Source organism: Sarcophilus harrisii, chromosome 1, assembly GCF_902635505.1.
Source record: "Sarcophilus harrisii chromosome 1, mSarHar1.11, whole genome shotgun sequence".
Lineage (NCBI taxonomy): Eukaryota > Metazoa > Chordata > Mammalia > Dasyuromorphia > Dasyuridae > Sarcophilus > Sarcophilus harrisii.
Window position 1 is genome coordinate 524,996,039 of NC_045426.1, and position 72,089 is coordinate 525,068,127.

The following is a 72,089-nucleotide window of genomic DNA, read 5'->3' on the forward strand; positions in this document are numbered from 1 at the left end:
AGAAAACTGAGGCAGCAGTTAATTGATTTGCTCAGTCATATAGTCTAGTTGAGATAAAATTAAAACTTGGATCATATGGCTAAGAACTTATCTTGCTAAACATTTGGATAACACAATATTTCATGTTTACTTCAGGCAACTGAAGTTGAACCTAGAACATTTGAAATGGCAATTACAATGTGAAGGAGCATTCAAATAACCTATATTAAGAAATGCCTTGTTCTTAAAATAAGAATGGAGAGTTAAAGGGTGGGCAGGGGTAAGGGAGAAAGAAACTTGGATAGGGGTCATTTGGGGGAAAAAGATAGTAAAGGGATTGTTTCTTTGCTAGAAGTACTTAGGTGGCACAGTAATAGACTTAGAGTCAGAAAGTCCTAAGTTTAAGTCTGGTCTTGGACATTTACTAATTGTGTGATCCTGGTCAAATTGTTTAACATTTGTCTGCCTCAGTTGCCTTGTCTGTAAAATGGGAATAATAATAGCACCAACTTCTCAGGAACAAATAAGACAATATTTACATAGCATTCCGCAAACTTCAAAGTGCTATATGAATACTATTTATTATTCTTTATTGTTATTATTATTATTATTACTAGTAGTAGTAGTAATAATAACTCATAATGATCTGAGGTAAGAAAAAAATTTCCTTCTACTAAGAAGCTCACTGAAGTAGAAGTCACACTTAACTTCTTTGTAACATGACCTGAATGTAGTCTAACTTCTGAATACTTCTGAATACTGAACTGAAAATTATTGTTTTCCTTGGGGGGAAATTGTTTGAAAGGTTTGAATCATTACAAATTGATTATTATGTTCCCTGACATAGTTTTCTTGTCATTAATCCTCCTTAGATCTTCATATTGAAATTACCATTTTGAAGGGCTGTGAGCCTTTCTAGACTTCATGCATTCCCTATTCTGAATGGGTTATCCCCTGCAAACCAAGTTGGAGGTATATGGCTATTTTCCTTAGCAGAGGGATGAAAGAGTATCCATCTTGAAACCTGAAAAAAAATTGATAGTTTTCCAAATCCTTCAAGCATCTAAAGCACATTAAACTTTATTGTGTCTCAGAATGTTATGGACTATTACAAAGTAAATTAGGTTGGCACTACTAAACCAAACTGATTCCAGCTAGGAAGTTCTATAACAATTTTCAGGGAGTTTATTTGTTTGTTTGTTTGTTTTCCCTAACTGTCCTTAAAATTGGACTTATCAAGAGATCTCCTCATTGCTGATAGGGCCTCTCCAATAAAAACATTCTGAAATCCCAAATACTGATACTCAATATTTAAATGCTGGTAGAATATTCCCAGGAAAAATTGGAAACAATTCAAGAAGACTGAAATTTAAATTCATACACAATGGCTTCATTATAAATATCTTAAAACTCATTACAATGTCAATGCTTGATGAGAGTAGAGGGAAGTTGCCAAGAGATGGTAAGTAAGAGAAATAATTTTGAGAAAAGAATATAAGAGAATGTCTAAACATCTATATGCTCGTGAATTAACCAATGGAAACACAGTAATGCAAAAAGCCCACTTCTAAAGAGATAGGACAAAGTTTATACTTCAGTTTGGAACTTGCTGGAGTTCAACTTCTGTGGAGTCTGAAACACAGAATCACTCTTCTAATCTAATGTGAGTATATCAAATATAGTCAAAGGACATCAGAAATCAATGGATGGAAAGAAAAATACTGAGGTCCCAATCAACTACTTCTGCAGCTTTCTTGACCTGCTAATCATTTGCCAGGGTCTTTTCTTCTCTCCCTACTAACATAAATTGGCTCAAAAACAACAGATTGAGGCCAGTTTTCAAAGTATAAGATCATGGAGTCTGTGAATTGCACATACCTCAGAGAGCACTCAGTCCAATCTATTCCTGGCTGGAGAGCCTTGCATACAAAATCCCCAACAAGTAAAGAGGAACTATAGGAATATTTCACTTGTGGATAACATTAATTGATAGAGGTGACCTAAATAGGCTTCTCTGCAATTTCTCTCACTCATACTCTGGTGCCAAACTGAATGATCCTTTTTTATATTCTAATTCTTCAAAAATTATGAGATAGTTATGTGTTTCACCTTGTTCCCCTTCTCCAAAGTAAATACCTCAATTATGTACAATGCCTCCTCATTTGCATAGTTTAGAACTCTTCACTATCAATGAGTCAATCAATCAATTAGCATTTGGGGCAATCACTATACAATGCATTAGAGAAACAAAAATCATATAATATAAAATAAAAATGAAACAGTCCTTCACCTCAAGAAGTTGATATTCTATCAAATAATTTACATTCTATCCTCCTGATCATCCATTTCTGAATTCTTTCCAGAAAACCAAAAGGGAACACAGTATTCTGTGTATATATGTGTATAGGTCTTGATAGGTTCCCAGCCCTTGTCATCAGAATTTCTTCTACTCAAAAGACAGAAAGTAAAGAAGAGATGATGGGTCAGAACCTAGGATCTACTCAAAACTGCACACCTAGCTAAGGAATGTGGAGCAATAAAATATCTTATCTTTTGCTCTTTATTTGTCCTTTGCAAAAAATCCATCCTGTCTGATTGACAGTACCTTGCTAAAAGATATCCTGTCTCCTTACCTGGAAGAAAAGACATCCTGGTTCCTTCTTATCTCTCTTTTACAATTTACAACCTTGTTGGCTGTTAACCTGCTAAGTAAGCCTCAAATTTTCAGTATATAAAGTTTTCCCTAACTACTAATTTGATAGACTTCCTTTAGAGACTAGCCCAATAGCTATAGCATAAATAAACTCTTTTGTTATTTTAAGAGAATTTTTTTTTATTCTTTTAAACTATGACCCATGGCTCTCACTTCAGTCTGACCATGAAAATGTAATTGGCCCCAAATGGTAGATATTACATTTATCCTTATTAATAACATGTATCCCTCCTAACCAGTATCCTTGCCTTTAGCTTTTCCCCTTGCCAAAAGGGGAGCAACTATTATCCACACTGTTCCAAATTAATATTCTTAAAGCACAAGCCTAACCATGTCATTCCTTCACTCATTCTGCTTCAGTAATTCCCAGAGCTTGAAAAAATGCAAAGAATTCTGATTGGCATTTAAATTCCTTGATATTTTATTCCTACTCTATCCTTCCAGGTTTGTTTAATATTATTCCACCATATGAATTCTATAGTCCAGTCATAAACTAATCTCTAAGTATTTAGTAATCACTTACTATGTATTTAGTTACTGTGCTAAGTGTTGGGATTATAAGTATAAAGAATGAAACTCCCTATTCAGAAGGAGTTTATACTCTAATAAGAAAGACACGTACAGATAGAAACAGCATAAATGTTGTGTTAATATAAAGGGAGTAATTAGATGGAAGGTAACGTGGCAGTAAAGTTACTAGCTATTTGGTAGGATCAATAAAGGCTTCATGAAAAAGTTGATCCTTAATCTGCTTAAATAAAGAGATGAACTCAATAGTTGAAGGAAGAAGAAAATGAATTCTAGGCATGAGGGATAGCCAGTGCATAGACAAAGAGATGAATGATAGAGTTCATGTGTGAAAAACAAAGAGAAGGCCAGTTTGACTGGATTGCAGCTCATGGAAGGAGGAGCTAAGTCCAAAGAGGCTAAAAAGATAAATAAGGACCAATTTGAGTAGAGAGAAAGAAGGAGGAAAAGAAGAAGGGAGGAAGAAAAGAAAGAAAAGGAGAAGAAAAAGGAGGAGGAGAGTAGAAGGAGGAGAAAAGAAAGAACAAGATGAGGAGAAGAGAAAGAGGGAAAAGAAAAAGGAGAAAGAGAAGAAAAATGAAGAAGGAGAATTAGAAGGAAAAGAGGAAAAGATAAAACAAAAGGAGAAGGAAGAGGAAGAGTAAATGGTGATATGGAATGGGGAGAAATATGCAGCAAGGAAATGATAGTTGTGTGAATGGAGAAAAAAGGTCATGTGCAAGAGATTTTATAAAGGAAGACATGGCAAGATTTGTCAGCTGACTGGATACACAGAGTGAAGGAGTAAGAGGAGTACAGGATAATGCTTAGATTGCCAACTTGATAAACTGCAAGACTGATAGTGCCATCAACAGAAATAAGAAAATTTGGAAGAGGAGAGAATTTAGGGAAATAAATAATCAGTACTGTTTTAAACTTGTTGAGTTTAAGATATCTTTGGAATATGCAGCTTGAAATGTTTAGTAGATAATTTGTGATCTAGGACTGAAGTTTCAGGGAGAAATTGGGGTTAGACATGTAGATCTGGGAATCATTTCATATGTTATAGATAGTTATATCCACAGGTATTAGTGAGGTTGGCAAGAGAAAAGAAAGAGAGGGAGGAGGGAAAAGAGCCTTTGAGGAGTTTCCACAACTGGAGTGGAAGTATATAGAGGGGAGTGAGATTTAAGACACCAGAGACAATAATGAAAGAGCCATAGGTCGGGAAGGAAATAAATCAAAAGAGAAGTATCCTTAAAAACCAAATAGAAATATCTAGGAGCAGAGTGGACAATGATGTCAAATGTATGTAAATCAAGAAAGAATTAGTTCTTCCTCATCAAAACTATTTCTCTTAGTGTCTTCAGAATTTCATTCTTGAGAACTTCTTATGTCTCCTGAACTGACTTTCCCTAGAAAGCTGAAATTTAAATTCAGACACAGTGACTTTATTATAAATGTCTTAAAGCTCAATGCTTAATGAGAGTAGAGGAAAAATGTCAAAAGATGATGAAGATTTTAATCTTTGTCCACAAGATCCTACTTATCCTTATTTTGAATCCCTTGAAACATGCTTTTCCCAAATCAGTTCCTCTGATTCTTATTATATATAAATTATATATTTTTCCACTAGAGTTATTCTGAGGGATTTAAAAACCTTTCATAAATGAAATAAAAAACTGATGATCTTTATTTTTCTGCTGTTCTGCTTGATGCAAACAGAACTAGGTACAACAGGTGAGAGTTTTATGGAGCTAAATTAGAATTAATGTAGAAATAAAAAATGCTAATTAACAATTCAAATAATCCAAAAGTAAATAGTGGATTCTGAAGGTAATGAATTACCCTTTCCCAGAGATCTTCAGAGATTGGAAGAATTCTTCTTAGAGATGCTACAGAGCTATAGATGCTATAGTGCAGATGGAGCTAGACAACTTCTAGAGTCCATTCCCACTGTAAGACTTGGTCATTCTAGGTCTTTCTGTCTATAAGTTGCTATTAGTCTATTTGTGCTTGAGAAAGCTTTGGGTCATTTACTTCAACATCAAAAGGTATTAGAGGGAAAAGTTGTTATTAACTTTAGAGTGAAAACAAATGAAAGAAATGCCATATAGAAAAATTAATCCCTCTATTAATTCTTCAGCATTATTCCCTTAAAAAGCCCAGAACATTTCCTTGATCTGTTTCCCCATTCCAAACTTAGAACAGTCTCAAGTATCAGTCATTAAACAGGGCTTTTACACATACACATGGAAACTCCCTACCCTTGCTTGTTTTCCTACTTTGAGCTGTTTTCACTTCTCGGTGCTGCAGTTAAGTGTAGGTTACTAGCTCAAAAATCTATAGCTAGTCAAAGAGAAGTAGACACAATTTAGTTTTATTAAATGGAACCCTTATATTTTTCTGGTTAATGGTAGTTCAATGTTTCCAATGAATTATTGCAGGGAAGGGATTTGACCCTCAGGCACCATGCTTGGGATATAAGCTAGAGGTATTAATGGCAAATAAAATGGTTTTCTGCATTCTGTCAAGTCAATGAGAAAATCTGAGCAATTCCTAGGCCGAAATATGAAATTGGTATTGATCTGATATGACTGAACTTATGTCTGTCATTTATGAGAAGAGAACACTTGCTTCATGTAGCAGTCAGCAATCCATCTCTCTTTAAGGAGTCTATACTTGCACACTTTAAGGACCTATACTTGAGGTCCAAATTATATTTCTATTATAATTTCTATAGCTGTAACAAAAGTGAATGTGCATGTATTCACTTATACAAGTACATGTGTATATTACATTAATACAAACATATATGGGCAGGTAGTCACTTAAGCTCACTTGCATCATTAGTATATACATATTTTATATATATATATATATGTAATATATAAATACTAATTATATATAATACATACTAATTATGTGCATAATATATTATATACAAACATGTATATATACATATATGTATATATGTGTGGATATGTATATAACATATGTATGTATATGCAGATATAGGTATATGCACATTCATATATAGATTTATATACACACACACAGTAAAATTATCTTATCAATAAAAATTAGCCTGTTTCTGTTGGAATAAGTAAAAGGATCACTATTCTCTGACATTTTTTGGTGGTGCCTCTTCACAGATTAAAAAAAAAAGGAAATTATCTACTGGATTTTCAAGCCAGGAATTCTGAGTGGGATTCAACCCAGGAGGTCATTTGGACTAAGATCAGAACTAATTGTCAGCTGACATGCTGACTGACAACATGCTAGATCAGCAAAAAGTTCATCTACACTCCACACTAAGTTAATCAACACCCTCCTCCTCACCACTTATCTCCCCACTTACTACTTTTTATGGTGCTTTGGACTTTTTAATGTCTTGTTGTATTCATAGAATCCTAGAGCCAGAAGATGATCTCATCCAACCTTTAATTTTTATAGCTAATTAACCTGATACTCTAACTCCAAAAGTAACTCAGGCATCCAGGAGCTGCATGATTCAGTACTGCGACTGTTTCCCTATTGTCTTTGTGTCTTCAATACCAAACATTCCTTGTGTCTGGCACATAACAGGAGCCTATCAAATGCTAACTGATTGCTTATTGTCTAGTTACGTGGGAAAAAATGGAGTGGAAAGGAAATGAAATATCTCTGAATTTCTCTATTGATTAGTTATTTCTTGAATCTATGAAATAGAAAAATATTAAGAAACAACAACAAAACAACATGGTATTATTCTTAAAAATGTTGCTGCCCCTGGCAAAACATTCTCAAAAGAGAGGAAAACAATGAAATACAATAAATTCCAATGTCCACAACATATTAAACAATGAAATTTAAACTCATCTCTAGCCTGATGGTGCTGTGCATCCCCTTCATTGGACTGTAATTTTCCATTTAGAGAGCTCAGGAAGAAAATTTGAAGCATGTATGGAGGAGGAGGGTGTCCACATAGAATTGTCTGTACCTTTCTTGGACACTGTCAGATTTTGAGGTTATTAGAAGCAGAACCAAGATAAGGTGCAAATACAGGGTGTACCAAAAGTTTCAGTGCAATTTTAAACTATAAAAGCTAAAAATATGTCTTGCATATTTTTATCTTCTTTACAATATTTTTTGTTGTTCAATGTTCAAAGATTTTGTCAGCATGAATATTTCCTTCACTCATCAGTTTTCTTCTATTATTTAAAACAGGAGTTCTTAATCTAACATATAGAAACATTTAAATCCATGTTTATGTATATGTTTTCTTCAAAATCCTCTGTATTTTATTCTATGCATTTAAAAATATGATTCTAAGGAGTCCATAGGCTTTACTAGCCAGCCAAATGAATCTATGAGCTCAAAATGCTTAAAAAATCCCAACTTAGAATATGATTCTCGGAAGTTAAAGCCAAAAGCATAATTGTTGCCTTGTAGCCAAGTGAATAACGAAGTTTGTTGGCCTTGGCTAGGCTAGTACCCAGGAGGCATATACCTTTTCAGTGAACTCACATGCAAAACTTTGCCAACCAAGACCTACCAAAATATATGTTCCATGGGTCCAGGCCCTGAAAGGGCACATCATCACCATACCAGGAAGAGGCAACAAAAAGGGCTTTCATGAATTCTGATTACAGCTAATGCAAAGGTTATTGAAAAATAAGGGAATAAAGGACTAGACCTTAAATTCTTTTTCTGCTTTACTTCTCTTTGACATTCTTTCTTTTCTTTACTACTTACATCCTTTCTTCTTTATCATGTTTATATCATATCAAGAGATCCCTTCTGGAATGGCAGCTTTGTGTGAATCTACTTGTTCCAGAATATCTATCAGTCAATCAGAAAGCATTTATAAAGGGTTTACCATTTGCTAAGCTCTAGGGAGACAATGAAAGGCAAAAACTTCATTCCTGCTCTCAAGGAGCTCACATTCTACTAGGAAAACACCATGCCAATTACTATGTACATAAAATATATACACAATGTAAATGGGAGATAAGAGTGCTGAAATTAGAGTCAGGAAGACCCAAGTTTAAGTGTTATCCTTCACTTACTAAATCTCTCAGAATCAATTATTTCATCTTTAAAATGGGGTTATATTGGAGCACCTATCTCACAAGATTATTATGAGAATAAAGTGAGATGACTAGTGTAAAGCATTCTGCAAACCTTAAAATGCTATATCAAGGTATTATTTATTATTATGCATTTATTAATAACTATACCAAGCTATTATATAATATTATTTATTAATAGATATGTCAAGATATTATTTATTATTAAGGATTTATTAATAGCTACATTGAGCTATTTATTTATTAATAGGTATCAAGCTGTTATTTATTATTATTTATTAATACTTCTATCAAACTATTATATATTTATTAGGAGCTATACATAACTATTATTTTCTCAGAAGAAAGGCATTAGGAAGTTAGAGATAGGGAACAGTGAACTGGGAAAGACCCCTTACAGAAGATGAGATTTGAAATGAGTCTTGAAGAAAACCAAGGAAACTAGGGGCAACAGTGAGAAGAGATTTCTCAAGTATGGGGAGAGGGAGAGAAGTCAGGTAGTCACAGAATAGGAGATAGGGAGGAGGGATCCTGTGCAAGGAACAGCAAAAGGACGATGTCAAGAGTTCAGAGTAAGAAGAAGGGATTCAAGTGTTAAAAAAAAATTTTTAAACACAAAAAAGTAGAAGGGTCCAGATTGTAAATGACTTCAAAAGTCAAACTAGAGATTTGATCCCAGAGGTAACTGATTCACTAAGATTAATTGAGGGAAAGACAAGGAGAATGATGCTATGAACAGATCCACATTTAAGAAGATTACTGGCAGCTAAATGGAAGATGAATTGCGGAGTAAAGTTTAAGGCACAAGATTAATCATAAGGCTATTGAAATAGAAAAGGCAAAAATACTAAGAGTCTGTATCTGGGTAGTGACAAGGGAGATGTGTTAGAATCCTTACAAAGTGTTGAGTCACTTATCTAATTTAGCATGATACTTAGCAAGTTTTCTAGCTCACTAATGTATTTAAGTACTCATTGGAGTTCACACTTTTGGGAGATTCACAAGTCAGGATTCAGTATGAGATTCACAAGTTCAGTGGAGGAGATTCACAGGTCAGGAACCCACAATCCCACTCTCTCGGAGGAGTAGTCAACCTTTGAGTTCACATCTCTAAAAGAGCATATAAAAGGACAGTCCTCAGTCAGGAGTAAGTAGAACTGGAGATTCAGAGAGAGCTGGAGGGTGAAGCTGGCAGAGGCAAAGGACAAGCTGCAAGAGCTCTTGGAACCAAGGAAAGCTTACCGAGCTATTTTGAATGAGACAATAAAAGTCTGAACTTTTAACAGCTGGCTGCATTTGAAGTGATTATTGATCTGAACTGAAACTAAAGCTGCCTCCAGAAGCCCCCCAAGAAATCTGCTCCCAGAGAACTATTATATTTTAGAAAAGAAGAACATTACAGAGATGGTAGTATATTGGATCTTCTAACTGCTCCCTCCAATGCACTAACATTGTATAATGGAAAGGATACTGTAATAGAAATGGAAATCAAATGACATGTATTCAAATCCTAACTCATTATGTTCACAACAACCCTCTGAGGTTTGTGCTATTATAAGGCACAGAGAGGTTAAAGTGACTTTCCTAAAATCACACAGCTAGTGAATATCTGAGATGGGACTTTAACTCAAATCCTAACCCCCAAAATAGTGTTTTATTCATACATCATTATTTCTCTTTGAGCAAAAGTTTATTTGGGGAGGGAGAACAAGAGGAAAGTGGAGACAAGCACACACTACAGGAATCATACCAACACAAGAATAAGTAATGGAGAAAGAAATATGAAAAGATTATGTATCCAATGTTGATTTGAGCAAAGGAAAATTTGTAGGATTTCTAAGATAATAGTAATATAAATAATGTTTATTTTAAATGAAGGGACCTATTTCTATTGGAAAAGTAAGTAAAAGCAGAATTGTTATTCAACATCATTTTTGTTCTACCCAGATTAAAAAGAGGAATATATCTGCCAGATTTTGCCATTGGGAACTGACCACAATCTTTTGGTTTCTCAGATGGCTTTTGAAGTGTTATGAAAATACTTTGAGGGATTTCCTGAATGCCTGAATCATCCATAAAGATGAAAGAATTGAGATGATTATTTAGGGCACAATTTTCCTCAGGCATATTTGGGAATAAGTTTAGCCCTTGAAAAGACTTTAGAGAACTTCCATTCCAACCGTTTCATTTTTTTTTAATGAGGAAACACATGAGCCAGCCACTCTGTGGCTATGCCCATGATTCCCACCTGTTGAAAGGCTGGGACTGTCTGGTCCTTACTGGACAACAGTCTTCATTCTAGATTTAAGATGATAAAGGTAAACTTTATTTTATTTTATTATTTTATTTATGTTGTTTATTTGGTTGTTGTAGTGAATTAAATAAACCCAATCTTTTGCTTGCAGTAGCCTAGAACTAACCTGGAAAAGGGACTGTGTTCATTGCACTGGGAACAGTAGTATCCAGATAGGGCTTCCTTCTAGAGTGGGACCAGACCATTAAAAGTCACACTGACAACTATCAATCAGTCAGCATGTATGTTAGGTGAAGGACATACAAAAACCAAATAAAAACTCTTCCCTTAAAAATCTTACATACTTTTGAATATAATGATAACAAAAGGTAACACAAACAGGGGGAATGGCACTTTCCCCAGAAAACATAGCCTGCAATGTATAGTTGATAAAATTAAACTATCTTCCTAAAATTTCCTAAGAAAGATACCAATTAAAACACTGAAGATTTTGGAGATTGAGGAAGAAAACAAGAAAAAGGTCTAGACGAACAAAGTTATGGGAAAAGGAGATTAATAGAATTAATAAATGATCAATGCATCTTCATTGCTACCCAAGATACAAAGGAATCTATTTCTAGACAACTGATACTACTGCTTTAGTCAGACATATGATTAAAGAATAGGAAGCCAAACTACCTTAACTTTTTGAAAAATATTCTTGGAAAACATATAGCTCCCTTTGCTCTAATTTTATGTTCATCAAGAAATATGGCCTTTATTCTTATGACGAGATCTATGCAGTCAGGACTATACTTTGTCAGGGACAGAAATTTATCAATCATCTAATATGTGTCAGACATTGTGCCAAGCTGCCTTGTCTGTGTTTAGTACCACTTTTGGTCCCAATGTGTTTCTCAGAATTAATTAATTTTCAAATATCTGAGTTCAGTAATTATGAATAATTTCCTGAGAGCCTAATCATCCCTGGATGAACTGATAAAGCTGAGTTTCTGAAATTACAGAACTGAGTTCTCAGACTCTGGAACTAAGATATATGTCCAATGATACAGACATAGGCAACTGCTCAAAGGTTCAGATTGTAACAATCAGTAAGCTCTCTCCATCTAAAAAGAAAAACAAAATACAAATAGAGAAAATTAATGAATGACACTAAATCCAAGAGCTACAGGAAGACAAATCCTCTGAAAGTTCAATGTGTTACTTTGAAGAGTCCTGACTTGAGAGCCAAGAGACCTGGACCCAGACCTGAGTTTACAACTACTTAGCTCTGTAGCCAAAGGTAAATTACTCTGTCTCAGTTTCCCTACTAATAAAATGAGGACATGGAATAAATATTCGCTAAAGTCACTGCGGGTTCTAATAATCTATTATTATATAATATATAGAAAGTTTATAGGGATTTAAAACTGTCTCAGGAAAGAATTGCAATAGAGAATGTATTGCTTTCTTTGTGCTCTGAATAACCACATTGGGTTTAGAGCTGTTATCTATGTATTTCTGTTCATTCTTTTGCATTTTAAATTTTGTTTTATTTCTTTGTTGTTTCTCTCTCTCTTTTTTTTTTGCTTGCCTCTAGGATCAAATATAATCTTCCTTGTCCCCAACCTTCTTTTCTAATTTTCTTAGATGTTATTCTTCTTTTCCCATTCTACAGGCCAGTTGAACTTGCCTTTTAACGCATAACATCTATTCACACCTGTCATATACTCCATCCTTCCCTCTGACTCTTAACATATCTTCTTTCTTTAAAAACTTCACTCAAGTGCCACTTTTCTAATGAAGCCTCTCTTGAGACTAGGACCCTTCACCCTCAAAGTATATTTTATATATCTTTTTATATTTTTCTATGTCCTTATGCATGTACATGTGTCTCCCCACAGAATGTAAGTTCTTTGAGGATAGGAACTATTTCATTTTTGTTTTTGTATCTCCAGTGCCTGGCACATAGTGCACTTAGAAAATGCTTGTTGAATGATTCGTTTTATTCTTTTTTTTCTCCTTTATTTGTTGATGGTGCCTAGCTGCTATCTTAAAGGCATTATCATTCTTAACAGCAATTTACTTCAGCATGAGAAAAAGAAGTGTCTGGGCAGAAATGCCTGATGACAGCTCTGTAAGCATCAGTTTCTCTCAGAGGTCTGAGATATTCACAAAGCTCTTTCTTCTGAAAGAAAAAGTAGAGAACAACATCACTCTTTCAACATAATTCAATTATCAGACTTGTAATTATACCTGGATTTATTTAATAGGTCCTGCCTCCAGAAAAAAAGAATTCAAAAAGTGTTCAGGAACGTTCTCTGTGGGATGATTGGGCCTGTGCTCTGCCTGACAGGAAAATCTACAATGTTGAATCACAGCTTTGGTCAGGTAGAGGCAAAAATAGTCTAAATGGCATCTTAGAAACTATATGTTCTATTAATAACATCACTTTAAAGTTTGTAGATTTGTAACATGCAATTTCAGATCTATAAATCATTTAATATATATATATATTACCAAGAATCTCTTAATTGCCAAATCCAGTGACCTTTTCTTGGTTTTAAATTTTCTTGACCTTTCTTAAACCTTTGATCATCTATCTACTTTCTCCTCCTAAATATTTACCTGTCTAGGACACCCCTCTCTCCTGATTCTCTTTCTACCTATCTGACTTCTACTTCTTTGTTTCCTTTGCTAGCTCCTCATACAGATAATTCCCTCTAATTCTAGGTGTCTTTTAGGCCTGTCCTGGGTATTCTTTTTTTTTTTTTTAATAATACATCAGTTAATGATCTCATCAGCTCCCATTGATTTAATTATTTTCTTTATTCCAGTGAGTCTTTTTTTTTTCTGAAGCAATTGGGGCTAAGTGACTTGCCTAGGAACTGTTAAGTGTCTGAATTCAGATTTGAACTCAGGTCCTTCTGACTTCAGGGCTGGAACTCTAACCACTTCACAATCTCGCTGCCCTTATTCCAGTGATTCTTAAGTCTATTTATCCTAACCTAACCTCTTTGCTGACCTCTAATCTCGCATCTCTAAATGCCTTTGAAACACCTCAAAATGGAGGTCCGATTGACATCTAAAACTTAACCAAATTCATCATCTTTCCCCCTAAATCTTTCCCAGGTTCTACTGCCCCTATTACTGTGGAGGGTAACACCATCCTCCCAGTACCTTAGACTTGCAATCTGGTATCATCTTCAACTACTCAATATCTCCCATCCCTTATATCCAATCTGTTGTCAAAGCTGATTGAGTTCACCTTTGTAACATCTTTCAGATACTCCTCCTTTCCTCTGACATCATCAACACCGGTACAAGCTTCATCATTTTATGCCTGGACTATTTTAATAGTCTGTTGGTGTTTGTTTATGCTTGCCTCCAATCTCTCCCCATTCCCTGACACACCAAAATGATTTTCCTAAAGCACAGATTCAACCATTTCACACCTCTAGTCATTAAATCCCAGTGGCTCCTTTACTTCCAGAATCAAATACAAAATCATCTATTTGGCATCCAAAGCCCTTCATGACTTAGCTCCCTTCTACCTTTCCAGTCTTCTTATACATTATTCCCTGCCTTATATCTTAGATCTAGTGAGACTGATTTCCTTGTGGTTCTATTTTTTAAAAAACACTCATTTCTGGGCATTTTCTCTGGCTACATTACACTAGAAACCTCTCCCTCCTCATCTTTACCTACTGGGTTCCCTGGCTTCCTTTAAGTTGCAACTAAAAATCTCATTTTCTGCAAGAAGCTTTACCTAACCCCTCTTAATTCTAGTTGCCTTACACTATTAATCATTATCTATTTATTCTTCATATACCTTGTTTGTACATGTTTGTCTATTGTCTCCCCCCAACTCCTTAGATTGTGAGCTATTTGAGGACAGGGCCTCTGTTTGTATCTTCAGAACTTAGCACAGGTGCATAGTGCATTTAACAAATATTTATTGACTGATTGATTTCATGAAATGCTGTCCTACTCCCCAAATTAACATCTGGAATCTCTTCCTCTGGTGTACTCCTGTCCAATTCCCACCCATCTTTCAAGGCACTAGACAAGACTTGCCATGAAACCTTTCCTAATCACTCCAACAAACTGTGATTTCCTTCTCATATTTCCAGCCTTGACATAGAATCAATAAGGTTGCCCTTTATAGAATAAGAACAATTAGCACAAGGAAGTAATATGTATGCATAGGAAAATAAAATAATCTGGGGCTATATGCAAATGACTACATTGACGTACAGGGAACAAAAGATATTGCATAAACTATAGATACATTAACTTGAAAGTGCTCACTCGAATTTTGCTAAGACAGAACATACAAAAGAACCATTTTTGCTTTGTTTAGGAATAGAAAGTGGAGACATACTTTGGGATTTCATTTGAAAACCCAGTTAACTAATACTGAGTTCCATGACATTCATCCTTTTGTATGAATTTGTCAATATCACAGAATTTTAGACTTGTATTGGCCTTAGAAGACCCAATCTATGGTTCAACACAAGTCCCTTCAATAACAGCCCAATTAAGTCATCGTGAAGAGCTTGGCTTAAAGACCTCTAGTATGGGGTGATGCATTACTTCCTAAAGCAGTCCACTTCACTTCAAGGTTGCTTTAATAAGAATTTATTTCCAATGTTGAGTTTAAAACTGTATTTTTTTTGGATCATCTAACCATAATTCCTACTTACTTGTCCTGGGACTAAAGAGAACAAGTCTAACTATCCTTTTATATGTAAGCCCTTGAAATACTTGAAGACTGAAATACTTCTAGCCTGTCACAGAGTCACAGTATCTCAAAACCAATAGAGACCTGAGAGTACATGTACAGTTCATTTAGAATCTATGTACAAGAATCACCTGAATAATATTCCCAATAATTGATAACCTGTTCCTTGTTTGAAAATCCCCAGTAAGAGAAATGGCACTATTTCCTGAAGCAGCCATCTTTCCATTAAGCCGAACATTTTTCTTATGTATTTGATTTTGTTTACAATAAAATGCTCTCATTAGCTTTGTGGAAAGGAATTTCAAATAAGAGAACTTGGGTTGTGGCCATTTATTATTTTTGTAACTTTGAACAATCCATTTTGCCTGTCTAGCTCTCAATTTATCTGTAAAATGAGGGGACTATATGATCTAACGTCCATAACAATTTCAGTATTTTTAAGATTCAAAACAGTTTTCAAAAAAAGAAATCCAAGCTATCAATAACCTTATGAACACTGATAATACACTGATAGATAAATGCAATATAAAGTAACTCTGAGGTTCCATCTCACAAAGTAAACAAAAAAGTTGAAAATTATAAATGTTAGAGAGGTTGGAAGTTAACAAGCATACTAATGCACTTTTTGGTAGGGCTATGATTGGTGAACCCAGTCTGGAAAGCAATTCGGAACTAGTCCAAAAAAAAAAAAAAAAAAAAGACTACATTGTTCACCCTCTAAACTAAAGATATCATTATGAGGCCTTGTTAATATGGACTCTATAATGACTATATAGTATGTTAGAACTCCTGCTTCTTCCAAGACAATGGAATCATACAACAGTTAACAGATTGGAAAAATTTCTGGGACTCAGAGGTCCTTGACATACCAATGATCCTTTGTAAAGTATACTTTAGCCAAATTCGGAAGCTTGTAGCTGCCAAGAATCACAGGATGAGCCTTGATCAGCTCAAGGTCAACCTTCAGCAGAAGCTGCAAACTCAAGACTTTGCTTGAAAGTTTCTAAATATCCTGCTGCCTGACTTACTGTGTCTACAGATGTCTTCCCCCTTAATCCCTACTCCCTACCTGAAAGCCTCCAAGAAATAATATCTTATCCTTTTTCTACTCTCCTCTAAGTAGCTGAGACCTCTCTCTCCCTCTCTATTCCCTTATAGAATCTTTTTTCCTCTACAGGCTTTCTTTCAGACAATAAACTTAGTATATTGGATTCTGTTCCTTCAGATCCATTCATAGGCTTGAAGGTCATTTGTTAACATCCTAAACTCCAAAGAGAGCAAGAAAAAAGGGATTTCTTTTTTACAAAATTTTATTTACAAAAAAAAAGTAGCTCTTTTTTATAGTTAAAAAAGAACTAGAAACTAGTGTCCATCCATTGAGAAATGGATAAATAAATTATTATTCTGAATATGATGGAATGCTATCACACCATAAGGTGTAACAATTTTGGAGAAATCAAGTGTAAACAGAACCAAAATAATAATTATGCTTTAATATAACATTATAAAATGATTAAATATGAATATGAAGAATGAAATGGATAGAACTAAGAAGGAAGAAGGTAATAAATATTTATAATGTGTCCAACATGTACTCACTATTTTGTTAAGAATTTTACAAATATGATCTCATTTGATCTTCACATCAGCTACAGGATAGGTGCTATTATTATCCCCATTTTACAAATACAGAAACTGAAGATAACATAGGTTTAGCAATGTGCTTAGAGTCTTATAACTAATATGTGTTTTAGGCTGGATTTGAACTCAGAGCTTTTTGACTCCAAAAGAACTGTTATGCAATAACAACATTATAAAAGCAAACAACTTTGAAAATTATAAGAACTTTGATTGAAACAATGACCATCCATGTTTCCAGAGCACTGATAATGCAACATACTATCTACCCACTAACAGAAAGGTAATAATAGATTTAGAGTACAGAATGAGATACATTTTTATATGTGGAAATTGAGGGAAAAATGAGAATTTTTTTTTGCTTGACTATACACAAACTTTATGAATCTGGGTTTTTTTCTCTTTTAAATAATGTGGGAAATGATTATTAAGAAAAAAAGGAAAAAATAATGTGGAAAATGGGACAAAGTAAATTTCTGTTAATCTATTATTTTTTTTTTAGATATCAAAGAGAGGGGTGCTTCAGATGAGGAATGTTGCATGCACTTTCAAATGAGCTATGTTGTTAGTTTTACTTAATCATTTTACTTTTTACAAAAAACCTCTTATAGAGTGGTGGTAATCTATAAACATTTGTAATGAAAAAGCACTTGAATCAATAAAACTTTTTTTAAAGTTATTCTATAAAACTACACATTTCAAAAAAAAAATTATTTGCTAAGAGAAGCTCAGCTCCATGAGACATAATTAAGCCAGATCAGCCCAAGAGCACTCAAAAAATTCTAATTGTAAAAAGGTTGGAAATTAAAATAAAATAAAACAGATTTGTCAGCCAATGTTTCTTTTTTCAAAAAAAAAAAATCAGATTTGGACTAGAAAATGTCTAAGAAAGGGAAAATAGCACCAACGAAGACAAAGACAAGACAAGAAATTATTGTTATTCAATCATTTCAGTTGTGACTCTTCATCATGAAATCTTTTGGGATTTTCTCAGCAAAAATAACGGAGTGTAGTTCATTCAATCTGAGGGTTTCACCCATAGAATTCTTCACTTTATTCACTTATCTTAGGGCTTCTTTGCTGAGTTTTCACCACAGTATCAAGTTCTTTTTGAGAGGCCTATCCAAGATGCATTCAAGTCCTCCTTTAAAGAGCTTTTTGGTCAAGGATTTTATCTAATTGTTGGTTGAATTGATTGATTTCAAGATGGATTTAATTTTTCCCTTCAAAAAATCATCTTAATTTATGATCAATTACACTCTTAAAATTTTCTTCTGCTAGCTATCCTTGAATATTGGGGTGGCCCTTTTGGAAGGACTCATTTTTTAAATCCAGTTCTTATTGAAAATTTTCAAACTTTTCCTGATAGCTTCCTTTATCCTTTTCAAGAATTTTTTAATCAGGTGCAGGTGTTTCTTTTTCCAGGCTCAGTCAGTTGAAAAGTCAGAAAAGAAATGATCATCTGCAAGACCACATGCTGGAAATATTCCAAAATGCCCTCGTACAGGGATTACTATATTTTCTACTTTGCACAAAACTCATAAACATCTTTATGTGGTATAAAGCCATTACTGATCATCATTGCTGAGGTTTTTTGGTAACACACAATCTTTGCCCAGACAAGAAATGACTTATTGTATAAGTTCTGCTTAACAACTTGACAATGCTTGATTAACACCATTGTTCAGATGATCATAATATATTTGTCTATTGTTGCCTGTGACAACCACTGCTGGATTGTTTTTCTTTCGTTTTTTAATAGCTTTTTATTTTTCAAAATATATGCAAAGATCATTTCCAACATTCACCCTTGCAAAACCTTGTGTTTCATATTATTATTCTATATTTTTCTCCCTGGGTTCTTTTTCTTTCCATCATTGGCAAAAGAATATAAGAAAATCCTATCATTCCAATCAGCTTATCCAAACACAGGACTTTCCAAGCTTTGACTCTGTTTACCAAATTGCTAGATCATGAACTTTAAACTCTTTCAGTAACTCAAAATGTCACCTCAACCTCCAGGTTTTCAAATGCAGCTTTTGTCTATATCCAAACTGATCCTTTTTGTTTTTTCAAAGATGGAGCTATTCAAATCTAGTCTGAACTATGTATTACACTCCTTATGTAATCCCAGAAAGGCACAATTCCATTGCTCTGTAACACATGTGGCCCCTTGAAGCTGTAATTGTCCTTAAACTATCAGTGGTAACATTAGGCCTGTGAAGCTGGAATGCCAGAGAAACAGCTCAAAGTCATACCATAATTTCATAGAGACTGAAAGATAAAGAGAACACATAATATCACTGTGTCTATCATTTATTCATTATTTTAAAGCACTTGGTGAAGTATAATTAATTCTTAAGGGCTTTCTTCTAACATGGCTTTTCTTGTGCATGTATTAAGATCATACTTGATTTTTTGATAGAAGCAATAACAGAGATAATTTTGTTATATAATCACTGATGCTGATAAGAAAATAGAAAGGTATATGCACTAAATATGTTTGTCTCTGTACTAGAAGATACCTAGCCCAAATAGCAGAAGAGTTTTTTGTAGAGATAGATGCTCTTCAGATGCTCTTGTTTGCAGATGATATATGCAAATAGTACAAAATTCTGATTGCTACAGAGCCTCCTAAATGAGATCCACACTCCAAAGAATTTAGTCTAACAACCCATAGAATAAGGGAGAGAAAAGTAGATAAAGAATGTCTATTATTCAGACTGATATATAGCAGGATACATAGCTCTTTATCCAATCCATTAACTAATATATCTATTTGCAGATAGAAATAGACATATCTGAAAATAAACATTGGACTGATCCTGGAATTGGAAAGGAAAGAAAGAATGGGTTGGTTTTGATTTGGAAAATCATGTTATACATTCTATGATTCTAAGCTGTTCCCTGAAACAAAAATCCATCTTCTTTAACACCAGCATCTGTGTAGTGTTTCTATGTGGCTTTGAATCATAGAAAAACCACAAGAATAAAATTGTAGGTAACCTAAAGTTCAATTGAGAAATATATTGTAAACATAAGAAGACTGCAACATATGGTCAGAGAGTATTTGTGAATCAAAAATTACAGAAGAGCTATCATCCAGGAGATGTATGATTAGATAAAGTGGTCAGGAGTCAGTATCAAGGACAAGATTTGATTAATGAATAGGCAAGTAGTGAACCAGCACTCATATAATATTAGAAGACCTAAAGAACATCTTCCAACATGTAAGGTGACTTCCCTTTATAAGAAGAAAATATATCAGAGCTAATAGATAAAAGTTGCATCATCATGTGGTTGGAATGAAATGCACAAAAGGGGACATAGCAACCAAAGACACCACGGAGCCACTCAAGCAGTAAAGTGTAGAATTTTACTTTTTCTTATTTAAATTTCTCTTCTTAAATACATATCGCTCTAGTCTATAAAGACCTTTTAAAATCTTGACTGTCAATTGATGTGTAAAGCTATCCTTTTCACTTTTGTATCATCAACATATTTGAAAAGCCTGTCTACTAGATCATCACCCAGGTAATTGAAATAAATGTTGAATAACACAGGACTAAGAAAAGTGTATTTCACTAAAGACTCCCCTCCAAATTAATACTGATCTATCACATATATTGATGCAATATATTTTTGGTATCAAAACTGAATCAAGGTATATGTCAAAATGTTCTGTTGAATAGTACTATATGCCAAAAAATGTGCTCTGTTTGCCACAGAAGCATTCTCAAGTCCCGGGACTCATATACTCTGGGATTTGCAGTATCAAACAAATTTTTCACCATTAAGAAACTGCCTAGACACTATTTCATACCACTGTAGTTAAGGTGACTGAAGAAATGAATGTAGGAATGGACATTTTTTTTATTTAATAGCCTACAGTTATATGTATGAGTAACTTTACAGCATTAACAATTGCCAAACCTCTTGTTCCAATTTTTCACCTCTTATCCCCCCCCCCCCTCCCCCAGATGGCAGGATGACCAGTAGATGTTAAATATATTAAAATATAAATTAGATACACAATAAGTATGCATGACCAAACCGTTATTTTGCTGTACAAAAAGAATCAGACTCTGAAATATTGTACAATTAGCTTGTAAAGGAAATCAAAAATGCAGGTGGGCATAAATATAGGGATTGGGAATTCAATATAATGGTTTTTAGTCATCACCCAGAGTTCTTTCTCTGGGCCTAGCTGGTTCAGTTCATTACTGCTCCATTGGAAATGATTTGGTTGATCTCATTGCTGAGGATGGCCAGGTCCATCAGAACTGGTCATCATCTAGTATTGTTGTTGAAGTATATAATGATCTCCTGGTCCTGCTCATTTCACTCAGCATCAGTTCGTGTAAGTCTCTCCAGGCCTTTCTGAAATCATCCTGTTGGTCATTTCTTACAGAACAATAATAAGGAATGGGCATTTTTAAGATAAGCACAAGGATTCAGCCCAAAGAAACCAATCAGTCCCTAAAACCAAGTAATGTTCCATAGAAATCAAGAATTATAGCACAGTTAAACATTATGACCTGACCAATCATAACAGAGAATGGAAGGCAGTATAGAACAGTGGAAAGAATACTAGATTGGGATTCAGAGACTATTGATTTGATTCCTGCTTCTGATAATTTGTATCTTTATGATACTAGAGAAGACATTAAACTAGCTTTCATTTCATTTTAATCATCTATATTATGGGTTAGATAACATTTGAGATAAAGAATCCCTTCTGGACCTAAATCTGATTGTTCTACTGTTATATCTCAATTGTATAAAGAGATAGAAAACCATATCCAGGGATACAAAGTTGGGCAAGGCACATTAATATTTCAAAACAATAAAATGAAGCACTCAGTCATAATGACCTTCCAGTGCCTCTGTGCTGGTTGCGTTGTCTGTACTATTATACCTGTTAATAACTATTTGTTGAATCAAATCATTCATCTAGCTCTAGAATCACCTAACTTTACTATCCACCCATGCCTCTTTAGCTCATCTATGAATATAGTGTAAAGGGAAACTGGCCAAAAGCAACCCAAAGGTGAACAGGGTCACACAGCTTGTAAGTGTATGAAGCAAGATTTGAACTCAAATTCTCCTAGTTCCACGGCCAGTACTCTATCTACTTTATCACCTAATTGCCCCTATATCTGATAAATCTTGATCAAAGCATTTCTCTCACTTATTAGTAAGAGCCTGTATAGTAGGAATACAGGGAAGATACATGCTACCCAGAAGCTTAAACTACTTCTCATAGGACCATATACTCATAGGATTTTAAGTTGCACAATTTTAGAAAGTATCTAGACCAACTTCTGCATTCATATATGAGAAAAGTGACATTTAGAGTGATGAAGTAAGTATACTCCCCAGAATAACACAAAGGAAAAAATGGAAGGATCCAAATTCAAACTCAGGACATCTTGACTTTTGATATTCTTTCCATAACAACATAATTGCCTAAATTAATATTATATGTACTGCTTATTTGGTACTAAATTATGTATAGATTACCTTTTGGTACATTATGGCTTAATTCCTTAAGTTAAGTTAAAATTAAGTTAAGTTAAAAATTAAGTTAAAATTATTTAATTTTCCATGTACATATTTGATCTGTTTTCTCAACTAAATTGTTAGCTTCCTAAGAGCAATGACTTATTTTATTTCTCTTAATATCTTCTAGTACCATGTAATACATATGAGATATTCAAATATAAGTTGAGTGAATAAATATTCATGAATGAATAAATGATATATTTTAGCTTTGGCATATTGAATTAAGAGCTGGACAAAATACTAGTAAAATAAGTAATTCTTGTTCCTCTTCTCAAATAAAAATTATTTATTAAGTAGTTTCACAACCTTTTTTCTTCCCCTTTTTTCTTAGTCTTGTGTTCTACTGCACACATCAAGAAAGTAGAAGATGACTAATAAAAATCATAAATTTGGGAAAGTTTACACATTTCATACACAGAACGAAAGCAGATTTTATATGATCATCTTGATGAGAGCTAAATTGCTTTACCTGTCTTAATCTGCCCTCCCATGATAATTTCTAGCAGCCTATTCATTTTATTCCTACTTATTTATTCATTTCTCAGTTCCTGCTTATGCCCTCTACTCCTCCAAAAATTGTCACTAGCCCATCCATTACTTTTACAACTTCACTGTTCCTCATTAGTTTTTTGTATTTCTTTTTCTCTCATTAGATTTTGATTTTTTTGTTTATTTTTTGTTTTTTCCAACCTCTTTGCTGTTCCTTTGTTTTATTTTAAATATTCATACTGTTTAGAGGTATCATTTTCACACATTATAACAAGGCTCAGCCTGAAAATCATTATCCACTTTTCATCTGTATATGCCATTTCACTTTGCTGCATACACACACACACACACACACACACACACACACACACACCAAGAGCTTTACCTTTTTTTGTGATTGATCATGATAGAATCTGACCAAATTGATTTGTAATATCTTCATTTACTGAAACACCTTGGTTAGTATTTCCTATCTTTGAATGGTAGAAACCATTTTTTTTCTCTTCCTTCAATATCAATGTTGATATGAATGTTGATGAATGCATGATTCCACCTACTATATTTGAGGATGCAGTAATTTTCATAACTCATACCTAATTTCCATGTATTGACATTGTGACATCTTATTAAACTTCTAGACCTTTGAAGAGTGGTAACAAGCAGCAAATATTGTAACCCAAGTGTTAGAGAAAAGAAAATAGAATTCACTCTGGTCCAACCAAGTGTTGATGACAGAATACCATTTCAATGAGATAAGCTTATTTTTTTGATCTTTGATTAAAATTTTGTAAAAGGTCATATGTAGATAGAAAGTATACTATAATTTAAATTTGCCACTTGAGCTATAGCATCACTATGATGAGAAAACCCTAAAATTCTAAAATGCCAATTCCTAATACCATACTGAAATAGGACTCTTAACAGAGAAGTAATATTTCTTGAGGTTTTCATTCACCTTTTCTCTTATTCTGTATTTATTTGTTGGTTGATTGTTTGTTTTGCTTGCTTATTAATTTGTGTAGTTATCAATTCATTTATTAATTATTTTTCATTTTACTTTTCAAGTTATGTTTGGCAAAATATGTGGAGAAAATTGAAGAGTTAGGGTTTTCAGGACAACTTATTCCATTATGTTTTCAAAACTTTCCTCTATTGGAGGTTTTCAGTTAATTTTTGCAAAAAATTCTGTGACAATGTACTAGATGATATCTTCTATTTTATTTCTCATATCCTCAGACAATAAAACATGTGAAAAACCCTTCAATTTATACCCAAGATTTTACCATTGGGTAAAGACTTCTGACCTAAGCGTTATATTTATATGATTTTTAAATAAAATTATGATTTTTGTAATCAGTAACAGTTTTTTTTAATCTAAGTGTACCAAATATCTTTTCCATATTCTTCCCTTGGCATTAAATTAATCAATTACTTGTTGATTGCCTATTTGCAAAGCATTTGCCAGCCACTATGGTAAATAGTTTAACAAATAAAAAGAGCTACAGGTAGATTATCATATTCTCTGGGAGAATATTTTATCAATGGAAAAATTGGCATCTGAACTTGAAAAAAGTTGAGAATTCTGAAAGAAGAGACAATGTGAGTGATTGCAGATATGGAGCATGGAATAAATGAATGCATTGAGTCAAAAGACTGAATTTGGAGAATAGTACTCCAATAAGACTGGAATGTATACTGAGTAAAAAAGATTAAAGTAAAATAATATTGGAAAGATAGGAAAGAAGGTTGATTTTGGCAGATTTTAAATGGCATTTTAAAGCATCTTAATTTTATCTTTTATAATTCTAATTTATCTTAAATTAGCCAGATACTGAAGCTATTTGCCATCCTTTTATATCATTAAACTATTTCTCCTGTTCTCTTTACCATGCTAAGCAAGTTTCCTGCAATAATCATTTCAGTGACTTGAAATTTCCATATCTTCCCTCTGTCTTTTAAAAATTATTGTTGTTTGCGGTTTCTAGACTTAACATTATTTTTTTCAGATTTTTCCCACATTACCACCATAAAGTCATAGCTATATCATCATCACCCTATAATCATCAACCTCATCATCATTAACATTTACACAACACTAAGATTAGCAATGCATTCCACATATTTCATGGCATTGCAGTTTTCTACCAAATATTTGCTCAAGTAACCATAATCTTCAAAACCTTATAGAATGGGACATCCTCAGTGACACAGTGAATAAATAACTGACCCTGAAGTCAAAAGGCTCAAGTTAAAATTCAGCCTAAGATATTTACTAGCTGTGTGACCACAATAGTACCTCAGGGGGCAAAAAAAATCTTAATGAACCAAATGTAAAGGCAGCTTTATAGATGGTGCAGCAGATAGAGTACCAGCCCTGAAGTCAGGAGGACCTGAGTTCAAATCTGGCCTCAGACACTTAACACTTCCTAACTGTGTGACCTTGGACAAGTCACTTAACCCCAATTGCCTCAGCAAAAAAAAAAAAGAAAAAAGAAAAGTAAGGCCACAGCATTCCAGAATACTTCACCCCTTTAATAGATTTCCCATCATGCTTCTTGCTGTTTGTTCTAGAATATCTGCATTGAAACTTGATGTTAATGTATTCTTTTGATATTTCATCAAATTGTCCATTTCAATTGTGTCATTCTGTGACGTAGTCTTCATATATTTTCTTTCTTCTTCCCCTCTGATATCATATGTAATCTCATTTTAATAAAATAAATTTCTCATTCTTTACACCTGAATTAATTTTTCCAGATAAGATATCACATTCAAATATTCTCTAAGAATACATATTATAATATGTATTTGTTTCCTATAGCCATGGTAAACCTTTCATACTTCTGAATAACATTGATATAACTGTTGACTAATTTCTATAGCATTCTAACAATAGCTTTTTTGTTTTTGTTTTCTTTTTTAATATATTTTTTACATTAAGCTTCTTTTTTAATAAAGTTTTTTTTGTTTTCAAAACATATTCATTGATAATTTTCAACATTCACCCTTACAAAACATTGTGCTCCAAATTTTTCCCTCCTTTCTTCTTCCTCCTCTCCTAGATGGCAAGTAATCTATGTTAAACATATGCAATTTTTCTATACATATTTCCACAAATATCATGGTGCATAAGAAAAATTAAATCAAAAGGGAAAAATTGAGAAAGAAAACAAAATTCAAGCAAACAACAAAAAGAGTGAAAATGCTATGATATGAACCACATTCAATTTCCACAGTCCTCTCTCTGGGTGCAGATGGCTCTCTTCATTACAAGATCATTGGAAGCGGCCTTAATCATCTCATTATGAGAAAGAGTCCCATCCATCAGAATTGATCATTGTATAATCTTGTTGCAGTGTATCATGATCTCCTGGTTCTGCTCATTTCACTTAGCATCAGTTCATGTAAGTCACTCCAGGCCTCTTTGAAATCATCCTGCTGGTCATTTCTTATATAACATTAATATTCCATAACATTCATATACCATAACTTATTCAGCCATTCTCCAACTGATGGGCATCCATTCAGTTTCCAATTTCTTGCCACTACAAAAAGACCTGCAACAAACATTTTTGCGCATGTGGGTCGCATTTCCTCCTTTAAGATCTCTTTGGGATATAAGCCAAATAGAAACGCTGCTGGATCAAAGGATATGCACAGTCTGATAGTCCTTTGGATATAGTTCCAAATTGCTCTTCAGAATGGTTTAATCAATTCACAATTCCACCAACAATGTATTAGTGTCCCAGTTTTCCCACATGCCCTCCAACATTCATCATCTTTTTCTGATGTCCTAGCCAATCTGAGAAGTGTATAGTTGTATCTCAGAGTTGTTTTAATTTGCATTTCTCTGATCAATAGTGACTTAGAGCACCTTTTCATATGACTAATTTTAATTACTTCGTCTGAAAATTGTTCATATCCTTTGACCATTTGTCAATTGGAGAATGTCTTGAAGTCTCATAAATTTGAATCAGTTCTCTATATATTTTAGAAATCAGGCCTTTATCAGAACCTTTGAATGTAAAAATTGTTCCCAGTTTATTGCTTCCCTTCTAATCTTGTCCACATTGGTTTTGTTTGTACAAAAACTTTAACTTAATATAATCAAAATTATCCATTTTGCATTCAATAATGTACTTCTATTCTTCTTTGGCCACAAATCCCTTCCTTCTCCACAGATCTTAGAGGTAAACCACCCTTTGTTCTTCTAATTTGCTTTTAATATCACTCTTTATGTCTAAATACTGAACCCATTTTGATCTTATCTTGGTAAAGGATGTTACTATCAATCTCTTAAAACTCAATTAATATAATAACTTTTTTAATATGCTTCTCTCCAAGGTTGGAGGCTCTGAAATCTAATTATTAAATTTTCAATGTGAGTATTTATACCTCAGAAATCCCAAAATGTGACAAATCATAGATTGATTTACTATTTGCCATCATCTAGACTTAAGAAAATGATAAACAAAATATTAATAATGCAAATTAAACTTTAAAATTGTTATGTTTATATTTATTTTGGAAGGCCAGTTGTTAAAATTTAACCAACATACCACTGCTTCCCTCTATCCCTTTTCAAAAAAATATTCAAACTAATACTGCATTCTACAATTTAGGCTTGTCTGTCAGAAAAAATTCATACCTACACATACACACACATATATATGCGCATATGTTTGTATAAATATACACATATACATGTATGTGATATGTGTATATATGTATAGATACATAGATATAGAGAGAGAGAGATGGCTAGATAGATAGATATAGATATAGATAGGTAGATGGATGAACCTATATGCCACTCATTTTAAATTCAGCCACAGACACTTACAAGCTATGTGACTCAAGACAAGTCACCTCTGTTTGCCCTAATCCACTGAAGAAGTAAATTACTGCCCACTCCAGTATTTTTGCCAAGAAAACCCCATGGCTGGTACTGGCATGCTGTGATCTTTAGAGTCAGAAAGAGGTAGAGACAAGAGTGATTAAACAACAATTTCTATCTTAGAGAAAAATATCCAAACTGGCACCGTCCCCATTACTTTCAGACATAATTCCTTGCCTGAAGACAATTTAAGGTAACATTTATAGGAATATTGAACAACAACAACAAAAAAAAGATCACATGTCAAAATACAGTTTTTAGTTAACATCCAGAATAGTTATACCACTCAATTCTTTCCTGGACTACTTCCCATTAAGAGTTCCTTTCTGTGATCAATAGTTTAACCTGATATTTAAAAAGAGAAAATATTCAGGTAGGTCATGACAACTACTTCAGGGAGTGGGAAAGCATTTATTCCATATATTCGAGAGTTAAGTTTGGTAACACACTTAATTTCATTTCAAAGGAAAGCCTTAGTTTTTGTTCTTTCCACTTTCCTGAAGGGAAAACTCTGGAAAGGGTTTTAGGCTAAAGCAATAATATTTTTTAAATATTTCTAGAGAAAAATTTTAAAGGTTTTTAAATTAGCTTCCATACTGCCAAACTAGTCAGTAATCTCTCTTTATATTTCTCTTATGCACTTGTATTGTAACATGTATTATATTTATTTAGGTTCATTTCTTGCCTATATTCATCACCCTATCTTTAAGGGCATGAACCATTTTTTTAATTTCTTTGTTCTGCACTGTGGTTATAGTATATAGATATAGGTAGATAAATAAATACATAGATATATCTGAATTGTATTAGCTTAGTTTCTCCATTACCATTATTATATGGTAAACTTTATAATGGGAGGTATCACATTTTTTATTGCCTATGCATTTTTCTCGATGTTTAACTTAAGATGTGCCTTCCCCAGGTCCTTGCTAAGTAGACTGAGTTAGTAGGAGATTTGGTGATCCTGTTCTACTACTTACTACTACCCTTGATCACATGGCAGAAGGCAGAAAACAGAAAAAGGTTTTGGAGGCCATCAGAACTCCTAAAATTTCCTGTTTCTGTGCAATTGTATATTGACTCTCCAGACTAAATTTCTTACTGTGATTAATAGACCCCCAGAGATCCCCATTAAAGGGCCTCTACCTCAGAACTCTTTTGTGAGCTAAGTTGGGCCTTGTGACAACTCAAAACAATACCCTAGGATCTCAGCAGGCTATTTTCATGTACCTGAGTCCCACATCTCTTGACAATTCCTTTGACCTCACTACATACCTCATTCCCAAAAGTAGACATAGACCCACATCCTCATTCACTACCCAGACAAACTGTCAGCCATTTTGACTGTGCTCCAAAAATCCCCCTTAAAAGCTATTTTGCTGGGCTTCAATTGGATCTTCCTCTAAGTCTAGACCACTTTTCTGTTACTAAAGTTTTGTGACTGAAAGAGAATTTCTTTGAATTCTTTCAAGCCATCTCCAAACCATTTGGGGGTACATCATGAAGAATTTTCTGATTCCGCTGATTTAAATAGTATGAGGACTAAAGGTCAGTAGCAACCTAGCCTGGTCTCATGAATTACTCTTGTTTGGCTACTGAATTGAACCTTGCTATTTCCCTGAGGAGATTATCCTTCCCCTTTCTAATAATTAAGTCACCATAACAGTGTTTAGGTGTTAGCTGAATCATTGACACTTGTTGGGATGTTCCATAGGTTAGCTATAATAGGTACCTAATCAATGACAGAATGAATAATTGTATAAATTAAACCCAAGGAACAGATTTCAAATGAATTAATAATGAGCTTCTCTCCATTTATACGGTCATGTACTAAGCAATTGTTTATATCTACTGTGAAATAGATTCTTCAAGGCAGTTTTTCCCTTAAAGGAAACCTCACACTGACCGCCTTCCCTCAAAATTTGCATGGGTTCCATTGTCTTCTCTCTTCCTTCTGTGCTGACTCTGTGTTATAATATTTACAATAAAGAATCTAGAAAAGTTGATAATGTGGCTGATGTAGACACCAAATGATGGCAGGCACAGAAATGTTGGAGTTCCATCATGAGAAGAATTCACAATGGCCATGTTCTTTGGCAAAAAGTAGGTTTGTTTAGAAAAAGGGGTTACATATAAAATGAAGAGATGCAATAGACACCAGCAATGGTGAATACGAAATAGAGCTGGGAGAGCCTAAAAAGGGGTTTTAATAACTAATGATGGAAAAGTAAAACTCACAATTACCCAGGAGAAAGGGAACACCCCATGAGATTGGGGGCATACCTTTAACTGGCAGGCTAAATTTTTAAAGGGACTGCATCCTAAAAGAGAAGTAGGATCTGAGAGGAGAAACACTATAAGTCATGGTGGGATCAGGAGCTACCACATGGCATGGGGGAAGGGGGAGAAAAAAGACACCATGATCCAGAGTACCAGTGGCAAACTGACCCAAAGAATTGCAAAGTCCAAGCCATGGGCCATAAGCACATTGATAGGGAAAAATTTAGCCTTAAGCACCTGAGATAACTTGCATTTCTGACTGGATTACCTCCACAGAATTAAACTGATCTCTATTATCAGAACCTTCTTCTTGCCTGCCCCAGGAAATAATTTTATCAATATTTCAATTTTTCTCTACCAACCACACTAACTATTCAGGACCTCATCAGTGGCAATGTGTGCCTTCTTTACTTTTTGCCTTTTTTGTTCCTTCTTTCAAATATCCTTTGCTTCTTGCAGGCCTTTCTTTTTAAACTATTTTTCTCCTTGAAGCTCTCACCATTTTCTTAAATACTCCTATTTGCCCGACTAGCTAATAAATCACAATATCGTTAGTCAAATCCAGAGAGGAAAAGTCTAGGTTTTCTTGGAATTAGAGCTATTGCTGCCATTCCTGTTATTCTTGAAGCTCTGTTTTCATCTCTACCAGCCTCTTTATAATTTCTATCCACCACACATTTGCACTGTTTTCTGCTTCCTCACAGACTTCCTGTCTGAGCTATTGCAAGTTTCCTCATTCTGCCTTATGTTATCTTATTAGTCCTTCACTTTCATCATCATCATCATCACCACTAATGAAAGACAGGTCATTTGCTTGCCTTTAGATTCAAGAAATGCCTTTCTATGCCAAGGAGCAGATTTTTAAATCATACTAGGGCACAAAAATTATTCCATACTTTGCCCTTCTCACCCAAGACAATTTTTCCCCTCTGGATGCCTTCAGTAATTTGCAACTCAGTTTACTTTTACAAATTTTAAATTGAGTTCTCAGGGGTTCTAAGATGTTGCCAAACTTGCCTGTGGAAACCAGTTCTTTTTAAACCTACTTTAAATTCAAAGTTTTCTCCATGTTGTTGTTTCTTGCCTCAAACTACATCTTTCAGCTAAGGCATTTTTTCTTACATGAATAAAAATTTCAAACATTTTAATGGGAACATTAAATCTGGTTTCACTTGGTTCCCCTGACTGCCACAAGGTCTTTAGTTTAAAGTGTTGACAGAAACACAATTCTTTTTTTGTCTTTTGATAAGGTATTTTGTTCATAGGAATGCGTGATAAAGAAAGATGATTTTTCTTCTTGGCCTATGCAGTCAAAGGTGGTTTGTACTTAACCGTTTTGTTAAAGGCTGAGGGATATGAGATGTGGAAACTGTTCTAGTTTCACTAATAGTTATAAATATTCACACAAACCTGTAACTCTTAAGAAACAGTGATATTTGCCTGCATAAAACATTAGCCTTACTTCTTTACTTTTCCTCTCCTCTGGAGCCGGAACCAGGTCTCATTGATTGACCAACTATAGGTCCCAGGTCAAGCCCCAAATGGTCATTGTTTTGGGGCTTGATTGACTAAAAGTGAGGGTAAATAGTAATTGTTTCTGTTTGGTCAGAATTACTGAGGGTCTTCTCTTCCCAGACTGATTTTTTTTTTGACTTAGTAAAAGTGAACATGCTTAGCCTTAGTCCTTACCTAGCCTAAACCACTGAATGGGCTTTGTCTCGGTCATACTGAGACCTGCTAAACATCTTAGATTAAAAGGGCCATGGTCTCCCACTGCACCCTAGGCTATATCCAGTTGTTCTGATATATTTCTTGCCACTGGACCCAGCTAGCACTGGAGGAGAAATTCACTTCCACATCAAGACATCACCTCCCTAATAGTCCTTTTCAAGGACAGACAATAAAACCTGTCATGGGCTTCAAATATGCAAATATTCTAAGTCCATGTGAAAAAGCAACTGAAGATCAACACATTTTCTTAATCTAATTGGAAAGCTCAACAACAAAAATTACCCAACACATATTAAATATATATTATCTGTTGATGTCATAAGGCTTCAAGTCATGAAATACACAATCTCAGAAGAGCTGAAAGATCACTCTGAGGAAGCAAGGAAGGAAAAAAGAAAGGAAGGAAGGAAGGAAGTAACGAATGAATGAATGAAGAAATAAAAGAAAGGGGAGAGGGAAGAAGGGAAAAGGATTTAAGGTAGGGAAGGAAGAAGCAATAATCTAGAAGACAGCCTTTGTGATGTGATCTTTACTTAATCATTTTCATGAGAAGAACCAGTATAGTAGAAGAATCATGGGAAGAACCAGAATTTGAAAATTAAGAAAAGTTTGAGCAACTCAGATTCACACAGCCATTTGTGATGGTTAGAATGAAAATAGTTTAAAGGAGAATTTAGGATGACAATCAAAAACTTTCTGGAGTTAAAAGGGATTTTCTAACCTGTTAGATAATCATTTGAGACAGAGACATTTATGCTGCTAGAAGGAGGAAGTGAATTTAAAAGATAGATTAAATGTGTGAAGGATCTAATTAAGTAGTTGCCTTATATTCCAAAAGAGTATAACTCCTAGAGCTTATACTCTGGGAGCTAGCAGTCTTTTCTCTTTATGAGAGAATGCAGATGACGTTTAGTTGCCTGAAGACCTGCCTTTTTCATTAAAGTAGTGGAAACTTAGACTGTGCTATAAATTTGGAAAAATTTTAAAAGGGAGAGGAGAGATGTGACAAACTCAACTTATCTTTAATAAGGAAAAAGTACTATCTGAGCTGAAAAAATCATTAAAGCATTAAGATTATTTCAGCAGGGAAAAAGTGACAAGGAGCAAAAATATAGGAGCTTATCACTTGAAATAATTGGAATCTCAAGGAGTCATGAATTGATATTGTCAACAATCACAACTTCATGAAACTTATGTGAAAACTAAAAATATATTACAAGAGAAATGGACATGTATGTGGAACCCAAAGAGTTTACAATTCATAGAAAAGTTTATGTGTTTATGATAGCAAGACAGAGGAAACAAAATTCAACCTAAAAGGTGGCATAGGAGAAGGAAAAGTACAATGAAGACAGGACAAGGACAAAGCCTTTTCTGAGCAAGAAGATCAAGATGATGGCAAAAGTCACATTATTTTTCCTTGGGAACTGCTAGACTATGAAAGTAGGATGGGCTCCATATTTACAGAATCCCAGCTATACAAGAAAATTTCCCAGGCTGACAGAGACTGGCTGGCATTTGCCTTAACTCCCAAAGACACACAGGGAAACAGTTTAGGATGCAAACAACAAATTATGTCAGCTGTAGGAGGAATGGATGCTTAGTCCTTGACAGTTAGGACTTCTTATATATTCTGGGGCCAGTGTTTTTAGAAAATATAGCAGCAACTAAAAAAGACAAGTTCAGGGGACCCATTAATGACCTTAACAACATATATACTGATTTCATGTGCTCCCTACATGTCTATACATTATTTGAAAATTACATATCGTCTCTTCTTATTAATAGTTTGTTCATTTGTGGTAGAGGGTGCCCCAATGAAAGTAGAATAAGGGCTCTTAACCTGATATACATTAATGTATTTTTTTTCTTTCTTAATATTTTGGTAACTATTTCAATATAAATTATTTTCTTTGTGATCCCATGAATTTTATCTGAAGCATTTTAAAACCTTATATGAAAAAGTCCAGAGTACTTTGAATTTGGAGTAATTTTTCTGAGGAGTATGACAGGATCTATAGTGTTTATAGTAGAAATAGAAAATATACCTACTATGAGAGAATGAAACTCTACTTCATACTTCACAGCCTATCACCAACATAAGAGCAAGTAAAAAATAATTGAATCAGTTGAGTAAAATATTTCATTGATTTTTTTATGTTATGTTATGTTTTGATACCCTAAGAATTTCCTAAAAGATTTCATATATGTGTGTGTGTGTGTGTACACATATGCATATACACATATACAAGTCATAGATATGACTATGCCTGTGAGCTTTCCATTACTGATTAATTCTTTTGTTTGTTCCTCACAACTTTTTCTACCTACCTTTTGGTTCACAGCTCCTTTCACCAATCCTTAATTTTTCCACATGTACAAAGGCAGAACTGCTGCAAATGTATCATCTAAGTATTATTAGGATCATCACTTGAGAGGTTCATGTCATAGGTGAGATATGTATATTTTACATTCTATTTATTTCTGTATGTCATATCTCCTACTTATACATAAACTACATTAATCAGGGATTGTGCCTCCTATGAACTTTGCATTTTACCGACAGCTTAGCATAATGTTTTGCATATAAGTAATTCAATACTTTGATGGCCTATGCTTTCATCATATCTATCTATACAGATCTTGACCTAGTTGTACATTATGGGCTTTTTCTGTACAGATTTTTTTTCCCTCAGGCATGGGTTCCCTGAGATTCAAAGAATTTAAATGACTTAGCCATAGTGACACAGTATCAGAAGCAGTATTTGAATCTGTGCCTTCCCCCATTCCATATACTGTACTTCATCCAATATGTCAAATTGTCTCATCCCATATGTGCTTAATTGTTTGTTGGGATTTGATTGAAATTGAAGAAGATTGTTTTCCAAATTTAAAACAATAAATCCCAAGCTGAAATTATTGCCCAGTTAGTCAATGAAACCCTGCCCAGGCTGAAAAAGATTGATTGTGATCTCTCCCCAGGAATTTTGTTTAATATCTCTCTACCTACTCAATTCATTCATGTATTCTCTTCAGTGTCCTAACTCTTTCTCTATGATTATGAAACCACCAGCTATGAAGTTAGATTCCATGAGACTAAAAGTCCTTTGTATAACAAATAAGAATTTCTGAAATCCAAATATGCCACAATTCAAATTATGCCTGTGGCTCCTTGAACCAGGGATCCAAGAAAACATTATTTGACAATGTTTTTGGGAACAATTTTGCCCATGGTGGTGAATTAATTAGAGGATTAGCTCAAGGAACTGTCATTCAGCAGCTGACTCTGGGTCTATAGCAATAGTGGTAATACTAGAGGTATGTCATGAGTCGTAGTTCACTTGGAAATTTTTCTATTCAATCTTTTCATTCCAACTCTGAATGCTTCCTTGGTCATGACAACCTATTCGCTTTGGAATGTCTCATTGCTGTCAAACCACAACAATGTTGGACCTACAAAAATCATAATGAGGACACATCATGTGCAAACTGGGACATAATTTGAACTATAATCCAGATAGATATAAACAAGGATAAGGACACAGAAAGGGTACTAGATTCACAATCACGGAATCTTCTTGTCAACTGTGTGGCATTAAAAGGATCCCTGTTGACTTCAATTGCTTCACCTCCACTAGAGGCTAGACTAGATGATTGTTAAAAACCCATCTCAAATATATGTCCTAAATTTCCAATTAGATCTAATTGGGAAAAGTACAGAAAGGAAATATTTTCAAATCGGTAGTATTTTTTCCATTTGATGCAGCCTGTGATTTCATGAGTAAAGGCAATCCCCAGTGAAGAAATCCCCCCTACCAATGCAAATGGGCACCTTTTCTACAACTTAAATTGTCAGAAAATCACATGGGACATTGGCAGGTTAAACTACTTGTCCAGGATCAGAGGCAGGATTTAAACTCAGGCTCATTCAGAGGCCATCTTCTGGTCATGAACAGTGTTCCCTCCCACAAACTCTTTATCTTCAGTGATTTGAGTGATAATAAGATCATATATTTAGAGATGGAAATGATCATAGACTATATATAGTCCAAATGCCTAATTTTATAAGTGGATAAATTGATGTCCAGGGAAGTTAAAAACTTTGGCGAAATTCAGATAAGATAGTAAGTAATATTAGAAATTAATTGTAAAGTGGTTTACAAAATAGCAAACCACTATATAAATATCAATGACTAAAAGCTAGTAAGTGAACTTGTCCACTAAATTTTATTGTGAAAGTACTTTTATAAATACTGGAATTTAAGACTATTCAGCAGGGACATTCTATTTGTTCCAGACATGCTGCTGATTGCAGATAGCTTTGCAAGTTGTGTTAATCTTATTTTCTTGTAAAATTACCAACCCAAGGATGGGTTAATATCTTCTTTCCCTCCAGCTTGACTCAGAGAATTTATGTAAATGAATATAAACAAGTGAAATTTCCACTTTGTTCTCAAAAGCAGCAGAGCCAAAAAAGAAATCCCCCTTCAACATGAGAACAATGTAATTTCCTATATCCTTATCTATTTTAAGGCAAAATTATACAGAGAGTATCATAGACTTAGAACTAGAAGATCTCAGAGGTCACTAGTCTGATCACTTTTTTTTCACCTAAAGGAAATGAAATCCTGAGTAGTCAAATGACCTGCCCAAAGTCCAACAGGATAATTAAGTCGTATAGCTGGTCTTTGACATCAAGCCTTTAACTCCAAAGTTTTGCTATCCTATGCTGCCTCCTATTCAGGTCAATTCATTTCAATAAGTAATGATAAGAGTCTTATATATGCCAGAATTTAGTCCCTGGCTAAACAGACACAAAACTACAACAATCCCTATTCTCAAAGAGCTTATGTTCTATTGGGAGATACAACATGTATACTGATAAATATGTATGAATACAGTAATACAGTAATCTGGGGGGAAGGGGGCTGTAAAGGAGCACTCACATTGCTGGAAGGGTGAGAAGCAGGAAAGACATGTAGGAGGTCAGAAAGAAAAGAAAGGGATGGATATAAGATGAAAGCTCATTGGCTATGTAAAGAGAAGAAAGTTGAAGTGATATGAGAGAAAGTGAAGATCTGAGGATGACTTCAAGTCTATAAACCTGGTGGTAGATAGTGGTTCTCTGGAAATGAATAGGGAAGTTAGGAAGAGGAGATAGACTTCAGGAGAAAAGGTAATAAATTCTGTTTTGCACTTGAGTTTGAGATCTTGATAGGACTGTAATCCAAAAAGTCCTCTCAACAATAAATCAGAGTAGGAGAATCTGAATTTTGTATAAGCACATAATGAAAATTTTCCCTCAAGTTCAGATCTACTTATTCTGCCCCACTCCCTATTGACCTCTAATCTTACATTTCCAATTGCCTTTCAGACATATCAGATTAGATGTCTGACACACATTTTAAAGTCAACATGTCCAAAAATGAACTCACTATCTTCCTCCTAAGCCATCTCCCCACCTGCCCTATTATATGGAGAGCAACTCCATCTTATCAGTCCTTCTGACTTGCAACCTCAGACTCATCCTGGACTCCTTACTCACTTCTCACACAGATACCACATACATATGTTCAATTTGTTTGTCAAGGCCTGTCAGGTTCATCTTTGCAAGATCTTTCTTGCCTTTTCATTTTCCCTTTTCTTTCCCCTTTCCTTTCTCCCTTTCATAGTATTTCTCTTCTTTATCCTCCCCCTTCCTCTGATTAGAACACATCTAATTTAATTGGTATTCCTTCATTCATTTTTAACACATATTTATTGGGTGACTATAAGTAGAAGCATCCCTGAGACACAAGAACAGTGTGGCAGCTAAATCCTAAGGTGCTGTTGCTAATTCTTCACAAGTTATACTATCAGTCCTTTTTCTGAATAAGAAAAAATTCCTAGGGAGAAAGAGCAGGAGGGATGTAATTATAGTTTCTCCAATGTCCTGGGGTTATTTTTTCATAGTCTACTATAGTATATTCAAGAACTTTGTGTATGTGGTAGTCCTTAAGCAACTCAAAGATTTTTTTTATTTTCTTTTAATTATGGAAGTCAAAGACAGAAATAAAGATCCTTCATACATCAAGATTGTCATAACATTATTTTTTGCAGTAACAAAGAACTGGAAGCAAAGTCTATACCCCATTATGTGAGGAATAGTTAATGTTAAGTAAACATAATAGAATCTTAGGTCTCTTCAGAAACACTGGATATGAAGAATTCAGAGAAGCATGAGAGAAGCAAGTAAAACAGAGCAAGTAAAATAAACAGAACAAAAAAAAGTGACATATACAAAAATTATAGCCCAATAAGAGGACATGACAAAAAGAAACCTGAATAATCTCTAATTACAATGACCAAGTTTGTTGCCAAAGAGGAGATGAGAAAATGCATGTCTTTTCTTTGAAGATGTGGAGAACTATGCGTTTGGAGCTTTGCTGAGACTGACAAATTCAGTGGAGGTTTTGGCTACTTTTGCTGAACATTTCCCTCCCCTATTTTGTTGCAAGTCATGAATCAGCAGGTATACCAAAAAAATTAAGTGAATGATTTATATTAATGAATGAAATTAAGTTAAAAAAAATAGACACAAAAACATCCACCCTAACCGCCAAAGAAGTTCAATCAGCTGCATCACTGGTGTAAAATCTTTAACAGCCTACTTCATCTCAGAAAGCCTGTCCTAAACAAATTAAAATCAATAGTGATGGATGGGGATGGGAAAAAGAGAGATGCTTAACTAATACATAGTATGTTGAAAGAAAATGTTTTAGATTGATATTTGATTTTCCCTTTTTTCTTAAAGAGCTTATTGTAAGTAGTAAGGCTACTGTATATTTGTGTTTCTGGGGGGGGGATATACGCATACATATATATGCATATGTACATATATAATACATTTTAAAATATAAAGCACATATATAAGTATATAGAATAAATATATATGGTATATGAGTGCATATGTATAGTAAATATAACTATATATACATTGTTATATAACATAAAGCACATATTTACTTATATTTGTTATACATATTTTCTATATAGTAAATATAAATACATATATATAAAGTATACATATAGTATATATAAGTACATATGTAGTATACATAAAATACATACAAGTACATATATATAGTAAATATATATATATATATACTATATATAAGTACATACATAGTATACATATAAGAATGTATGCAGGATATATAAGTACATATATAGTATACATATAAACACATATATAACATACATAAACATACATATATAGTATAGACATAATATAGATGTATAGTATATGTACATATATATGCATATATATATAGCATATATGTGTACTATATAAGTGTATATGTGTAATAGATATAAGTATATACATAATATATAGTATATATAAGTATAGAGAGTATATATGAGTATATATATATATATATATATTAGTATACATATTGTATATGTATATAGTATATACAAATATATATAGTATACACATTGTCCATGAGTATATAGATAGTATATGTGAATATATAGATAGTATGCATATAGAGTATATATGAGTATAGAGAGAGTATACATATATAGCATATGTATATATATCTATATACTCTATAGAAGTATATAGGTATTATACATGTATAGTGTATATAAGTATATAGATATTATCATGTATATATAGTATATGAAATGGAGAACTTAGCTTCTTTACCTGAGTCATATGGCCAATGTCAGGCTAGGGAAATGAAGGCAGCAATACAATACTTAACACTAAAGTCTTGTTGTTTATGTTCAACATTTTGTCACCCCATTTGGGTTTTCTTTGCAAAGATACTGGGATGGTTTCTTTTTCCAGCTCATTTTTACAGATGAGTAAACCAAGGCAAACTCAGTTAATTGACTTGCCATGGGCCAGACAGTAAATAAGTAACTGAGGCCAAATTTAAACTTAAGGAGAGGAATATTCTTACTCCAGGCTTTATATTCTAATCCACTGCATCACTTAGTTGCCCCAACCACTAAGCCTAGCCTAAGAAAATTTTGCTTGAGATAGACCAACCAAAAAAATATAGCTAACAGGGAACAATTCAGATAAAGAATTTCTAGAAAAAAGTATGATAGAAAAGTTATGATTTATAATTCTTGGGGAACTAGAAAAATTAAATTAGGTTCCCTTGGTCCATGACAAGTATGCCTGAAATGAGAGAATCTGAATCCTATGAGGATTCTAGGAGCACTTCATGAAAGGGAAGTCTACCGAGGGTCTTAAGTTGTCATCCCTCAACCTAAAGACTAGCTTTCAGGGGTTGTTTCAAAAAGGTCTAAATTTCTGTGATTGACAGGCAAAACAAGAATTAACTCCTAAACTCAATTTACCCTTTGAGTTTTAGTTAAAAGTAGAAAATAATAACAAACCCTTGAACAAGCAAAAGCTTCTGCTTCTAGGGAGCAGAAGAAAAGACAAAAACAAAATGATTCTCACCAACATTTTATTTTCCAGGCTCTCCAAAACCCTTACCTGTCCTATTCTTCACATGGCAAACTTTTCCAATCCTGTTTCCCCATTAAAACATAGTACTTAATGATTTCTATGGTCCCTTCCAGTATTAGAATCCTAGTAACTCAATGGAGTTGATACAAACAATGCTTAAGTTAACACCTTTGAGATTTCACACATTAGTTCACACGTTTGAGAGATTTCAGGGTTTAGTATGAGATATCCAAATTCACATCTCCCATAATCCCACTCTCAAAGGAGGAGTCAACCTTTGAGTTTACACCTCTAAAAGAGGTTGAAAAGTTCAGTTGAAAAGATTGAGAGGGGAGCATCAGTTGGATATTGAGAAGCCATGAGTCAGAGTTGAGCTGGAGGCAGAAGCTGGAAGAGCTAAAAGATAAGCTGCAAGAGCTCTTGGAACCAAGGAGGGAGATAGGCCTCTAAGGAAAGCTACCTGAGCCCAAGGAAAGAGACAAAGACTTGGAAGGAGAAAATAAACATTTGGATTTTATCAGGTGGCTACATTTGGGGTGATTATTACTTTGAACTGAAACTAAAGCTGCATCCAGAAACCTCCTCAAGAAACCTGCTCCCAGAGAGAATGATCATATTATAAAAAAGAAGAGAACACCACATTCCAGCTCTAAATCAATGATTCTGTAATCCTGTGTTCCATTCTTTAAGGCACTTCTCTCTGTTCTAAGATAATCTGATAAGGCATTAATAGCTGATATCATTATAGGGTTTACTGTATTATTCTACCCGAGTAGCATTTGAAAGTAATAAATTCAACTTGAGAAGTTGTAATGACCTGAATTTCAAGTAGGACATTCATAGACTAGTAATTGAGGAGAATTATTTGGTTTACCAATCTGTCCATAATATTGCACCCTCCTTCCAATAGCATAATACATAAATAACTGACTTCTATTTTTTGTTCATTTGGGGAAAATAGCAAATCATCCTATGTACTATTTAGAACTTTATTCTCTTATTACCCTTACACTTTTATTAATTCCCATTTATTTTCTAACAAGCAAAACTGACATTTTAAGGCATAATACCAATCTACCTGAGTTGATCTTAGGAGTCACAAAGTACTCTGACAAGAGCAACTCTTTACAATCACTGTGCAATATTCCTTAGCACAACAGCATTAAAAAGTGATAGACCTACAAGGAATTTTAGAATGAAATAGTTTGATCTCCTAATTTTACAAATGAAGGAATTAGGTGCAGATAATATAAGTGACTTACTTAAGAGTTATACTTGGAAACAAAGGCCGATGATTACAAATCTAATTTTCAATCTATTATACAATATCTCCTCAAATCACTTGCTTTAAGTCAATAACATTCATCTATTTGCATTACTATAGAAATATTTTATTTTCTTCATAAAGACACATCAATTCAATTAAATATTCCTTTGAATAAAGGCTGCATCATATACCTTTGGGGCTAGAAATAATCTGTTGTCATGGCAGGTTAATACTCTTGATCTTCCCAAAACAGACCTTATAAACCAAGTGCAGTTGCTATGACTGAAATATTCCTTTAATACAAGAATAAAAATGAAGGATAAGTCTATTCATTTCTCTAATAGTCTGCTTCTAGGTGCTATGGAAATAGAAATTAGATCAAAACACTGGCAAGAGTGTTATATGACCATGAAAAGGACAAATGAGATAAAAAGCCCAATGCAGTACTTCACTCCTTACTAGAAATGTCTGCAGCTCCCCAATTTGGCCTTTTAAATCACAGATGATAATAATTAATTTTGGAAAAATTTCTAGTGGGCAATGTGGCAGGTAAGAATAAGAATGCAATATCCAAAAGAAAAGACAATAAAGAAAAAAAGAGAAAGAAAAGATAAAACACTAGGAAATGAAATAGAAGGTAAAGAAGGATTCACTCATTAAACAACAATTTGTTAACAACAATTAGTCTGTGAACTAAGCAAAATTCTAGGTTCTTGAGTAGATGCAAAGATAAATACAATGCAGTCTTTATTTAGCATGGAGAATATGTGTGCAAAAACATACAATATTGTACAAATATAGTCCAAACTAGATTCTAATTGAATCATAATGAAGATACAAAGTATTATGTGAATCTGGAGGAAGGATCAAAAGGAGTTCAGGATCAAATGTGAGTAATGCAAAAACATATCAGAAGATTTGTATAAACCAATATAGATCAAAATAAGTGAATCAAAAGTTCAATGACTATAGTAATATAAATTAAAATATTTTTCTTAATAAAAGGAAAATAAACTCTAAATAATAGGAAAAAAACATTAAGGATTAGAAAACAGTTGTTGAAAAATATTTCCTCAAAGCAGAGAAGAGGGGGGATGATTAAAAATGGAATATTGTTTTTGTTGGCAAGCAATATATGGACAGTGGAAGAAAATGACTGATATAAAAGAAAAAGTCATCAATAATATGTTTTATAGAAAAACTTCTAAAAGATTCTAGGAAAGGAACACAAGGACATGAGAACTAGAGGCAGGAGGAAATTACTAAAGGACCAAGATGGTCATGAGAAGAAAATAAGATTTCCAAGATAGAAGGTTCAAGGAAGAAACCTGGAGATACCAATATCACTCCTTCTCACCCATAGGGTTTTGGTCATTTGACCTAACGCATTAACAAACCAAGAAAAATTTCTTTCTACAGAGATGCCATCATACCAATATTCTAATTGGAATGGGCAGGTTGATTAATTCCCCATGTTTCTCTATTGATTGTCTCCCCACTCAGTTCTTTATCTATGGCTAGTTTGTGCCTCCTTCTTAATTCTTGTCTGTTATCTATATACAATTATAACTACAGAGAAATGATCAGAGCTTTGAACCAGAAAGGTGCAGTTTGGGTCATATTAATAGCAGTAAATGCTTTTCAGAAATATAAAAATAACTGAATCTTGCACAGAATTAGAAAGGAATAGGGAACCACTAGTTGGGATACACTCCACACCCTAGGTAAGCTTGTATTTATACACACACACACACACACACACACACACACACACACACCAATAAAATAACTTCACTATCTTTTGGAGTCACTTCTCCAAAAGTGACATCTTCTCTATTACCGCTTCTCCAATTGAGTTTGTCTTAAAAGTTTATTTGAAAGTGCTTTTCATGCTCATTATCCCAGTCTTTTTTTGAGTATTTTTCAACATTCAATGTATGTTTTTGCAGCTTAAACTGATCATGAAAGATACTAGATAGAACTCTGCATCTTGACTATCACCTCAAAAGAGGTCTTTTTCTTGCTATGATGTGTCTCTACATGTGCTTACTCTTTTGAATTTCAAGACCACCTGTCCCCCTATCTAGTATTTTTCATTCTCTGTCTATTATTGATCACATACCCTTTGGATCCCTGTTCTATTATTAATTCTTCTCCAATAGCAATCTCTTCCTCATTCACAGCTACTTCTTTGCATTGAGAAACACCTGATCTCCCCTGAGAACACCAGATCCATTGGGACTTTCTTCCATGCTAACCATTTCCCCAAGTTAAAGAACAAAATGGCATTCTCCTTGCTCCCTGCTACCATTTCCAGATCTTTGCTCTGCCATTTTCATCCAATAAATTTTCTCATTTTGACATTCATTCCATTTGATTATACAAGCCTTTCCCAACACTCTTCACTGCCAATCTTCATAAACTAATTTGTCATTTAGTTTATGTCCTTTCTCACTAGGACAACCTCTGCCATCATCCCTAGTGTCTTGAACTGTCACATGACACTCAGATAGGTATGACACATAATATCTGCCTGAGAATAAGGAAATAAGATCCTAGTTTGAAGGTAAGTAAGAACAAAATGAAAAGCCAAGATGGGCTTGAACTAGGCAATCTTCAGAGTATGAAAATCTAAAGCTTAGACAGCCTGGAAGACCCATTGTAAGACCAAAAAACAAAACAAACAAACAACAAATAAACAAACAAAAAATGTTCATTATCAATCGTTTTATCCCTAATCCAGGCCTTTCCTTAGTAAGTCTCATAGCCATCCAAATAATGGCACCTTGATACAGTAGAAAGAGACTAGGACCTAGAATCCGAATAACTGTATTCAAATTTAGCCTTAAAAACTTGGTAACTGCATGACTCTAGGCAAGTCATTTAGACCTTAGAACCACATCTTCCTCATTTGTAAGAAGATTATAACATTGGTATTATCAACCTTACAGGGCTGCTTGTAACCAATAAAGCTCTATCATTATTAACTAGTATAAGAAGTGAAACAGTTTCAAAGGGTGAAAATGAGTTATTTTAGAATAAATTATATTTAATACTAATTTTTTTAATTTAATGGCAAATACAAATGCTTTCAAGACCTGAATGAAAGTTATAAAAAAATTTGAAAAAGAGTAACCAAAAAAAATGGTGATGGGGAGAGGAACATTAGAAACATCTTTGTAGCTAAAGATTTAACATAGTTAACTATATTCTGCAGTGATGAAAAATTAAAAAATGATCTTAAATTCTTTTAAATATGCTAAGTACTTGCCTATGAATAACAGCTCCAAATGTTCCCTCACTGCTCCAATAAGACATTATATAATGATGGCATATCCCACCATGTATTCCTTCAGAATATATTGCCATGCAGAGGACTAATGAGAGGTATATCATAGAGGAGTTTGACAAAACAGTATTAACTTCCATAATTTAAATTCCTTAAATAAACTTGTAGCCCATCAAAGAGAAGCACTTAGTTACAGAAACTAAAAACCAAAATATGTTGCAATCTTTAAGGTTCTGTACATACTTTCCCTACATTCCTACTATTTACTTATCACTGTCTGTTAAAGCAATGCACTAGTGCCTATTAAAGTAAGAAGACACTATGTCTTTCAAATTCAGTGGTTGAAATTTCATAAGATCAAATTCAGATTCCTACCTGCAGGAATAGCTTATTTTTATAAGTCATTTACTCATGCTTATGATTTATTTTTTATTCTCAAGGCTCTAACTCTGGCACTCTATGTACTGCATCAGCCTACATGAAACAAAGCAATTCTTTTGCTTCTCCATAACTGACTTTCTATCACAGTCCCCATAGCAACTATTGTAAACCTTCTCTTCTTTCTTCAAGCCTTATGCATAACTCCTCAAGCCCAACTTCTCAGCAGAAAACCTAAAGTCAATGTTAATTGACAAAATAGAAGCCATCTGTCAGAGGCTTTTTCTTTTCTACTACATATTGAAACCCCTTGTTGTCATGGAGTTTACAACCTACTTTTTTGGGGGGAAATAAATGCACATAAAGTAAAACAACAATAAAAGATTTAAATGCCTTTTCAAAACTGTAGCTATCTCAGAGACATGTATAAATAATTGTGAAAGAAATTGTCCCAAAAACCTTCTGAGATTTAAACTTTGAAGGTAGCTAATAGTAGCAACGACAATGACTTTCTTCTCTTAGCTCTCTTCCTTTTCTTCACCTAGTCTCTTATCTATGCATAAAAATAGAAGAAATCTAGAGTTTGAAAAATGGATAACCTAAAGTCTTAACTATTTAATCATGATTAGTCAAATAACCATTAACCTGTTTTTAACTTAGCCTTTAAAAACAAAATTTGGAATCATATGAACTTCTCACCATAATCTACAATGAGATCTTTGAACAAGGAATGATAGGCTTTGTATTAAGAAGAGGAGTCCAGACAAAAAAATTGAGCCTTAACCAGATGGAACTCTAAAGAGCTTGAAATCAGATTGAAAATCTCCTTCTGAAGAGAAAAAAATAGCCGAGTCTCAAAGGGAATAAGGGAAGAAAATTTTTGCCCGCCCTGACTTTTATTTAGGAAATATTTATGTGCTCACCCAATTCTATTTCATATTTACCATTTCTGGTATCTAGTGTACCTTTTATTTTGTCCATAAACTATTCTCCTAAATAAATCTATATTTTTCCAGAGAGAATGGCCATTGTGAATTCTTCACATGATTAAAACCCAATTTTGGGTACCTACCTGGTGTCTACATCAACCACATCGTTCGGTACTAAACCCCTCATGATAAGTCACATAAGTGATGGTGGTAGTACTTGTAGTAGTAATTTCATCATCATTTCAGGCATAATAGAAGTAACAACAATAATAGCAAAAGTTATAATAATAATACTAATAATAATAGCTCACATTAGTATTGCCATTTTAAAGTTTGTAAAGCATTATATATACATACATACATATACATATATAAACATATTTCCATAGAACCCTCACAAAAACAATCTGAAGTGAGTGCTATTTTTAATCACCATTTTATAGATAAAGAAAAGGAACTTAGAAGGGGCTGCTCAATTTGCTGAGCCATAAAGATGTGATTGGAATCTAGGCCTTCCTGATTATAAAACCACTAAATTAACTGCATAAGAGGTCACTGGAATTATAAATCTATTTCCTTCCTACCTTCCTCATCCCAAGAAAATGCAGAATGGTATTTGAGAAGAGTTCAAGTAAAATATAACAAAATGTAACATTTTGGGAAGAGCTTTAAACATGTTCTCTCAAATCCTCACATTGAAACTTTAGGGATTATAACCCATTTTCAGTTTAGTGATAAAGAAACTGGGGCTCAGAAATTAAGGCAAAAGCAATTGTTGCCTAATTCTAAGTCAGCTCTAATATCACTGAAATAGCATTCTCCTTGCCTAGACAATGAAGCAATGACAATGATCCAGTGACTATTCAAAATGGAGATGCTTCATACAGTGTGGAGGAGACAGACTTTCTCATTCTTTTTTTTAATAATGCATATTTTCAAGTTCTCTAACGATTAGTCATAAATATTATATGATGATGCAGAGTCAAGTCTATATATATATATATATATATCATGTTTTTTGCTGGTTCTGTTCTACCATCCTGGTTCTACCACCATCACTATATATATATATCTGTAGATAGGTAGATAGATAGATAAATAGATAGAGACATAGATCTATATAGATTATGATATAAATTGAAAGAACAATAAAATTAAATTAAAATTAATTAACATTAGGCTTAGAAAAGAATATAAAAACAGACCAATTTCCCTTCTTTATAAAATTGGGAGAAATTATGTGTGAAACATTTTGGAAACTGTCAAATATTGGTTGGTTTTGCCAAATTACCCTTTCTCTTTTTTTCTGTCTGTCTCTCTGTTTCTGCCTCTGTGTCTGTATATCTCTTACCTTATTTCTCTGTCTCTATTTCTATCGTGTTCTCTATCTCTATCTTTGAATCTACGTCTCTGTGTCTCCATCCCTGTCTTTCTGCCTCTGTTCCTGTCTCTGTATATGTCTTTGACTCTATGTCTTTCTTTCTGTTACTGGATCTATGTCTGTCTCAGTCTCTATCTCTCCATATCTCTGACTTTATTCTTATGTCTCTCTGCATTGTTTTGTCTCTGCCTTTGTGTATTTATCTCTATACTATTATATTATCTATGTCTATATATTATATTTGTTTTGTTATAAGAAATGGCTAGCCAAATAGGAAGTAGAGGAGGATACATTGAGAAATGAAGGTTTTATAAAAAAAAAAAACTAATGATGCCAAATACTATTTTTAAATTGCAAAAAAAAAATTTCAATAATCTCCCATGCACATGTTGAATTTAATTTATTTAAAGGACCTCCTCCAAAAAATGTTCAAGATTTACCATTTGCATTTTTTCAAAGTAAGATTAAAGGTAAGAGACTCTTGGGACTTTCTGGCATCATCTCTAATTCCTATTTCTCAGGAGCAGACTCAGTCTCATCCCTAATTTGGAAGCTTCAATCCTAATTACACACTAAATCAACTCTTCCACCTAAATGCCTAAGTGGGATATAGATTAGAAATATTGCACAGAATTTGAGATGGTAATTTTTTCCTTTTAGATAGCTAGAATAAATTTTGAAGAACTGATCATAAGATCTTGAAACTTAGACCATCTGGGAATAATTTAAATGAGGTGTAGAAATGTAATTCCTTTTCTAGTTTTTGTATTATTTTTTTAAAATTGCACATTTCCTATTTCTCTCTAGGTAATTACTACTGTCTTTTTTGCTTATCACTACCAGCTAAAATTCCCCTTCTTTTAATTAGATATTAAATATGTAGTCACAGTCCATAGAATGTAAAAATGTTTTTCATAATGTTGGTCAGCTAGAGCTCTGTAATATTAATTCCTGGCACAGCTTTTGAGGTTTGATTGAAGCTGCAGTACTGACATTCTGCACTTCCTTAGCTAAGAGTATTGATAGGATGAAGGTGGTCTTTGAAGTTTGCCTTTAGCAATAAATTCTCCATTGCCTTTCAGAAACAAGTCGGCCTAGGATCAGCAGCTACTCTGGACCCTTCTTAACAGAAAAGCTAAGTGCAATTTGCTGTTTTTTGGAAAAAGAACTGAGGCAGCTACATGGAACAATGGATAAGAACACTGGTCCTGGAATCAGGAGAACCCGAGTTTGAATCCGGTTTCAGACCTAATACTTATTAGCTATGTGACTATAGCAAATTACTTAACTCCAATAATCTTGCCAGAAAAAAATTAAGAAAAAGAATAAGATCAAGCAGAGAATTTGGAATAGAGGCCAAAAAAAAAATAATAATACCAAGGAAAGAACAATGGTTTTGGAATCACAGGACCTAGGTTTAGATCCCACTTCTGATACTTTTTGCCTTTGGGAGTTTGAGTCATTTAATTTTCATGGGTTTCAGATTCCTCATCTATAAAATGAGGAAATTAAACGCCTCTGAGGTCTCTAAAGACATGAAAATCTGATGATTCTGGTTTAAACTCAAGTAAATACAATGATATCAACAATAGTCCCATTCAATTTTATTGTTTAAGGTCAGTTCTTGAGGTTGGAAAGTATTATGACATCACAGATTTTGAGAATTGCAAGGGATCCCAGAAGCAACTAAACATGCTTGCTGTAACAGAAGGCATAACAAGTAGGCACTCTAGAAGCCTCCAAGAAGATAGGACCCATCTCCCTTTTAGGTGAACCATTCAGTTTTTGTATAACTCTGATTGGCCCAACCTGAACTTAAACTGCCTTCTTCAACTTATATACCTGGTTCCTATGTTGGTCTTCTAGGGTCAAATAAAACAAGGAGGGGTTACCTCCTCTTCATGAGAGATTTTGACCATGTCATTCCAGTGTCCTCTCTTGTCCAAGCTGAATATCCCCAGTTCCTTCAACATCCAGATGGTGTGAACTTCAAGCCCTGAGCTATCTGGCAATCACTTTTTGGTTATGGTGAGTAATCATTTCACTTATAACTTAATATATAACTTCTGAAGTCCCTTTCAGCTCCCAGAATCTGTTTCTGTAGTTTTATTTGAGTTTATTCTGCTTGTTCTACTCTGAATACTCTACAATTTACCAGCATCCTTGTTAAACTGTGACATCTGATAAAAAACACAATGCTCCAGATCATCATAGATATTTTAAAAATATAAAATTCCCTTCTAATGAGAGACAACTTGGCACAGTGACTAAAAGGCTTTCTTCAGAACTGGGAAGACTTGGGCTTAAATCCTGTTTTTGTCACATGCTATAAATGTGACTCTGATTAAATCACTTACCCTCTCAGTGGTAGAGGTAAACTGTAGCCTGAGAGTCAAATCCAGTTCTTGCTTGTTTGTTTATAAATGGAAAAAACATTCTTAGCTTGTAGAATGCAGAATGCAAAAGGCTGGCCAGCTTTTCCCCTGTACACTATATTTTGCCAACTGTTGGAAGTTCTCCAAAGCTATACATTACAATGAACATACCAACCTACCCTGATAGAAGGTAGTTCCCATATTAGAAATTCTTAATTCCTATCAGTGAAATAATAAGTATGTTCCCTAGCCCACTGATCAGTCCAGTCAAAAGCTAGAAAACTGACATGAAGAAACATGGTATCAAAGAAATGTTGAGTTCACATTAGCATGAATAGAAAGGAAATAAAGCTGTTTCTAATGAACATAGTTCATGAATATAGTTCAGTAAACCGTAAAAGTTAGCAAGGTTTTAAAAAATAGTCTTCTAAAATGAAAAAATAAGATAAAAATGAAGCATATTACCTTGTTATTTTCACCCACTGCCTCTTTTAAAGCAATCTATAAAGTAAGGTGAATCTCAGAGGGTTTGTTCCTAACTGTAAAAAATATGGATAGGGAAGATGTAGAGGAAACCTTCCTAACACATAAATGGAACTCATTGGGACTACATCATCAAGGGAGGGAGAGGGGCTCCCAAATTTGTGGTTTTCCCTGAGGTGATGAGGATTGTCTAAGATGAAAAATGAGGTAAATAATTTTAAACTCTGATTTACATTGATTTCATCTAATATGATGGGAATTTTTACCTCATTCATTGCTTAGGATTACCACTCATCTTGCTGACCTATAGACACAGATAATATGTCTACCTGTCTCTCTGTCTCTGTCTGTCCTTCTCTGTCTTTCTGTCTTTCTGTCTCTGTCTCTGTCTATGTCTATGTCTATGTCTATGTCTCTCTCTCTCTCTCTCTCTCTCTTTCTCTCTCTCTCTCTTTCTCTCACACACACACATACACACACACACACACACACACATACACACACACACATTCTCTCTCTATATATAATGTGGTTAAGTCTGATAATTAGGTAAAATTTGAAAATAATGCAGAGTAAGCGACGATAATCTCAGTGATCATTAAACACTCTTTTCATTCTGAGTCATAATAATAAAATCATTGCATGTTTGAACTGGAAATCATCTAACCTCACTCTGTCTTTTCACAGATAAGGAAACTGAAGGCGAGAGGGATGATGAGTTACCCAAAGTGAGCAGAATTGATACAAAATTGCAGATTTTGACCCCCAAGACAGTATCCTTATGTCGACAAGTTGTTGCCTATATGGAATATTCTATTCGTACTTCTGTTCAGGTGATACCCCACAAGTGAAGACATTGCCCTCGTGATGCTGTTGATCCCCTTTGAAAACAAGGGATCAACAATAACAAGCATTCTGCTCCACATGTGGAATGCACTTTTTCATCTTCTCTGCCTCTTAGAAACTCTAATTTCCTTCGAACAACTGTTCACTTGATCCCCTCTAAAAAGAACTTTCAGGCCTTGATTAATAGTGTTCCTTACCTCTTAAAATTGTTACATTATTTTGCATATAATTTGTATTTACTTAATGGTGTATATGTTGTAAACACACACATACACACAGAATCATATTCTGTAGAACAAACTGAGTCAGAAGCTATTTTTTCCTTTTATCTCACTAGGGCCTGGATGACACATACATGTATATTCATAATATACATATACATACATATATACACATACATAATATGGAGCTTAAAAAAAGAATTATTTTGTTGAACTCAATTGAATTGAATTGAATTGGGTAACATCATTATCTAAGATTAGCCAGCTGTTTCCCTTCCCTTTGGTAAGCTGCATTTAGCAGAAATCCCTGGATGTTCATTGTTCTTGCTTTATTCTCAGGGGTCTCTTCTACCTACCCTGTGGGAATTTTCAGGAAACTTCCCAGCTCCATGTTAAATACAAATAGTAATAATTTAAGAGTAGAGACTCTCCAACACATGAATTCCTTAGAATGAGGAATTTATCCAAGCTATTTTGTCTCATCCTCATGGACACCAGCCAATAAACAATATAATAAGCTATCGATTAGAATATGAGAATATGAAAATATCATGTGTAAATTTCATCAAATATTTTTTATATATACCTTTGAAAGAGAGTCTAATAAACACTATGAGAAAAGCTAAACTGCAGATTTTATGTTATCTAAAAAATAAAAAAACAACTTGAACATAGTCATGTATGTTCATTGTACTCTTGCAAGTACAATGTATACATTGTACTCTGGGCTCCAAATGCCTGATAGACATCCTCACTTGGACAATCTTGGATTTGAACATCAACATATCAAACTCCTCACCTCCAAATAAGAAGTAATCCTCTTTCCCCCTAAACCAACATCTCCTCCAAACGTCCATATGTATCTTTAAAAAAGCATCCTCTTCTCAGTCTTTAAAGTTTACAACTTTAGGATTATCCTTGAGTTTTTTCAATTCTTTATTAAAACAAAGTCTTTTCCTTCATAACATCTCACAACTGCCCCTTCTCTCCACTCACATGGCCAGTATTAGAGTTTAGACCCTCGTTATCTCTTGCTTGGTCCATTTTTATAACCTCTAGTTGGTCTCAATATCCTTCTTATAGATATTATAGATAATAATAGATTAAGAATTAATAGATTAATTAATAATTAATTATATATAATTCTTATATATATTCTTATATATATATATATTATATTGTATATATATATTCTTATATATAATTATTCCCCTTTTCTGGCCATGACACTTTTATGTGCTAAATACAAAAATACATTAGTACTTGGACTCCTCTTCACACACTGTATGCTTCAGTCAAACTAAACTGCTAACTCATCCCCTATTTTGGCATTCCAAAGTTGTCCATTTCAACAGGTCAGCTGCATGTTTAGAATGCCCTTTCTCCTCATCCCTGCCTCTAGGGAATTCTTAGTTTCTTTCTCTGGAGTTTTCTCCTCAGTAGAAGCCCTTTGAGTCCTCTGTGTTGTCAGCATTATTTCCCTCCTCAGATGAAGCTATGGGGACTGGTGTATGTATGTACTGGCAGCTACATGACACAGTGGATGGAGCATTAACTCTAGGTCTGGAGTCAGGAAGTTATGAGTTCAAATCTGACCTCAGATACTTATTGTGTGCCCCTGGACAAGTCACTTAATCCTGTTTGCCTCATTTTCCTCATAAATAATAACCTAGAGAAGAAAATGATAAAGCACCCCTGTATCTTTGCCAAGATACCCCCAAATGGGGTCACATAGAACAGCAACAAAAATATGTATATTTTATATACATATAAAACATGCATAAGTACAGTATATACATATTTGTGTATATACTAGTATCCCAGAAAATGCTAATACATATATATATGTATATGTCAAAAATATCTATGTATATGTATATGCATGCAGGGACCATTTCTTTTTTCTCCTGCAATTTTAGCACCTAGTACAGTGCCTGGCACATTATAATCACTCAACATTTTTTAGGTTTATTTGAATTATCATCATCATCATTATTACTATTATTCATTACAATATAGTTTGCATTTACATTTATAAAGCACTTTCATGTAAATCATCTTGTTTGATTCTCATAACAACCCTATGAAAGAGGCAGTAAAAATTACACTCATCCATGTTTTATAGAGAAGGAAACTAAAAGCTTGTGTTTCTAAAAGATTGACAGCATATTAATGATGTTGGAAAACTACTGAATGAGACTAACAATAGCAATAACTTGGATTTATATAGCACTTTACAGCTTAAAAGCATATTATATATATATATATATATATACATATATATATTACCTCATTTGATCAGCAAACGCCCCTGATATAAAATATTTTTTAATACATAGGGGAAAACTATATGATGCATATACTAAAGCTAGAAAGAAGACCATATCTTCCTTCTCTGCTCACATGTCTCCCATTTATTTGAAAAAAAGTATTAATATTCCCTTGAGATACAGAAAAAAATCACATTACAGTATTTTATTTTTTATTGCTTATAGTGTCAGCAAGAAAGATGGAAAATATTGGCCATAAAAATAAATTCAATATACAACCAGTTCAAAAAACATTTCCCATCAAGTGCCATTTGAAAATGGAGTAAGTTCTATAGATCTAAGGTGGGGAGGGATAGGATAACTTCCAAGCTGAAAAAATTACATTGTAGATCAGACTATTAAGATGTCACATTAAAACTCAAGCAAGAGTAATTTATTTATTTTATTTCTTTTTTAAAAAAATATGAGTGGCCAGGCAGGTTACTACATATCTGTGCTCATGTTATTATTATTGTTGTTCTCATTATTATTCATCTTTCATTTTAAAGAGAACCAGTGAAATCAAGGAATTAACATCTTGACTTCTCCATGAATGGGATTTAATAGAAATTGAACTGTGCAAAATCATCAGCCTCTCTCTCTCTTCCAGAGTCCAGTGGCAAAACAAAAGTCAAGATGACTGATAAAGGTCCTGAATGTTGACTGACCAAGCACTGAGTGTTCCACAATACCTAGTTCAGCCACTTTCATGACTCTTGGAGAACAAATTATTCTCAGCTGCCCATTCCTCTAGAGAAAGTTTTCACATGCTTGGAGTAGACATCTCCCTAACTCACTAATGTGTCTAAAGCCTGTGTTTTACCATGAACTTGTTTTAGTTCATCTAATACACCAAAGTGTGGCTACTGAACATGCTACAGATTTTTGGAGCCAGAGATGAAAAAAGTTGGGTGAGAGGTGAACTCCACTGGTACAAAAGCAGTCCTAAAAAGGGTTGCTCCTCTCTGAACATGGAGGCTGAAGCTAGTGGATCACCAGAGGTCCAGAGTTCTGAACTGTAGAAGGGCTAAAATAACAACTTTACTTAAAAAAAAAAATAGACAGGAAGGTGAAAAGATTTAGAGTCAGAAAACTGAATTTGAGTTCTAACTCTGTTATTGATTTACTAAATTACTTTGGAAAGTTAAATGAGATAGGAGAAACTGGACAGATTTCAATAAATTTTTGAACTACTGGATGATAATTATTTTCATATTTTTAATCCTAAATCAATCTGAGAATATATATATATATATATATATATATATATATATATATATATACACATACACTAAGATCCAGACAGGCAGTCTATATTTATACATATATTAAAGATGCCTGAGTGGTCAAAGCTAGCTAGGTCAGAGCACGAACTGATAAGTTATACAGAGAATACATTTTATATAGCTATGCCAGAGCATAGTCCTGAGAGGCAAATGTGCATTGATACCCATCTTACTGTCCTTCCTCCTCCAGTGCCCATGTCAAGGCAAATACTTCTGCTTACAGAAAAATTATATGGCACATACTGTTTATAATCAGATATAAAATCTCTGCCTGAAAATGGAAGATTAGCCCTGCCTCCTCCTCAAAACTCTCATGGTTGCCAAAATTAGTCCTTCAAAGGCTTGACTCTCACTTTCAGGGTCAACTGAAATTCTAGTCTCATAGGTTCCATATTAACTTAGTTCCTATCTTTCTATCCCAAATTGGGAAGATATCATCAAAAACCTAGATTATTTGCTGTTTACATTAATACTTTGCCTGTAAATATGTTTAGAAGAATTGCACATGTTTAACCTATATCAGTTTGCATGCTGTCTTGAGGAAGAGGGAAGGAAGAGAAGGAGAAAATTTTGTAACACAAGGTCTTGAAAAAGTAAATATCAAAAACTATCTTGGCAAGTATTTGAAAAAATAAAATGCTATTAAAAATTAAAAACAAAAATAAATAAATAAAAATAAATAGCAAGATTTTTAAAAATTGTCAACTCAACTAGGCCAGGAATTTCTTGTTTCTTTGGTTTTAGAGTTCAAATAGAGTTCGTTTATGGTTTACTTAGTTTCTTGTTCTAAAATAGCATTGCTTAATTTCCCTTTTTTGTTGTTATGTCAAAATGGGTATATTTTTCTAAATATCACTAAGTTTTTTCAAAGGTGCAAGCTGTTTTTGAGCAAGATAAATCTTTTATCTTCAATTTTTTTTGCCTGTGCCATGTTATACATTAGATAGTTCAAATGATTCTGAAATAGAATTTTCTAATTCTATCTTAACCTAGAAGGCACTATACTCCTATTTTAGCTATGATGGTCCAAATTGCAATAAGTTTCTATGGCAAGCATCTGAACGTCAGTTATATAAAAAATATGACAGGGATACTAGAGGATTAACGTAATACTGCAATGTAAGTTTTGGATTCCCTTCCATACCTGAAAGAGTATATTGTAGACTTGGGCAAAATATATTAATCAAATAATAAACTCTTTCAAGTATGCACAACCTCTCTGTGTATAGCATCCTGCTTCCTTAGGTCTATTTACATATCACAGAATCCCAGTCTAGAACTGAAAGAGAATTCTAAGGACATCTATTCCTACTTCCTTCATTTTAAAGATGAGGAAAGCAAGACCAAAAGAAGTTAAATAATTTACCCAATATCACAAAGGTTAAAAAAAAAAGCGGGAAATCTGGTGTTTGAACCTTAGCCCTCTAACTCAAAATTTAGTGTATTTCTCACTGTACCACATTGTTTCTACTCAAAACTCTAACTAAAAATCAATTCAACAAGGATTTTTTCAAAGCTATTTGTGTATCCAGAGCTGTGATTGAAAGCATAGAAAACTCAAATGAAATGGAAGATACAGACTCAAGCTTCAAGAAATTTGTAATCTTGAAGAGACGATTCGTATATATGAAATAAAATAGGATATTACCAAGACAGACTAGTACAGACTGTAAGTGTTGTACAAGTTTGAAGATAGGAGAGATCAATATGATTACCATGATTAGAGAAAATGTCAGACCTTGAAGAAAATGTAGCATTTAAATTATAGAGAGAAAGGTAAGGAGTGTTCCTGGTAGAGAAATCAGAATGGAAAAAGTAAAAAACCAGAGCAAACAGATCCAATATTATAGGGACAATGACCTTCATTCTGAGTACTTACTGTTGTCACTCACATAGAAAGTTCTTGTGGGAGATCAGTGGAAAATGAAACTAGAGAACCCAGATTATGGAGAGCTTTCAACATGGGATTGAGTATTTTAGATACAATCATATAAACAGATCCTTGACTAGAGGAATTGCAGGAGGAATATGATATTTCAGGAGGATTATCCAGGCAAACAAAAGATTAGGCCATTGATAATAATCACTGAACTTTAAGAAAGAAAGAAAAAGGCAGAAAGAGAAGGAAAGGAGAATTTTTATAGTTACTGTCTTTTACTAAAAAAAAAAAAAAAAAAGGGGGGGGGGAAGGGGGAAATAGTTGAAGCAAAATCCCCAAGACTGTTACAGCAGAGATATTTGGAATATGATTTCTTATCTTGATCATTTTAATTATAAATTTGTCCTTAATGAGATATTATCATTAACATTCAGGATCCCAGATTGGGAAGAAATAAAGGAATAGGATATGAATCATGGAATCTCAGAAGGTGGGAGAGATCATAAAGGTCATCTAATCAAAACCTCAGATACACAAAGATCTCTATTACAACACAGGTCAGAAGAGGTCTACCAGTCTTTGCTTCATGATCTCTAGTAAGGGTGTACTCAATAATGGCAGAAGCAACCCATTCAATTTTGGAATAGTATTGATCATAATATTTTTCTTCCCGTTTTTTAGCTTTGTCTCCTATGTCTACACATTTCTCCTCCTTTCTTACACATCAAAAAAAGCTTTAGCTCCTTTCAAGGCTCAGTTCAAATGTCATGTGTATCTTGTATCCCCTCATTAAAGGGGAAATGACTTTTGTTTTTGTATTTGTACATCCAGTGTCTTGCATAGTTCTGGGTACATAGTAGACATTTAACAAATGTCTGTTGAGATTAAAGATATTTAAATAGAACAACTCTAATCCTCTTCTATGTGACAGCCTTCTAAATACTTAAGTAAAACTCTTAGGCCTTACTGCAAAATGGTAATCATCAAAATAATCTGATACTGGATAAGAAATAGAGTGGTTGATTAATGAAATAGACTAAGTATACAATGTATAGAAGTAAATGACCACAATAGTCTTTGATAGACACAGAGATTTCAAATATTGGGAAAAGAATTCATTATTTGACAAAAACATGGGAAAACTAGAAAGTAGTCTGGAAAAAAACTAAGCACTAGCAAACATCTCATATTTTATATCAAAATAAGATGAAAATGAGTACATGACCTAGACATAAAGAGAGATATCATAAGCAAACTAAAGGAACACTATAAAAATTATTTATCAAATATATAGATAAAGGAAGAATTAATGTACAAACAAGAAACAGAGAATATCACAGGAGGTAAAATGAATCATTTTGATTATAGTAAACTTAAAAGTTTTTACACACAAAAAAGCAATTCAGCCAAAATTAGAAGTGTAAGACTGGGAGAAATTTTTATAGCAAGTTTTTCTGATACAGGTATCATTTCTTAAAAGCTTGGAACTATTTTATAAATTATTTATAAATTTAAGAGTCATTCTCTAATAGATAGTCAGAGGATGTGAAGAAAACAATGTTACCAATAACCATATAAAATATTCTAAATCACTAATAATTAAAGAAATACAAATCAAAACCACCATTTCACACCCATCATATTGGATAACATTACAGAAAAAGAAAATGACAAATGCTAGAGGGGATGTAGAAAAACACTAATGCATTGTTAGTAGAGTTGAGAACTGATCCAATGATTCTGAACCAGTTTGGAATTATGGAATGATGATCAAAGAACTATAAAATTCTGAATTACCCTTTGGCCCAGCAATACCATTACTAGGTCTGTATCCAAAAGAGATCAAAGGAAAAAGAAAATGACCCATATGTACAAAAATATTTCTAGCAACTCTTTTCATGGCAACAAAGAATTGAAAAATTAAGGGATGCCCATCATTGGGAAACCACTGAACAACTTATGGTGTATGGCTGTAATGGAATATTATTGTACTAAAAGAAATGTTTAAAGAGATGATTTCAGTTCTTCCAATAGATGATTATATGAAATAATCTCGAGGACCTTGACAATCTTGGTTGACTTTCCCTAAATTCCATCTTATCTTTCTTAAAAAAGCAGAGTCCAAAATTGATCCAGATCATGTCTAACTAAGGCAGACTACAGTGGTAATAAAATCTCCCAAGTCTGAGACATAATGTAGCCCAAGATCACATTACAGCTATCCCTTCCACATCAAAGGGGTTAGGGGGATGGGCACCCCTATGATCTGGAAAACCTGCATAAAAATTTCAGTCATTTTTTTCATACCAGAGAAAATGTCTGAATTTTTTCTTTTCTTTTATGGGGTCTCATTGCAAAATTTGGATTGCTATTATACAATTCTGTGCATGCATGCTATGCATTTCTGAGTTAATAAACTCTTTATTGTCTATTAGCTTTTGTGTGTAATCTATAGCTTCTGCAAAACCCCCAAAATATTCTCATTTAATTTCTCATTCAAACCTGTGATATTTCAAAACCTTGATGGCAAAAGTCACAATGTGAAAGGGAAAAAAACTACAGTTATTTCAGCTGCCATATAAAATTTCAATTTAAGGCATGCCTTAATTTTCTAGCTCTTTGTTACCATGAAAAAAGTTACTTGAAATATTTTTTGTACATATGGGTCCTTTTCCTTTTCCTCTGATCTCTTTTGGATATAGACTTAGAAATGGTATTGCTGGGCCAAAAGGTATACAGAATCTGCCAATATTTCCAGATATTTGCAAACTGCTATCCAGCCATGCCTTGACCACCTTACACTACAGTTTATTTTTTAACCCAAATGTAAATTCTTAGAGACATATACATCAATGCATATATACACATGCATGTATTTATCTATATATAAATAGATTTTCCTATTAAGTTCCTTCTTATTTAATCCAATATAACATTCTAGTCTATCATGAATCTGATGTACTACATCCACCTCCAAATTTCATGTTGTCTGCAAATTTGATAAGCATGTCATTTATCCTTTGTCCAACTCATTAATTAAAATGGGAAACAAGTCATAGATCTAATGGAGTACTAGAGATCTCTTTTTGAGTTGACATGAAATCTTTAGTGGCTATTCTTTGGGTCTGATCATTTAACCTTTTTCATAGCCATCATATACCTACATGTGAAAAAAACTTATCAAATATTTTACTACATTGTACATAAATTATAGATTCCACATTCTCTTAATCTACCAGTCTACTGACCCTGATGAAGACAATTAGGTTTATCTGGTATGATATATCCTTGATGATGCTGATTTGGTTTCTTACAACAGCTGTTTCTTTTTCTAGGTGTTTACTACTAATTATTGGATTAATAAAATGTTTAAAAATTTTATCCAGAATCTTAGTAAAGGTCAATTGGCCCTAGTATAAAGATACCTTTATTTTTCTTTCTTTTGTTTTGTTTTGTTTTTGTTTTGGAAAAATTAGATGTTTAGTCTTTCCCTATCCTGTGATGCCTTTCTAGTTCTTCATAATCTTTCAAAGACTCAAAGAAGTGACTTAATGATCAAAGCTGTTATTATCCTGGGATATAGTTCATCTGCACTTACCGACTTGTATGCCTCAAGGGCATCAAGATAGATCCTCGATATCTTTTCCTAATTATCTTAGTTCAACATTTTTATTCTATTCTTTTCAATCCAGATAGCATTTTCCTGTAAAGAAAACTGAATGATAAATAAGAGTTGAATAATTCAACCTTCTCTTGACAACTATCATCTTCTCATCTGCCTTTTGTAACAAAAAGATAAAAGGAAAATATTTTTGTTTTTTGAGAATTTCAGCTTCAGTTAATTTTAAGCTTTATAGCTCCTCATGATATCTTTTTCAAGATTTTGCTACCATGTATTTTCTTCATCCTCCTGAAAGAAATTGGACTAAGTGGTATCTGACCTCACTTTTAGCTATAGATTTATAGTTCTATGAACATTATTTCTCATTTCCACTTTTATTTCCTTGCCCACAATCCAGCTTATGATCTTCTCCATACTTTACTCCCCAACACATGCTCTTTGATGCAGTGATTCTAGAGTCATTGCTATTCTATAAAGAAAAAAACATTTTTGCCTCTAAGCATTTCTCTAGGGCTTTGCCCTACCCCCCACCCCAATGATACACCTTCCCACCCCACCTGGAATGCTCTCCCTCCTCATTTATGCTCAGTAGTTTCTCTGACTTCCCTCCAGTTCCAACTAAAATCCCGCCTTCTATAGGAAGCCTTTCCCAATACCTCTTAATTCTAATATTTTCCCTCACTTCAATATTTCTTCTATATCATATATATGTGTGTGTGTATCTTGTTTGTATATGTGTCTTCACCTATTGCCTCCTTCATTAGATTGTGTGCTTCTTTGTTAAGGGACAGGTCAATTCTCCAAGAGCTTCCACAGCTGTGAATCATAACATCTGAAGGAGCTGCAAGGCAGTCTTTGCCAACACAGGTGTTATGACCTGGGAATGAAATAAATTGGAGGCAGAGGGAAGAGGAGAGAGGTCAGACAACACAACAGCCTCTCAGTCAGAGAACAGCAATTGCCTCTCAGTCTCCTTGTATTATCCTCTCACAAAAGGATCTCCATTCTGCAGGTCTGGGTTGGATCTCCAGCAGCTACTGTCAGATGGCTCCCATGTCTTCTAACAGCTCCCATGTATCAGACATTTCCTGAGAGCAAAAATTATCTTTTGCCTCTTTTTGTAACCCTAGCATTTAGCACAGTACCTTTCACATACTAGGAACTTAATAAATTTTTATTCACTGACTTTCATATATGCCATGTTAAAGTCTAAATTGTTCATTAGTTTGTTCTGTATCCAAGTCATTCTTCTTAGCAAATTCCTGCTTCTCTGACTCATGGGAAATGTCTCTAATAATATTTTTGGAATTTCCATCTTAAGCTTCTTTCTGAACTGATTTCCCCTGAAGAATTTGAAACCATAGATACCATTCTATCTAATTTTAAAAGATCTACTCTTTCAAAATCTATCAGACAATAAATGCTTTTTCTCCTTTTTTATCACAAAGTTTAAGATAGAATGGTCACTTTCGTCAGTATGCTCATTATTTCTCCCCTAATAATGAATCACTCTTTGTAAAAAATCAGATTCTAAATGGGATTGCCTCTTCTTTCTTTCCTGTTTTGAAAGATGAAACCATTAAATCAAAAAAAATATCAGTTACAATCTTCGAGGAAGAGAGAAAGAGAAAGAGAAAAAAGAGAGGGGAGAGGGAGGGAAAGAGGAAGGTAGAGGGAAAGAAGAAGGGAGAAAGAGAGAGGTAGGAAGGGAGGGAAGGAGAAAACTGTTGTGAGCTCCTCATCTATTTCTTCTTTCTGTTTAGGTGTATTGTAACATAGTCAGGTGACAATATCTGTTTCTGACTCTCTTGATCTTCACTCAAATATTTTCCACCAAGGTTTCCCCATCTATCTGGTTCCTAGATTTCTCAAATGAATATAATTTCTTGCTATATATTATTATCCCTCTTCTTATTGATTTGTTCCTTTTGAATAAGGCAATTAAAAGCGCAAGAAAGGGACTGAAGGCAAAAGAATTGCTTGCATGACTGAGTGAGAGAGACCTCTCTGTGCTTCAGTCTCCTTTGTTAAAGAGAAAAGAGCTGCCCTATAGCTCTATAATGCTAAATCCAACTTGAGAATTAGAAACACCAAAACCATGGAACAGCTGAAAGCATATTACCTCAAACTTTTTAAACTCTGATTGTAGGGACATTGGCAAAAATGAAATTTTCACAAAGAAAATATACATAATATATGAACATTTTTGTCTCGTTTCAAAATAAGCATTTACTTTCTTCAAAATTATCCAACTGCAAAGAAAAAATGATTTCTCAGTAAAGAATAAATTCTTGTTCATGCCAGTATATCTCAAGAGGGTCTTGTTTTGAAATCTGAGCATCTCAGAACTACTTTCCTGCCAAATAGAAATGCCATTTTGAATAGAAAGAAAAGATTACCAGCTGAATTATGAAATTCATTTTCCTTATGAAAAGTCATTTATAAAAATTCAAAACTATCTACAACTAACTGGAATTTATAAGCCTGACACACTCTGTGTTAAAAAGAAACCCACCTTCTAGTGACAAAAATAAATATTACCTAGATGTACCATAGTCCTGGTGATAAAGGTACACAGGAGAAAGAAGATAGTGTGGCATAGGGGAAACTTCTGCTCACTAATGAGTCTCAGTTTCCTCAAATGTAAAAAAGAGGAATTTGAGTCAAAAAGTCTCTAACATCTCAATCAGTTCTAGATATGATCTTTTGATCCATCAGTATATTCTTGACTCAAGAGAAACAGTGGAAGAACCAGCAATTGGGAGTCAGGAGTCCTGAGTTCTTTAACGAAACAAGATGTAACAAAAGCCCAAACACTGTGTGAAGTGACAATGTTACTAAAATTCTCCCAAAACACAAAATTAAAATAACATTTAAAAAACTAGGTTCAGTAACACTGCACAAGGAAAACCTTCATTACCAAAACATAGTCCACAAAGACCCATCTCATCTTGTAAAAATGAGTCCTTGTCATTGAATGGCTCTTCTACTATTTGTGCAGTCAAGAAAATGATGTGATAATGTGCATGCATGGGTAAAAAGGAAACACAGTACTGAGTATTCAATAGACAAATGAATTAATAGTCACGGTATTATGAATAAAAACTTGAAATTGAGGGAGCTGTGAAAGCTTATTGAATTAAGTCAAGATGAGCAAAAGCAGCAAAAGAAAAAAAAAAATAACATCCCTAAGTGAAAAATATATGTATCAATAATGTCTATATATACCTTGGTTTTCTGAAAAGTATCTAAGAAGACATGTACATTTTAAATTTCATAAAAATTTTACAAAATTAAATTTTACAAAGTTCTTTACAATTATGTCATTTCATCATCACAATGACTCTTTGGGATAGGCATTATTGTCATACCCCTTTTACAGATGAAGAAACTGAAACTGAGCAAGGGTAATTGACTTATCCATCATCTCACAATTAATAAATAACAGAGGCAGTATTCAAGCATACTATTCAATATTTCAGATTATAACCCATTCAAGTCTAACCTTCTATATTACCTTTTCCATGTCTTTCCATAAAACTTCAACAATGATTCCTCCAAATATTCTGGAAACTTTCCCAAAGTTAGATGTTCTGATCATCTAGTAGATGGATATCAGTAGATCACATGAATATCTTATGAGTCTTCCTTTGTTCTTTTGCTCCTGATTTTTATTTTTTTCACCCCTGTATGTCTTTAAAGGCATGCTCATGAACATAAATGAATAAAAAGATTACTCCAAACTCCTGTAGTTTAGCATCATGGCCATTATATCCTTCTATCCCTTTTACAGAGGAGAGGAAAATATTATAAAATATAGGCTGGTATAAGGATCAAGTGAGATAGTAATCATAAAAAATATTTTTTGTAAAATAAATTGCAATAAAATGAAAAAGCACTTTACAAATAAATAAAAATTCAATCCATTACTTTTTTTGTTAATTTTTTCCCAAAAATATAATTTTTCTCCTCCCTTAACAAAACCCTTAAAGGAACGTCTATCTTGTTCTAATGGGGGAAGACAACATATGAAAAGAAGTTAAAAAAATTGAGGATAAGGTGCCAGTAAGGGGCATGAAGCTAGAGACATGCAATGAAGCCTTGAAGTTGAAAAGTAGTTTCTTAGGGAACAAGATAGATGTATCTCCAGTGCTTTGCACAGTGTCTGGCACAACAGGAGCTTAATATATGCTTATTGACTAAGTGGTGACAAGTTTTCCTAACCTTGGGTAGAGTCATCCTTTAATATCGCATGAGTACTTCATTATCAGGCCTATATCTGAAGCCATTTCAGCTCTATTAGGACCCTTCAGAGAGTGTAATTTGCTAACATAAGCTGTGTGAACCCAGGATAGCTCCATGGCCATGTGAGGCATCAGAATAGGATTTAAGTAGAGAAATGAAATATTCTTACTGAATTAGAAAATCTGGTTTTTCCTTTGACTGCAGGTGGGAAAGCAATATAATATAGTAAAAGAAGAGTGAAGTTAGAATTACAAGACGAGTTCAAGACCTAGAATTTACTAACTCTGAGAACTTAATAAAGTCAATTAATTTCTCTAACCTTTAGTTTCATATCCTCTCCAAAATGGATAATATCAACTTAATGTTGATAATAATATGATCAACTTTTAGAATTGTTGTGAGATGAATGACAGGGAGGAAGTTTCATCTTTGTTCTTTATAACTTTGGCATCTACCACAGTATTTGAAATAATGTGGGTACTTAATAAATGCTTGTTTATTAATTGATTGGTAATGCATATAAAGAGCTATATAAACAAAAGCAAGTGTCCTATTCCCATGTTTTCTCCCCATGACACTATGATTTTCAAGAATGCAGGAACTGTCTTTTGCTTTTCTTTGTACCCTAGCTCTTGGCATAGTACCTGGAACATCAAGAAACTTAATAAATGTTCATTAATTGACAAGAACTAAGAACAGAACTAAGAACAGAACTGAGGCACACATCATCTGTCCCCAAACCCCACCCCACTCACTATGACCTGGTTACATCTGCCAAGGCTACCCAGGCACTGGACCCTAGAGTGTCCCTCTCATGCCTTCACCTCCCTCCACCAACCAAAGTACTGTCCTCCCAAGCCCCTTCCCCCAGTTTGAAACATACTCTAATCTCAATTGCCCTGGATAGCTCTTTAGCCTGTTCCTGGGCTATTTAAAGGGCAGCCCTGCTGATTCTTGCATCCATCTCAGTGCTAAATGAGCTGCTCTCCCAACACAGGCATCCCACATACCCTCACACATCACCCTAGGCATTATCCCCATAATCCTGGGCATTGCCCAAGACATCTCTTGGCATTATCCCAGGCACTGCCCTTCAATAATCTCTGTCTCCCCAACCCTGGGCTGCTGGTTTTAGCTTTACAGAAATTATAGACTCTTGCCTTGTTTCAAAGGTGAGGAATTACTGACTGATAGGAGAGTGTACAGAGGTTGTTCTCTCCTCAAAACGACCTCCCTCTGACTCCACTGAATCCAATCTAAACCCGCTTAAGAGAAATTCTCTGCACCAGACCTTATAAATTGTCATGCAAGCTCTGCTTGAAAACCTGGGTTGAAAACCATTGGCTTTATGAATTCCCACTTTGAGAGAGCCTTCTTTGTTGGATTGTTTTCTTTATGTCAAATCCAAAGCTCTGCTGCAATACTGATCTCTGAGAGAGGCAGCTTGCCCTAGCTGAATCTAGACTACTGCATCATGAGCAGGGCAAGGGGAGGAGGGGACTTCTGCACCTGGCTTTTTTTTTTTTTAATAGCCTTTTATTTACAGGATATATACATGGGTAACTTTACAGCATTAACAATTGCCAAACCTCTTGTTCCAATTTTTCACCTCTTACCCCCCCCACCCCCTCCCCTAAATGGCAGGATGACCAGTAGATGTTAAATATATTAAAATATAACTTAGATACACAATAAGTATACATGACCAAAACGTAATTTTGCTGTACAAAAAGAATCAGACTCTGAATTATTGTACAATTAGCTTGTGAAGGAAATCAAAAATGCATGTTGCACCTGGCTTTTGCCTTAATTCCTGCACTCAGCTCTTGCCTCAGCTCCCACCCTGACCAGTGCCATGACAGTAACCTTGATGTTGAGCTGGATATTTGACTCCTTTATGGGAAGGCCCCAAGAGTTCCGCTAGAAAGTTTCTGGGAGTTGGAAATAGCTGAAGTCTTTCTGGGATTTAACAGTCCTTAAGGATAGACATAAGTCATAGATTTAGGATTGAATTTTAACTTTAAGGCTTTCTAGTCCAATTCTCTCATTTTATGAATGGGGAAAATAAAGCCCAGAATGGGGAAGGGTTTTGGCCCAGATTGCACAGGATAGTATTAAGTATAGCTGTGCAATAGATAGGCCATTAGATTTAGAATATGGAACATTGGAATTCACATATCCTTTCAGATACATACTGATAGAATTCATGACCCTGAGCAAATTACTCAGCCTAAAAAAGCATTAGTTGTATACAATAATCTTAAATTACAGAATTATGCTCCAGCTTGCCCTCTAAATCGTAGATTTTTCTCTAAATCATCCTGAGGGAGGGATTTGTTTATATACTTTCTCCCTATATTAGACTATGATCTTCTGGAGAACAAGAATTGACTTTTGCCTTTCTTAGCATTCCCAGCTCTTAGCATTCAACTTGGTAGCTAGAAGGTACTTAATAAATATTAATTGACTGACTATCAGGTTACAGCAACCCACCCCAGTCACTTTTCCTCTCCTCAGTCTCCCATAATGCCAAGCACATTCCTCTCATCCTAGTTCCAGGATAGCTTGAATGAGCTGGAGAAGTATTTAGATTTTTCCCAGTAAAATGGGCTCAGACTACCACTGAGGACATTCTGCCTCTGGCTGAGTCTTTCCCAACAACAATCTCCTACTCCTGCCATAGGCACCAAGCATCTCAGCTACTGCCACTGACAAAGCCCCAAGTATTACCTCAGGTAATGAGAATGATGACATGGCATTCTTCAAGCAAAGCCCCAAGATACCCTAGTAGTGCCTCAAAGGCTGCCCTACCCCCTAAAATGTCCCCAGTTAAATACCCCAGTCACTGTCCTTCCGGATTCCTGTGGAGAACTGGTTTCAGTCTTACCAAAATCACAGATCAAGGCTTGTTTCTAAGGCAGACAGATACTGAATAAATAGGGTGCAGTGATTGTTTTCTCCCAAAAAGAACCTCCTTCTAATCTCATTAAATCCAATCTAGACCTTTTCAAGAGAAATTCTCTGCACCAGCCAGATGCAGCAAATCATCATACAATCTCTGCTTAAAGACCTTGGCAAAAGTAACCCACTGGAGAGCTCCCACTTTGGGAAAGGTCTCAGTGGTTGGGAAAACCATATTGTGGCAATCTATTTTTCAAGACTAAGAGCATTTGGTTTGCAACAGATGAGCAACTAGAAGCTTCACATCTCTTTAGAGGGTATAAAATAATCCACTAATACCTAGAAAGAGGTACACCTTCTATAAAGCCCAAATGCTCTCTGAATGGAGCTTAATCTTTGCCTCCCTAACATCCCTCATGATCTGTCAGTTTGGGGAATTCTGAAAGGCTCACATTTTTTTGTCTGAGTATTGTGTAGAACATATTAAATAATAAGTATCTATAGTATATTATCCAACAAAAAGTTTTATCTTCATTTCTCAGATGTTACTTTGTTGATACTGGTAGGGCTTCAGAGAATGAGAAAAAACTTTGTCTGCCCTTGAATAATAATGATTACTTTAAATTTTACGAAATACTTTTCCTAGCAACAGTTGCATGAAGGTGATAATCCAAATATTTTTCCCCTTTTAAAACTGAGGAAACTAAATCTCAGGGACACAAAGCTGGTATTCATAAGAATAAGACTCAAATCATTATACATGGCAACAAGACTATATGATGATCAATTCTGATGGATGTGGCTCTTTTCAACAATGAAATGATTGAGGCCAGTTCCAATGATCTTGTGATGAAGAGAGCCATTTGCACCCAGAGAGAGGACTGTGGGAACTGAGTGTGGATCACAACGTTGTATTTTCACTGTCTTTTTTGTTGTTTGCTTGCATTTTGCTTTCTTTCTCATTTTTTTCTTTTTGATCTGATTTATCTTGTGCAGCAAGATACATATATTGGATTTAACATATATATTTAACGTGTTTAATATACATTGGATTACTTGCCATCTAGAGAGAGGTTAGGGGAAGGAGGGGAAAATTTGGAGCACAAGGATTTGTATGGGTAAATGTTGAAAAATTATCCATGCATATGTTTTGAAAATAAAAACCTTTAAAAAAAAAAAAATAAGATTCAAAGTAAAATGTATCCTTCCTAACTGAAGGTATAGTACTTCTTCTACTACAACATGCTGACTCTAAATGGTTAAAAATTTATGTATTAATGAAGCCCTCCAAGTTTGAGGGCCTAAAATTCCTAAGAGAACTAATCCTGATGTGCCATTTAACAAATGAGAATATGGAAATCCAGAGAGGTGAAATAATTTAGTTGTAATTACATCCTGTCTATGGCACACAGAACTCAGGACTTTGTTCTCCCAGTCTTTTCTGTGAAGAGGACTATCTTTAGCAAGTGTTACATTTTTACAAATTTCAGCACTTCAGTTACCTTTGATTACATCCAAAGATATCCCTAAACTAAATGTTGTCTGGACTTCTAGTTTGTTTTTTAAGTTAAATTAAAGAAATAAAATTTCCTTCCTACATCTCTCTCCCCATTTTGGAAAAAATAAAAATAAAATTCTATATCAGTTCATACAGTTTTTCTGGACTCTCTCTAAAACAAAGCTATTTAAATTGTGGATCATCACCCCATATGAGGCCACATCACTGAATGTAGGGAATTGTGAAAATTTTGGTAATGTTTTTGAATGCTCTATGATCTGTAGTATCAAATATTCTGCCAAGATTTAATTATTTATGTAAAAATTAAAAGTACATTCATCTCAATGGAATACAAATTGGTTTTAATCTTTAATAAATGGTAAAAGTATATATGTATCAAAGAATTGTTTTAAAATAAATTTATGATTTATTATCAGTATATGTTTGGTTTATGTACCTACTTTATATACATATATATGCAAGGTACATAAAAATTTCTCAAGCAAAAGAAGTTGAGAGAAAAAAAAATTAAGAAGCTGTTTTTAAAACCACCTCTTTCATCATGTCATACCATAATATAGTTTATTTCCTTCCTATACCATAATTTATTCAGCAATTCCTTAATTGGTAGATATCCCTTTGGTTTACAATTCTTTGCCATTACCAAATGAGCTGCTATAAATGTTTTTTGTATGCTTGAATGCTTTCCCTTTTTTTTTTTATTCTGTTGAGGTATTATCGTTGCTTCAAAGGCCATACACATTTTAGTAGTGTCATAGTTACAAATAATCATGGATTTTTATATAATTTTTTAAATTATTGTTTCAAGGTTTTTCTAAATATTAGACTACATGCTTATGAACATAATATAATATTGATAGAGTGCTAAAAAGGAAGAGAAACATTTTTTAAAAAGCTTAATTATTCTCTGATTTCAAGCCTGTAATCCCTCTGGAAACAAGGAGAAAAACTCAACTTTCCTCTATGTCCTTCCCTAGGACTATTTTTTTTTTTTTGGCTGAGGCAATTGGGGTTAAGTAACTTACCCAGGGTCACACAGCTAGGAAGTATGTGTCTGAGATCAGATTTGAACTCAGGTCCTTCTGACTTGAGGGCTGCTCTATCTACTGAACCAACTAGCTACCTCCCCCCATCCCAGCACTATTCTTAATTTAGATTTAAAATCACACAAGAAAATCAGTTCTGATGTTCTATGTCTGTATATAGAGTTATCCAAAGTAGATAAGGACAGTGTGCCCTCCTTTCCCTCTTTGTTACAGGATGGGCTATTCCAAAAATGTAAACTTACCTGAAAACAAACAAAACTAAGACGTCTTCACCATGTTATACCTATGATAAGTCATTCTGTTCCCTTAGGCTTAGGTTTAGAGGAACACTCTTGATGTTACAACCATGTCCTCCCTTCCTTTTATAAAGCTGTAAGCACGGCAAGTAAAAGGATAATTTTTTAAATATAAGGAATCTTGTTGAAATGCACCAGCACCTCTAAACTGCCATAATGGAAAGCAAATATAAGGTATCTATTAGATAACCTACTTTGATATTCTTTCCATAGCTCTGTTGTTGATAAAAATTAGTTAAATAGGATCTGACCTGGTTTTTGCTACATGAATGAAATTACTGGAAAACCAATCTGATTAGATTTTTCAAGTTTCACTAAAATATACTTAATCTTATCACTAGTAGATTTTAGCAGTTTTATTTAAAGAATTTAAAAATTATCTAGATGATATCCATGAAACATGGATGTTGGGAACGGAAGGGGGTATCTTGGGGAATGACGGAAAGGAATGTATACAAGTGCTTAAGAAGTACACAGAAGGTGCTCACTAGACACCCAGAGGAACAGATCATGGATACTATCAAAGTACTTGACAGATAAATCTACATTAGATTTCCTTATTTCTCCTATTAACATTTTGCTAGTTTTATTAGCTCTTTCTGTGTTTTGGACCTGTGACATATTCCATAAACTGTGTATCATTTCTGCTTGAATTAAAAGCATTTTGAAATTGTTAGACAATCACAAAACTATTATTAGTCTCAAAGGGGGAAATTAAAGGGTTAAGTTTTATGTTTGGCTATAACCGAATGCTGAAATAAGAAAAAAAAAAATGTGCCAATCCATAAGGTTGCAAAACCAAAAAAGGCAACAATAGTTTCTGATAAATTGCAGTAGTAGGAAAGGAGACATCTGGATGTTCTTGAAAGCAAAATAGCTTGAGGATAAAGAAAAGACTTATGTCAATATTATGTCTTCTGGGGAACAATATGTGGTAAAAAGAAGAAACCAATTATTTTATCAAGAGTATAAAAATTGGAACAATTTAGGGGAACTTGTTAGTCTCTCATGGGCTACCTGCACATTTGTATTCAGGCTTTTGTATATGACAATCAATAAACTATGGCAATCAATAAACTCTTCATTAACCTGAGATAATTTCTGCCTCCTGATTTTTATGACCTAACACTCCAAATAACACTTCAAAGGTTAATGTTAGGGGAAAATCTTGTCAATATGATCTATTGTTTCAAGGGACACATAAAGAACTATCTTAAGAAGTGGAGATGAAGCCAGGGTATATTCATTATACTGAACTCATACTTTGAATTTAACAATTAAGAGGTCTTTGGTGATCTTTAAGAGAGTCATTTTAGTGAAGAAATTTAGATAGAAGTCTGATTATAAAGGCCTGAGAAGTGAATAAGTGAACATGGAGTTGAACTCTTGGTAGAAATATGGAAAGTGAGACAGCATACTCCTAAAATCCCTGCTTCCAGGAGTTCCGGATCCAGGGGTTCTGAGTTGTTTTATACTAAATCAATTAGGTATACCAA

The 72,089-nt window shown here is 34.0% G+C and overlaps 1 pseudogene; it reads right to left on the reverse strand.

The window, feature by feature from the left end:
• Positions 1-17,836: 17,836 nt before the first annotated feature.
• On the reverse strand, positions 17,837-46,371 carry LOC100920098 (annotated as a pseudogene).
• Between the last annotated feature and the right edge of the window lie 25,718 nt (positions 46,372-72,089).